Genomic DNA, 67,488 nt, shown 5'->3' with positions numbered 1-67,488 from the left:
TAGGGCTCAGCTTAAGATTGTACTGCGTTGTGTATAAGGACCAGGACACGATTTAGGGCCCTATGATTTCCGCGATCACGGAATCGCGGACGGAATTACGGAATCGCGGACGGAATTACGGAATCGCGGATGGAATTACGGAATTGGCTAATAAACGCGGAATCTAGTGTTAACGTGGAATTCTACATATTTGGATTGAAATTCTGTTTTTGTGTGGGAGAAGAACGTATGTCTGGTGAAAATGCAGACCGGGGGAAGCAAATCAAAGCTTAAGATTGTACTGCCTCAGACGACTGAACACGACCTCCAGTCTTTCCAACGCTTCCTGCTCATTCGGAGCGAACACCAACAGGTCGTCAAGATAACACAACAAGCTGCTAAAATTCAAATCTCCGAAAATGCTTACCATCATCCGCATAAAGGAGGCTGGGCTGTTACATAGCCCTTGCGGCATCCTATTATACTCGTGCAGCCCTACATGAGTCGTGATTTCCACTTCCAAAATTCAAATCTCCGAAAATGCTTACCATCATCCGCATAAAGGAGGCTGGTCTGTTATATAGCCCTTGCGGCATCCTATTATACTCGTGCAGCCCTACAGGAGTCGTGAACGCAGTGTATTTCTTGTCCTCTTCAGCCATGGGGATGTTATAAAACCCTGACGTCAGATCCATGGTGCTGAAGAGTGTGTTTCCGCCCAGAGCAGCTAAGCAGTCAGACTGGTGTGGAAGTGGGTGTGCATCCTTTATCGTTCTTGCATTTAACCATCTGAAGTCTGTGCATAGCCTCAGACTGCCATCCTTCTTCCACACTAGGACTAACGGGGAAGCATACTCACTTACAGACTTCCTAATTATCCCTTGTTCTTCCATCTGGGACAAAACCTGCCGCAACTTTTGGTAATGTGCAGGCGGCACTCTACGATAAGGGAGTCTGAATGGACGCTCATCCATTAGCCGAATGCGGTGAACAAAACCCTTTACTTCTCCACAGTCCAACGCATGCTTAGAAAACACGTCGTTGTATCTCTCCAGTAACTGCACTAACTTCTCCTTTGTCACATCGCTGACAGAACCAGACTGAATGTCAAGATCAATGAGACCAACAGTTTCCAGTCTCTGTTTGAAATCAGCTGACAATTTAGGGGAATGCTGCTTCTCCTCCGCAACCACTTCAGCTCGACTCAGCCCTTGGAAAAGTTAAAATTTTTCCATGGCAACACATGAGAACACATCTGCTAATTTGCGATTCCTCTTAAGGGTGACTGGCTTATCAGAGAAGTTAGTGACTTTTACGGGAACCCAACGATCACCCCATAATGGTGTGACAACCCGCCCGACCATAATGTCTCGTGACACAGACCTTGAATTCGTAGGTTCCACTACAACTGTGCTCCCGGGTGACATCGGGAAATTTTTTGCCAGCTTTCTCCAGACAAGATGTTCCTGCCTTGCTAAAAGAGTGACACACTGCTGTAGCTTGATTGTTCCCACCTTATCTGGCAGCTCTGAACCCTTCCACCGACACATGTTGGCCATTACATCCAGGAACTGCTCACATCCTGCCATCGGCTCCAAGCTCTGATTAGAAACAAGTCTCCAAAAATCACAGCTACCTTTCATCCGATGCGCAAAGAATTTTATGACATTTGTACCAATGATCAGATCATCCCGCTGGCCGGGTACAACAAGAATAGGCACTAGGCAGCTCTCTCCATAAACTTTCAACTGGACCTCATACATGCATTTTGGTCTTGTAACCTTGCCACCACATCCTACTAAGATGACTTCCTCCTGAAGTGGTGTGGGTGAAGGCAGTACATTCTCACTTAACATCCTTTTTTCCACTTTGTCACTAAAAGTGCAGGCCATGGAGCCTGTATCAAGCATTCCCTTTATAGAAAACACATTATTCACACTAACTGGCGCATAGAACAAATCGTCGAATGCCTCAACTGCCTGGACATTTTGTGCGATCACCTTGGTCCCAGTGGGAGCCTGTGCACGTGCATTCTCATAAAACTGGTGAAGATCAACACTCTCTAGGGGTTCTTTACTTGTGCTCACGCATCCCCCTTCCGAACGTGAGCCATCTAGTTTAAACCTGATGGACCCCGGAATGGTGCTAGGCCGGGTCTGGACCTGTCACTCGTACAGTCCCTTTTACTGTGTCCAGGCTGAAAGCATGCAAAACACAGATGTTCTCGTCGACAATGTGTTACGGTAGAGTGATCATGAGATTGGCATACTCTACAGAGCTTGCTTTGGGGCTGGCGAGATGACATTTGGACATTTTGAGACAGCGCACGGTCAAGGAGATTAATCAGAGTTCTCATACAATTGTTGTCATCCTGTACAGTGTGTGCATTACTGTCTCTGCAGAACTCACCTGACTCTATTGGAGAGCCATCATTCATCCTCATTGAACGTCTGAACGTGAGCGGTGACATGCCTTGTAGCAGTGTGACGCTTCGGCTTGGCTGACATCTGCTCTTTTAACTCTGTTTGGTACCGGTCAAGCTGTTCTTGGATTTCCTGTGCGGTCCATTTTCCTGGAGCTTTGAAACGGAAAACTGTAGCAAGAGTGGAATCAGGGCAGTACTTTACGAACATCATTGCAGCTTCTTGACATGGATCTTCCATTCGTCGCCCAAGTCTCTTTAAAGCTTCCTCCGCAAGATCCACTGCTTTGTTCAACCGCACCCAGTACTCGACAGGATCCTCTCCTGCTAATGGAACAGTTCCATAGAAATCAGCCAAAGGCATACATGAGTAATTAACATCGCTAAAATGTTGTTTCAGGATGTCAATAATAACCTTTGGTTCCTCAACCGGGTTTAAAGCTGAATTACAGCGAAGAGTGACCTTGACGACATCTTTAGCTTTACCCATCAATCTGCTTAAAATCTCTTGATGCTGCTCTGCTAACGGTATTCCTCTCTTTCTCAGATATGTGTCCATCAGCTCCTCCCACTCACGCACACCAAGCTTGTCTGATGCATCACCACGGTAGATTGGGGGCTCTTTTGCTTCACTTTGCATGACCAACCTCACTCCAGTCAAGTTAAGTGAAGGTATGTCTGAGAATGTCTTGCTGGTACCTAACCCTTGTGTTTGTGCACCCCTATTCTCTCCTCCACCATAACTAGCCTCTTTTTGAGATGCAAACATGGTCTGCCCCACTTGTTGAGCAATGCGTGCTATCAAACCTTGCCAATTTGGATCTGTTATGTCTGGAACAGCTAAGGGCACGGTATCATGATCAGTTACACGTGTTGAGCATAATACAGGAGGTGTTCTGTTCACTTTACTCTCTCTCACAATTGGAGTAACTGGAGTTTCACTAAAAAAACTTTCCCCTACCAAGACCTAATCCAGTCATTGTCTCATAAGCATCAAATTCGTCTTCTTTTAAACTAAATGCCATGTTTTCACTTGAAGATAAATTTTCAAACAGAATAAACAATTGAAAAATAACAGAAAATGTGAGAAAAATAATCACTTAAATGAGAAAATGCATAAATCAGTATTATGAATCCCAAATGTCCATTTGTATTTTCACAGTTCTTTTATCAAAAAAATGAACCTCAATGCAGCGTCCCTCGGCGACCCAACTGACGTTGATCCTGAAGCAAATCTTCTGATCCGGGTCACGGCACCAATGTAACCGGTCTGTAAGCTGACCGCTGTTACGGTTCTCTCTCTCTCTGCGTTGTGTATAAGGACCAGGACACGATTTAGGGCCCTATGATTTCCGCGATCACGGAATCGCGGACGGAATTACGGAATTGGCTAATAAACGCGGAATCTAGTGTTAACGTGGAATTCTACATATTTGGATTGAAATTCTGTTTTTGTGTGGGAGAAGAACGTATGTCTGGTGAAAATGCAGACCGGGGGAAGCAAATCTGGGCGACACAACCCCTCCCGTCATTTCAGCTCAAATGACGGCTTCAAAACAATGAAAGCATGGCGAAGCGGCTCTGCTTTCCTCGGCAAAAAAGTTAAGAAACTCGACGCTATAAGCCCTCAGTACCGAGCCGAGCAGTTCGCATGTGACTTTAACGCAGTGTTTCTCACACATAGACTAATTCGCGGCCACAAAATCAACTCCGGCCGCCACATATTGCGTTTCGTTCATTTTTTTAACGCTATTTAAAACACGCAGCGTATTCTTTTCGTTGTATTTCCTTTCCCCGCTCTCCCTCCGTCTCTCACGCATCTCTCTCACATGCACGCACGCACACACACACAAACACACCGCGTCTGTCTATGAGGCGCCGGACTGGACAAAAGTGAAGCGAACTCCGTGAGCGACACTGGGCGAGAGAGAGACAGAGTGTGACTTTTATTTAAACTTTAAACTAATATAATTTATTTTACTGGACAGTTTAAAGCTCATAACCATATTTTGTTGTTACTTGAAGAGTGCAATGTCATGTTGCATCATGCAGTATTTGTCCTGAAAAGGCTACTGAGTAAATGTCTGTAATTTAAGGTCATTCCTATTTTATTTGTATACATTTTAATCATTAACTTTTTAAAGCACACTCTTTTTATGACTAAAATAACAGTAAAGGGTAAAAAAAAAATGAATTCCCAAAAATTAAAACGGAAAAAAACGGAATTTGGGAAAAAATAAAACGGATTTCATAGGGCCCTAACGATTGCTGCAGTTCACCAAAATGGGGATGTTTATTCACAATCACGCTCAGCATGGACTTCTCACCATCTGTAGTAGATCAACATGAATAAAGTTGTGAGCATCTCTCATGACAACTTTCACCTCTCCCCAGCGTGTACAATGTGAACTCGTATGTGTAATAAGGCAAAATACACATAACATTAAAACATAACATTAACACAATACAAGAATGCAAAATGCAATAAAAGTGGAATACCTGTAGTAGATCAACATGAATAAAGTTGACAAATCGTATGTGAGCATCTCTCATGACAACTTTCACCTGTATGATACAACACTAGTTAATACGGCCCACACGATATATCCTCAAATTATAATTAGGGATGGCTGCCGCGAAACAGTCGTTCCGAAGCTTTGCGAGATCCCGAAGCGCAGATGTTTCGAAACACTGATTCGAAGCGTGATTCAAAACACCTATGTCACGTGACTATGGCCAAACGAAGCCTCGAAGTGTTTCACAAGTGTTTCATCAGGTGTGATCCGCCGAATCAGCGTTTGATTGACACGGTCGGGAACAACAGACCACACAATCGCACATCTGTATAAAAGTGAAATCAACGCATATTGACCTCGTGGGTTTTTGTGAGAGGAGTTTGATTTTGAGATAGCAGATTTTTGGTGATAGTGACATTTATAGTGCGATTTGTTTAGTTATATTTAGGCTTAAATGTACACAACACATTGACTGATAGGCTAGAGACACAGAGTATAGTGACACATTAATAGATACATAGATATAAATATATATAGACAGCTAGATTAATAGATAGATAGATAGGCCTACAGATAGATTAAAGATAGGCTACATAATATAAATACATTGATAGATTATAGATACATATTATACATATCTAATTACATAGATAGATTAGAGATACATATCTAGATAGATTTGGATAGATAGATAAAATGGAGGCTCCCCAGAAGAGATGCCGTACATCTGTGGTGTGGGAGCATTTCCATTTAGAAACCCCAAATAAAGTGAGATTGTGTGTATTGTGATCGGCAGCTCGCCAGCAACAATACATCATCCAGTAGAAACACAGGACAGTTTATGGGAACTTTTTGATACTCGTATCATCAAACCCAGATGACACACAATGCTACAGCTGATGCCACAGTGGAAGTGAAAAAATACATCAACGATGCGTATGTGCCCAGAACTCATGATCCACTAACTTACTGGAAAGAGAGAGCAGTAATCTTTCCTCATTTGTATGTATTAGCTAAAAAATATCTTTGCATGCCAGCAACAAGTGTCCCTTGTGAGAGGATTTTTTCAAAGGCTGGAGAAATTATCTGTAAAAAAAGAAGTAGGCTAAGTAAATAAAAATATGTAAAAAAAAGTGAGACATTGTGGCTTGATTTATTTTATTAATATTCATTTCGCAGGACCAAAATAACATTATGCACAATGAGGAGTCTATAGGTTACAAGATTCACATATTAGAAAAGTACAAAAAAAAAAAAAAAAAAAAAAAAAAATGCATGGCTTGTCAAGGTTGTTTCAGATCAACACCTGCAAGTGACCACTAGGTGTCACCGTGGAGACGGGTGTCGGATTGATTCGAAGCCTCGAAACAATATGAACCATTTGATTCAACTGTTTCATTGCTTCACGAAGCCTCGATCTGCCCATCACTAATTATAATCCACTCATGCATGTAACATCCAACAAAACACTCTATACAGTCTTCATACTGTTTACAGGAAGATATTAAACCAATTTATACACTTTGCAAACTTAATTCGCACATAAAATGAAGAGCTCAGAAAAACGCTTACCTCTCCCCAGCGTGTACAATGTGAACAAGGCGCGCTCACACTTCAAAATGGCACCAGGACAGCGGCAGAAAAATATGTCAAAATAAAAGTCTCTAAAGAGTAAGTCTTAAAATCAACATATATCACTCAAAAAACGGAAATAAATCAGTAATAAAATAAGGATTTTAGTGAAAAGAACAACAATACATTAAACTCAAGACTGTACTTATTATAACTCGTTACACAAACAAGTCTGACTCCAGAGTTCAGGCTGGGGAACAGCCAGTCTAATAAAGACCTCTGGCTTCTTGTCTCCTGCACGACACCACATGAGCCTGAAAGATCAACTTTTGCTGCACTAAAAGTGTTAAAAATGGTGTTTAAACATTTAGTGGTTTCTACATTTAGTGGAGTTCTTTTCTGTGGTTTGGAGGCCCAATAAATACTTTTTTATATATAATATGCATCTCTCTTGCTTTTCATGATATCAATGTTTGTGGTTTCAATAAATGTGGCGGCAGAAAATGATGGCCATCATTAAAATGAGCAGTATGGCAGCAATCAACAGGGACATGTTTTTATTCTGAACTTGGCAAAAACAGGTTTCAAAGAAATTTCAAAAAGATGTTACCATTGGATCTTTCTAAAACATAGTTTTTCCATTGTAGAGGAGAGCTAGAAATAGTAGAAAAGTGTACTTTGTTTACAATGCGAAAAAGAAGTTGCATTACACAAAGTAATTAATAAACAGTGCAATCAGTTGAGTTTTATATTGCACGGACACCATTCAATTGTGCACAACTAACTAAAAGTTATGCAACATTCAGTCAGGCCAATTTTTTTTAAATCTGTGTTATACAACATGGCAGTGACACCCCTTAAAGGTGCCCTAGAATGTTTTTATTTTTATTTTTTTATAATGTGTTCTGGGTTACCCTTATAATGTTAGTATGTTTTTTAGATAAAAAATAATCATAATTTAGAAATAAATGGCATTTTTCCTAGCCTGCTTTTAGCCTCTGATTTGAACACTCTGTTTGAAGGGGCGTGTCTGCTGTTGGATTCAGTGTAACCGCGGCCACTGCTGTGATTGGCTGACATGCTTGCATATGAAATAGCAACGCATTACATGTGAAACTCTCTCCCGAATACTTTTACTACTGCTATTATACGTTTTTACTATAACAGCTATCGAGATTAACGAATCGTGAGATGTTTTTAAAGTATTTAGATCTATTCCCATCACATAAAATGTTGCCGTGATGAGCATTGAGCAGATGACAGTGTGTTGATCGCGAGAATGAAGATCTTATCATTGCAAAGCAGTTTCTGCACTCTCTCTGCTTTCACCAATGCAAACACGATGATGTAAATACAGTAAGAGCTTCGTTGTGCAGTAACGTGCGTCATTGATTTCATAACGAGTTTGGCAAGTGTTCAGATAAACTCGCGCTGTGTGGAAAGATTGTTCTTTGATCGCTTTCTGTATATAATTTGTTCACAATTTAAATACGATTATTTTCATCCTACTAAAAGAAACGATGTGAAGCTGATATTTTAGTCACTGGCTTGACTTACTGATGCATAAACAGTATTGAACGATTTTGAGAGAAAGATTACCTGTCTGAACTTGAACAATTACACATCAGAAAGTGTTGCTTGGTAGCTCGATCCGAGGCCATCTCTGTATTGGCCCAAGTTGAGGAAACAGTCGGTGAAATGTTTGGAAATTTCCAGAGAAAATAAAATTAACCCATTGTTTCTTCAGAGGCTCAGATGAAGGAACTAAAAAATACTTTTGTGTTCACGTGTACATCCACACTGAGCAACTGCCATGCTTCGGCTGCGCAGTTCCGCCTGGCATTGAGGGCTGGCATTATGCAAATATTTGGAGGCGTACATATTAATGATCCCGACTATTGCGTCACAGTCGGTATTGTGTGGAGAACCGACCGTTTTTCAGGGGTGTTTTTCATAAACGTGAATTAAATGAGAACGCGAAAACAGTCCAGTTTGAGATTCACTCTATGTCATGTCCATGCACTGAACTCTTGTTATTTGACTATACCAAGGTAAATTCAATTTTGAATTATAGGTCACCTTTAATTTATCACCGGGCTTCGTTACAAAATAGCATATTTAAAGGATTAGTTCACCCAAAAATGGCGTGAACTAATGGCTTCTGCCTCGTTTCCGCTTCCTACTAGACCTCCTACGTCATCTTACACGTCATCAACATAATCTACATCCCCCTTCTTAATGATGAGTATATATATAACCATTAGCCCTTAACTTTATCTGCTATATAAGTGCAGTAGAACTGGAAAACAGTGTACAACCTAACATGTGTACCAAAATATGATACAACACTGCACAACAAAATACAACGTTTAACATAGCCCTGTTTTTTTTTTTTTTTTTTTTTTTTTTTTGGGCTGCTGAAATATGGGTAGAGAACTCTCTAAGCTTATGTCGTGTAGTCTTTGTATCGGGGGTTGGGCTTTGATATTCTTCCTGAACGGGTGACAACTACGGGTGGTTCCTGCACATGTTCCCTTTGCGGCTGTTCGACATTAGGCTGGGGTTCTGGCAGGGGTTCACTATCGGGGTTGAGTGGGGCCTCTGTTGTTGTGGGCGGGTTGTATTGTTCAGGTGTGTGTAGGAGGTGGCGCCTGTTTCTCACACATGTCGCATCTCCGGACTGGACCTGGTAGCTGTTTGGCTGCGGTGCTCTTCCTATTACCGTCGCCAATCTGTCATATCCCCTACTCGTCTGTATTCTTATTGTCTGCCCTGCTTGCAATGGAACCAAAGGTCTGGCTGATCTGTCATAATGCGTCTTTCCTCTCTGTCTTGTCCGTGTCAGAGCTGCCCGGACCTGTGTTTCTACCTTTGGCACATACATAACCTTGGTCATGGGAATGAGGGTCTTAGTGCGCCGAGAAAGCAGCCGCTGGGCTGGTGAGGGCAGCCCATCTCTTGGTATGTTGCGCAAATTGAGCAGTGCCGCATACACATCTGTACCATCACGTGCGCATTTTTCCAGCAGGTGTTCAGCCGAGCGTACAGCGCTCTCAGCTAGCCCATTTGATTGAGGGTAGTGGGGGCTGCTGGTGACATGGCAAATGTCCCATATGTGGGCAAATTCTTGGAACTCCCTGCTTGTGAAATATGCTGCATTGTCAGTCATTAGCTGTTGAGGCGCTCCATGGGTGGCAAAGTGGCGCTTTAGCCTGCTTATGATGGTCGCGCTGGTCATGTTTGGGAGTTGGTCTATTTCAAACCAGCCGGAGTATGAGTCAACGAGCACCAGGTGTTCTTTCCCCCCCCCACTCAAAAACGTCTGCGGCTGTGAGAGCCCATGGCAAGTCTGGTATATAATGCAATTGAAGGGGCTCCTTTGTTTGGTGCGGTCTGAGGGCATTACAAGGAGCACACCTGGAGATTTCATGTTCAATGTCCTGGTATATGCTGGGCCAAAACATGGTTTCTCTGGCCCTGCGTTTTGTTGCTTCTAGGCCCGGGTGGCCCTGATGCAGCTGTCTGATATAATAGGGTTGCAGTGAGTGGGGAATGACGAAACGCTGACCACGGAGCAATAGGCCATTATCAACCGTGAGTTCGTCTCTTATGGCATAGAACTGCCTGAGGTCATGTGGCAGCTTCTTTGATGAGTCAGGCCAGCCCTCCGCAACGACCTCAGATAAGCGCCTGCACAGATGGTCTGCCTGTGTTTCCTGCCTCAGTTCCACAATTCTTCTTGACGAAAGAGCTTCCACTGTCATCACATCGTAGTCCTCACTAGTTTCGGCCAAGTCAGTGGAAGGCAGGTGTGCCCGTGACAGCGCGTCTGCTAGGTATAGCTCTTTGCCTCTCTTGTAAATGACATTGAGGTTGTAGCGCTGCAGCTTAAGCATCATCCTCTGAAGGCGTGCAGAAGCTGAGTGTAGTGGTTTTCTTAGAATAGTGATGAGAGGCTGATGATCAGTTTCGACAGTCACTGGACGGCCATATATGTAGTCGTGGAATTTCTGACAAGCATAGACAAGGGCCAACAGCTCCTTCTCTATCTGAGCGTAGCGTGACTCAGTCTCTGTAAGTGCTCTTGAGGCAAACTCCTCACTTTGATGACTCCTCACTGAGTGGCACCTGCCAGAACCCACACTTAGCATCAAGGATGCTGAACACCTTGGCTCCTGGCATGTCGGCGATCACCTGTTCCACTGTTTTCATGGGATGATGTGGCCTGAGGAGGGCTTTGTTGAGGTGGACAGGGTCAATACACAGTCTTACGACACCATCTTTTTTACATGCCACCACCATAGACGAGACCCACTCAGTGGGCTCCTGAACTGACTTAATGACTCCCAGTTCAGTCATTCTGTTGAGTTCATTGATTATTTTGTCTTTCATTGCCAATGGCACTCGTCTGGGAGCACATATTGTAGGGTGCACAGAGGGGTCCAAACGCATGTGATACACTACAGGCAGTTTGCCTATGCTGCTGCAGTCAAAGAGATCTTTATTCTCTGCGAGCTCGGCTGGAGAGCCTTGTTGGAGATTGTGCACATTCGGGCCAAGATGCACAAAGCCTAATTTGACGCTGTCTCTGAGGCCCAATAGGGGTTTTACATCATTGTCAACAACGTGGAACTGTAGTGTCCCACATGTGAAGTTTACATTAGTGACACCTAAAGTCCTTATAATCTGACCACCATAGGCCACAAGGTTGACTACATGGCTGTGGTCGACATGAGCGCCTGGGTCGATGTGCTGGAGAACGCCTCTAGACAGTACATTGCACCGGGCTCCAGTGTCAATCTTCACCTCAAGTTGCTTCCCTGTGTTGGAAGTGGACAGGATGGTAAATATCTCTCCCTTATCAGCTGGCACCTCTACACTTTCACAGTAAAACAGATCTGCTGGTTCATATGCAATTTGTGCATCAAGTTCACTAATTCTATGTGTCTGTCCTCCTCTGCGTATGGTGTGGGGTGCTCTGTTTGACTGAGATGGACCTTGCTCTGATCTGTTGTAAATGCGTGTTTTGTTTGATCTGCAGCATTTAGAGAAGTGATTTCACTTCCCACACGCATTGCAGCGCTTGTTGAAGGCTGGACAGCTGCTGCGGTCAGATGAATGCTGGCCACCACAGTTCGAACACGTAAAATATTGCACTGCACAAACTTCACTTTCCTTCTTTAGTTCTTTGGTACCTGCTTCTTTTTTTATTTCTTTGTTTCCTTTTTCAGACTGCTCATGTAACATGCATATTTCGATAGCTGAGTTTAAAGTTAAATTTTTTTCTTTCAGCAGCTGTGTGCGGATGTTGTCATTGTGAATGCCACATACCAATCGATCTCTTAACAGTTCGTTGTGTAACGTCCCAAATTCGCATTTTCTGGCTAGTGTCTTTAACGTGGCAACGTAGGACTGGATTGTTTCATGTGGCTTCTGGTTCGTTGTATTGAATGCATGTCTGTCCATAATTACATTCTTTACAGGCAGGCAGATTTCTTCAAATTTCTTTACCAGTACCTCTGAATCCTCCGGATCTTCCTCCTCCTCGAAAGTGAATGTGTCATATTTATCTTGGGCATCGGGACCAGCGAGGTTGAGAAACGTGTATGCTCGCACTTTTTCGGTTGCTGCTGAGAGACCGGCGTTGCTGTATATGCGCCATTCGCGCTTAAACTTAGTCCAATTGTCCGCAATATTCTCGTCAAAGATGAGGGGGTCGATCTTACGAAGTCCTTGTGCCATCGTCACTTTAGGCTGACTTCTGACACCATGTAGATGTGTATACAAACTCACTGACACCTCGTGTAGAACTCAGGTCTGCTCTTTATTATTATCATACACTTCTGCCTCGTTTCCGCTTCCTACTAGACCTCCTACGTCATCTTACACGTCATCAACATAATCTACACACACAACTCCTTTTTACCTCCGTCAAATGTAAAAAAAAAATTCTCAGTCACTTTGGTACATTTCTTGAATCATCCTTAACATTTGCAAACCAGTAAGTACATTTCTCGAAACAATTGGTACAAACAGCACCACAAAATGGACTACAAGCAAAAGCCTACTTCCTCAAAATCCTTAGTTCATCTCTCAAAAGTATTTATATCAATGAACAAATCAGTGCACATATAAGATAGTCAAAATGTTTAGCAACTTTGTCAATATAACAGTGTACTCTTTCAGTATTTTCAGATACAAACTATGGCTACGATTTTGGTGGTAATGAATGAAAATTCACAAGACTGCAATCTTTCTGTATGGCATATAGGCCTATATCAATTTTAACAGTACAAATTGATACATTACTGTATATGGGATATTGATTGCAAGAGACTGGACAGGATTCACAGTTACTCTTTTACTGTTGGTCTTAACAAATTACAGTTCAATGGCATTGCGATATATAAAAGAAAAAGACCAAGACTATATATATATATTTATATATACAAACACTACACTGTAAAACCTGATGAGTTAGTTCAACTCAAACCGTTTGAGGAAACCGATTGCCTTAAATCATTTAAGTTTATTAACTCAAACAATTTAAGCATAAAAAAATATTTGATTTGTGTCCAAGTAACTCAATAACATATTGTTAAGATAACTTGGGTAAATAAAGTTAATAGTACTAATTCCATTCAGTTAATATAACTTAAATCTATGAAGTACACTTTAAACCCGGATAAGTTGGCAGAACTCAAAACACTTTTAATAGTATAAACTTAGTTAGCTTTAAAAAGCTAATCTCCTAACGTAGTAAATGCTAACATATTAGCAATAGTATGTTATACAGAAACACTTGCTGTATGAGCGCAACAATATAAAGGGATTCTCTCAAATCAAGCTGCATGCACCACTTGTCACCATGATGGTAACTATCCTAAAGCCAACATTAACAGAAATTCTTCTAAATTAGCATAACAAAACATTAATCACGACTAAATCTCACACTTAACATTAATCTTACACAAAAAAAAAACATTATATTACACTTAATTTTAACATTTACTCTCCCTTTCGAGTGCCATCGGCAAAGCATGCTGGGAAATATATATCCAGCCATTTCAGTTAAACTTAAGTTCGTCTAAATTAAAATAAATAATTTCATAAAACTCAAAACAATGAACCAGTTCAGTTTACTTAAAATATATCAGTTCTGTGAACTTGAAAGAAAAAGAAAGTGCTAAATACTCATAAAAATTAATTTGACTGAACTAATTCGTTTAATTTAAGTTTGTCCTACTCAAACCAATTAATTATTTTGAGCATTAGGGTTTACAGTGTAGCATGTATCTGCATAAAGTGTACTGTAAAATGCAAGTGTAATATGCTACTGTAAGTCTAAAAATGCTACTGTAATATGAAGCATTACAATAAGTATTAGAGTACAGTGCACATTGTTGAAATACATACCTGTTCTGTCTATGAAATGCTTGAATGATTGAGGAAACGGTTGTTCTCCTAACATTTGGCTGCACCTTTTGACCCACCTCTGCCATTTTAAGGTCATGATTGAGAACATGGTTGACAATAGTGATTCTTATTTCATCAAAAAACGTGCATACGTCCTTTTTCCTCTTCCTCTGTTTTGCCTCCCTACCCTTCCATCTCTTCTTCCTCTTCCTCTTCCTCACTGTTTCCATGTTGCTCTTCCATTGTCAGAAATTGTGCTCTATATGCTTGACAAATTAAGCTTCATGAGATGCACCTCTGAGCTATTGATCATTGGTTGATCAAATGCTTTACATTACAGATTCCACCTGTGCAATTCATCAATTCAGGACACATTTACAAAAAAGCCTAGACATGTATAGAAAATATAATTGACACATTATGACAACTAGTTTAACCATTTTGCACTTTGTGACTTATGCAATGAATCTAAATGTTTTGAGAGGTAAGACTATTCAACAGAGAACAGTCTTACTGTAAAAATAACACATTTTAACAATAAATTTAATAATGATGACATTATCAATTGATAATGTAGGAAACAGCAGACAACTTACATAATCAAATCATGCATGAATGTACCAAAGCATTTGCAACTTGTTCAAAAGAATGAGAAATTGCTTTTATGATGTGCACAAGATGGTTGTGGAGGTTGAACAATTAGTTTTGAGAATTTCAGTTGTGATCTGAGAAATGTATCAAAGTGTCTGAGAAAAACTGTAATGCAACACAGTCTCAGTCCCCATTCACTCTGACTGCATCCTTTTTTCATGTGGAGGCTGTCAGCCCCTAACATTCTGCTTAAAGGGTTAATTCTCCCCAAAATTAAATGTACTCACTCCCAAGCCATCCTAGGTGTATATGACTTTCTTCTTACAGCCAAAGACAATCGGAGTTATATTAAAAAAACACCCTGGCTCTTCCAAGCTTTATAATGCGGGATTTAATGTTTTTTGAAGCCCCAAAAAGTGCCTCCATCCATCATAAAAGTAATCCACACGGCTCCAGGGTGTTAACAAAGGCCTTCTGAAACGAAGCGATGTGTTTTTATAAGAAAAATATCCATATTTAGAACTTTATAAACTATAATAACTAGCTAACGGGCGTACGCGAGTCTATTTCCGGCTGATGAGTGACCTCTGACCCGACACATGACGTGTTGACGAATGTGGAAGCACAGAGGATAGAGCAAAACAAAACACCAGTCACGAATTATAAGTCTAAAACGAGAATTTTTTAAAAGAAAAATGTCGGAGGAGCTTGAGTTTGTTGCTCAGCTAAATTTGTTTGAACCGCAAGAGGCGTACTCTCACCTAAGCTTACGCCACTCCTGCTACATCCTACGTCATGCGTCGTGTTAGTGGTCACTATTCCGACTATTAACTATCACAGTTCGCTTCACAAGGACTTTATTAACCCCCATGAGCTGTTTGGATTTGCCAAATTTTATGATGCATGGATGCACTTTTTGGGCTTCAAAAAACAAGGTACTATTCACTCCCATTATAAAGCTTGGAAGAGCCAGGATTTTTTATTTTATTTAAATCTTTTACGTGTTTATCAATTTTCAAGCATTACAAACATAACCTAAAATCGAACAAGAGAACAACACAGAGAAAGAAAACAAGGACGAAAAAAGGAAGTATGCAACATTAATAATTATTATGGCTCACCACTCCAATAAATCAATCTAAAAAATAAATGATTGTACAAACAATATGCCTTCCATATTTACACTTGAATATAGCTTACATATTTAAACCTAATTAAATAAACCCTCTAGTACGAATAGAGGATATATTTAAACCCAGACTGGATCCCACCTCCTGTGAAATATGACATCTTTGCTATGAGAAGCAAAGGTAAGTAATCTAAAGAAACATATTCAAGGATAACCTTGCGCCATAGTGCCATCGAAGGGGCTTTATCTAATAACCCGTTCAGAAGAATACATTTTCTGGCGCAGAATGTTAGAAACTTGCAAAGTGTCTTTTTATGTTTGTGTTACGCCCCGTCTAAGGACGCAACATAAAAAAAGGAAACGATACGGTTTCTTTGAAGGGAAAAGCCAATGAAGCAATATTTATTGGGTTTTACCAGGGTTAGAATACAATTGGGGACTTTACCTCAGGAGCCGACAGCCCAAAATAACAAACAAAAAGAATATATAGGTACCTCTTACTGCCCTAATACACAAAATAAAAGAATACAATTACTTCCCCAACTCCCTAATCCAAAACAGGCAATAAAGATCAACAAAAAAAGGTGGCGTCGGTCTCCCTACCTCCCAATTCCAAAACACATATTTACATATATATATATATATATATATATATATATATATATATAAAACAGAGCAAACAAAACAGTGCAGGGGTAATCTGAAATCTTAGTCGTTAAACAGGCGGTAGTCTGTCACAAATGGCAATTCACAGGAAACAAACAAACTCTTCCCTCCTAAGCAACTTCTCCAACAAACAGTCTTAAGCAACAAAGTCAGGCAACAAAAGTGTAGCAAGTGAGCACAAGGTAAGGAAGGAGTGACGAAGGAAGCTTTTATACATGTCCAGGTGTCAGCTGATTGATCAGGGCGTGGCACCAATCAGTCTGCAGGAACCAATCCGGTCTTCTTCCTGGAAAACAACAAACACCTCCCACAACAGCAAAAAAAAAAAAAAAAAAAAAACACATATACAGACCAAAAGGGACGTAACAGTTTGTCTACAATAATGTCATCATATATCCCAAGCAACATATGTTTTGGATCGCAGCCAATATTAATAGACAGAATAACATTAAGTTCTTGTTCTATCATAACCCAAAACTTCTGAATATCCCTACAAAACCAAAAACAATGGATAAGATCTCATTCCTCTGTTTTATATTTTGGGCACATTGGGGAGAAGTCATATTTAAACTTGTGCCTCCTCGAGGGAGAAATGTGAGCTTTGTGCAATATTTTAAATTGCATTGCTTTTACTTTATCACATATAATTAAGGTCTCTGCATTCTTCCATGCTTCCTCCCATTGATCATCTAATTAAGTATCCTTTCCCATGTCTCTTTCAGGAAGTTCGTATTTGAAAAGCTACAATCCTTAAGGACCTTGTAAAAAGAACTTGTAGAATTGTTCTTATGTGAGAAAAGTTGTCTCTCCACAGCCGAAATATCTTGATTTGTGAGCAAAGTAGTGTCTTTTTTCACTAAGTCTCTCTTTTGCAACCTCCTTTATCCAAAATAACAGCTCTGAGTCTTCTCCTATAATGCCTGGTGAGTTTGGAGAACACCTGACAAGAGATCAGAGACCATTCCCTTCAGATTCCCAGTTCCATGTTGGCGCTTCTTCTCTTCAGTTCAGCCCACTCATTTTCTATAGGGTTCAGGTCAGGGACTGGGATGGCCATTGCAGATGCTTGGTTTTCTGCTCAGTGACCCATTTTTGTTTTGATTTTGATGTTTGTTTTTGGATCACTGTCCTGTTGGAAGATCCAAACATGGCCTGTTATAAGATTTCTAGCACAGGCTGTCAGGTTTTGATTTTTTATCTGTTGGTATTTGATCGAATCCATGATGCCATGTATCTGAACAAGATGTCCAGAACTTCTGGCAGAAAATTAGGCCCACAGCATTAAAGATACAGCAGAGTATTTCATTTTACACATGGGGTACTTTTTTATCCCTGTATGAACCAAACCCATAAGTGTTTGCTGCCAAAAAAGCGAATTTTTTTTGTTTCATCTGTCCATAGAACCCGTCCCATTTGAAGTTCCAGTAGTGTCAGTTACTTTTCAAACGTTCTATGGACAGATGAAACTTTTTGAAGAGCTGAAAAAGATTAAGATGAAGAGCTTTTTGGCAGCAAACACTATTTGTCACAGTCATCGTCTGCACCCATAGATATATACACTAGATGTCGATATACACTAGATATCGCCTTGGGGTTCTAAGCATGCGTCAAAACCGCCGCCATCTTGGAACAGGGGTCTTGTCATAGGAAGTAGCTAACGCCTGTACGTCGAATTCATGGATTTTCGGACGTTCGTGCTGCATGTGGATGTTCGTACGAACGAAATCTGAACTAGGAAGAATGTTTAAAAAATAAAATAAAAAAATTCTCTAGACTCAATGATAAATACATGTCTGACCATTGGAACGAACCAAAAAAAACTAGAAAATCGCATTAATGACGATTTATGGTGATTTTATTTCCGTTAGACCTTTGCCTACATTGACGCTTATGCATTAAAGAGGAGGGGCTCCCCTGTTCCATGATGGCGGCTCTAATGACTCATTCGAACTGCCATAGCCAAGGCGACATCTGGTGTATATATCTATGGTCTGTCTTCGCATCCTGACCATCCTGTCTTCGTCTTCACCACACTTCCCAGAATCCCTCGTGTCTCCACACCTGAACTCACTCCCTCATTACCCACCTGTTCATCGTCATCATCATCTGTGTCACCTGTCCTCACCTCGTTAGTGTTCATTTGTATCTGTATTTAGTTTAAACTCTGTTCAGTCAGGGAACTTCACAGAATAAGTCATCCCAGAGCAGCTCGGGAGTAAATAATGACTGAGTTTTCGTTTTTGGGTGACCAATTTAACATGTGATATCATGAATGTGATAGGCCTATACTTCACACACACTCAGTACAGCGTGACCTTAAACGGTATTTTGCGCGAGGGAGGATCATTTTATTTTTTTGTTAATGCAAGAAAATACAATTACAATAAGGCAATGCAAAATCACATAAAATCCCTAAAGAACAGAGCACACCTGTAGAAATTAAACAAAAATTACAAGAAAGAAAGAAAGAAAAAAATAAATTATACATCCGGGTCTTCTAATAGTTTCTTCAATAAACCATGTAGTCTTCTTCCACTTTTTGATTTTAACATTTGTTGTGGCAAAAATTCATCTCAAGCAAAACATCACTGCGTAAGAGACACTCAGAGTCAAATTATATAAAATAGAAGTATTTATTCTTGCAAGAATAGGAGCAGTCTAATACACAGTTGTTACCCTGTGCAGAAGAGTGACCCCCCCAGACAGACTGAACTAGCTTTTATCTTAGTTTCAAGGCCTTCTTCCCCCCAGAGCCTTCCTCCCAGTAGTTTTCCATAGACGTCACTATTTGGCCCTATAAGCCCCCCTGCACTAAGTGGCCTTCTGACATCTAGGTCAGAGGTCCTTGTTCGTCTGTTCTCTGGAGTGTCTCCCTCTTCTGCCTCCCCAGGTACATAAACAGAATCTTCTCTCACTACAAGTGAGAGACACACATGTGACATTCTTTGAATCATCTATATTTTACTAAAGATCAATGAATATCATTAAAATTGCCACTACAACTCCTCACTTTTTATCATTCTGATTACCCATAATCACAATAATAAACAATAAGACAAATTTTAAGTCATATCATCACACTTATACTTTTATCTCTGATTTTTGCATAAATGATCACTCTCCTTGAACCTGTGAAGAAAAGTTTTGAATGAAGAAGCATAAGGCTGTTTTTGTGGGGGAAAAGCCCCGTAATATTTTAGCTAGCAAGTAAACATTTTTACGACGCCGGGCTAAGCGAGAAATCACTGTTCCTGCGCTCCTGTAAACAGACCCTCAGTCACGCCAGTAAGGAAAAAGGTAGTTATAACATAGTAAGGAAACAAACAGATAAAAGTATAATAAAAATCACTCAGTTTCAAACCCTATCTTTGTACGCCATCTCGTAACACGGATGACCGCTGCTTGTAACCTTCTTTAAATCTTTTGCCCTTAATCTTTCTCAGAAAATAAACAAATAGAAGAAAAACAAACAGAACATACATTTAACACATATCTCACTGTAGCTCCCGCTACATGTATCGTCACATAATTTTGTTCATCCTTGGGATAGACTGTCATTTTTCACCAATTGAACAGACAGCATGTTTCACCTGTCACTGTAATCATATTCACCCATGAATAACACAATTATTAGAATAACAATCCTAACTCCTATCATTAAGCCTTTTCCATTAATCTACGCCCATCTCCATATTTCACCTCGGTTTTCCTAACCATATTTTGTTCACTTCTAATTCAATTTAGTAAGCTCTATTTAATGCCATATTTAACAAAATCTAACCAGAGAAGTCTTATAATTTTATCCATTCTTCCAACCAATGCAGTTGTTCAATATTAACTCTAATATTTCCATTACAGACACAATCAATATATTTTCTACATTTACAATCAAATCAATACCTAGTTTGATTCAATCAAACAAAATCATCACAAAAACAGATTCTTCTGTTAAACTTAAACCATCAGTTGTGTTGATCATCTCGTTCGCCCCATGGACTATGGGATGGTTGTGGCCTGTCGGTGTTGTCTAAGGTGAGAGGCTTGGACCCAGGTGTCACACTCTCCAACCATTTTCTGATCCTTATAAGGGTTTCCCTTATATCACGACCGCACCCCCACTGGAGTGACCTGTCACCTGTGAATGGAGACCTTAAGTATTTTGTTAGTGACCGCTTGACAGCCGCTCGTCCCCTTTGGTGTGACCTGTGGAATCAACAACTTGAAACATATTATCTTAATAGCACTCGGGGTCCTTTTACCCTGAAAAACACTCAACCCACTTTGCTCATGTCCACAATATTTATACATTTGGAACAGAATTAGTTCTGTTTGATCCAATCCTTCCTGACATTCTGTAAAAGGAAAATTTTATGTTATGCGCTGCGCAGGTGTAGCACCTTTCTGCCACAATAATAACCCAGGCCAGGATAGTTAGCCAAATTCATCCATAACCATTATTTTATTGGCACATTTTGCCCTGTCTCCCAATCCTGCATGCTCTCTGTAAAGAGAAACAAATTTCGAGGTTATTGTCAGATAGTAAAGTACGCAGTTTCTTTTGTCTACTGTTCTCCCGTGTCCTTCGATGCCCTGACGTTTCCTGTTGAAACAATCTTTGTTATTGGTGTGTGCACACTCACAGACATCAATTTTGTTAGGCAGAAAAATGGCCCCTTTCAGGGCTTTTATCCAAATACCCCTAGTGTTCTCCCAACATTTATTCAGCAAATGTGAACCCCTTAATAAACCATATTTGGCAATTGTTATACCATCCCCCTTTTGATGCACGACACAACTCGAGCATCAATTAAACATAACATTTAACATAGTGTTTTTGATAAAGTTTGCCATCAACACTAATCCAAACGTTGTCCTTAAGACAATTTTCCTCCAGACATCTTTCTCTGTCTCTGAAACAAAAATATTACATTCTTCCCTTAAAGCCACAATCTCATCTTCTTCTCGCAGTATTTGAAAGGCAACGGCCCTCAGTCTCACATCGAATCTTGCTTTTCAGGCCTGTTGTTTGGTCTCTCAAGTCAGTCATCTACAAACATTTCCAAAGTCATCAATTTTCCCTATCAGGTCAAGTCGTGCTGTACAGACTTGGTCAATGTCAGTCAATCGTTTCTCCCCCTTTGTTCACAATAATCATAAATGTGAGAGGCTCTCTTGATAATTTCATGTTGACTTAGCCAATATGTCACTTTGTTGTTTCCCTCAAATCTACAACATTTTCATTTATCTCAGCCCATGCCAGATGGTGATCTACAACTACACAATTCCAATTTACTGATCTTCAAATCTACATTATGTATGACAAAATTATTACTACCAGACAGAGCTTGATGGCCAATCAACTTAAAGCTTGTCCCATGTTCTGTATTGTCTTTTCATCAGAATTATCAGCTTCTTTAAAATTTGTCATTTGCCTTACCCCATCTGTAATGATAAACTCATTCCAGAGGTTAATGACGCAATATACACACCATTCAGGCGGAATATTAGTGCCCCAAACTAATACATACAAGACATAAAGTGCTGTCACCACACACACTCATACTAGACACACATATGTTAACTGCTCATTCTCAATGTTCACTTTTCTTTATATTATTGCTTAAAGATTAAAATTTTAAATAAGATTTTAACCTTTTCATTTTCCTGTAGCATCTACCTAATTTTACATGGTCTCCCAAACAGTTTCAAAGCATGTCTTGTTCATTATTCATTAGAATTTAACAAGGTCAGCTGGGTTGTTTTGTTTCATTATCATTATTTTGCTTCAGCTTGCTCTAGCAGGCCAATAACAGAAAGACAGACACAGTTACCATCCCTTCCTCCGCTCAAGCAGTCTCTCTCACTATAAATAAATAATCTTTTTCAACAGCCTTCTAAGGCTGTAACTTAGACAAAATGTAATATTAAATTAATTACAATAACCTTTGACCATTCACCTTGTTATCCAGACTTTTCTTAAATCAAAAGCTGTCTTCATCTTTAGCCACCACCATGTCTAACGACCTTCAGGAGTTAAAACTATGTCATAGACCTATTAGTTCAAAATCAACACTATGATTTTCCTTGCCCATAAGGCAAACCAGTACATAAAAAGTTTGCTACTGTCTCCACAACAACTAATGGGAATCACTTCATGGCCTCAGCTGGCTCCTGCTCGCCCACTCCTGTTAGCCCTTTATCTATAATCTCCATCAGGGTGTTTTCCCCCTGGCATATTTGCAGACGCTTGTCACACTAAAAAAAACAAGCCATACAATGAATGCGGTTTCTTCTGGCGAGTGGTAAATAGAGGAACTCGCATTTCCTGGGTCAGACCGCCGTGACTGTTCCTCACAGCGCATCTCACCTCTCAATGCTCTGCTGACCCCGGTGGCCTCCAGTAATCAGCGCTCAACTCTCATACCTTTCTCACATATAACACCTCCATCCCGGAGGTGCCCAATGTTCGTGACCCCCTGCGTTAGGCTGTCCCCTGGCCAGGAAGATCAAACCCGTCATTGAGTAGCCACTGTACACACTGGTGACCGCTCTTTCCCATCACAGGCTGTTTGCTTCAACAGAACTCAGCTGTTTTCTAGAGCTTAGGAAAGGCACGTTCAAGAGTCACCAGAGCCATTCGGATTGCCTAATAGTGTTCACATAGGGAGACAGATTAATAACAACAGTATTTAATCACTTAAATCCATTAACCATCTTAAAAGCAGAAACCTAGCTACTTGGATTATACTCAGTGAATTTAGATCACAACCGTACATTCAGTGTACTTCATCTGTAGCCGGAGCCATCGGTCCTGAATGGTGGAGACTAAATCAGACAAAGAAGTTACTGGTCCTAAAATAAGCTGATCAAAATGTCATCTCTATCTGTATTATTATTTTAAATACTTCTTTAAAGTCATTCAGTTTTACTTTTAAAAACAAATTGCTCTCTAAATGGTTTCTTTTACCATCTCTGTGTCTATGATTCTTCAACTGACACACTGTGCTTTACTTATTATCACAGATACCAGCTTTTAGCTGACTCATTGAATGAGAGAGACTCTGAGACTCTATTGGATGGTACACTGCTCTCTCATATACTTCTAACATCAAACATTTATCTATCATCTTTTAACTCTATCCCAGCTTAAGGCATCTTTGCCAGATATTACATACGGTTTCAAATAAACATATTATTTATATTTGTCTTTTGCCCACACATCAGGAAATTTAGGCATTACAAATTTCCACTCAGATTGAGTCTGTTGCACTGGCAGTTTCAGGCACAGCACACATCAGATTTTAGATAAGCGAGCTGTTTCATTACAGCCCATAACAAACTTATCTTTTGAAAGCAAAACATTAGCTTCTAGTTCTTTCATGGTCAACTTTTCAAGCTGTTTGTTTAATCAGCATTTAGCAACTGTTAATCCAGTACTGCTTCTGCTTATTTGTTCTTACATAAAAATAATTATTCTAGTTCTCAATAACGTTTCACATTTCTCAATCTCAATTTTAATTGTCAAGTTCTCTACCATAGTTTAATATTTGACTTAAGATTTCTCTTGGAGTTTATCAATCTCCAATTAGGATTCACACTAAGTTTGACGAGGCAAGCACTCTCTGCTTGTGATACTTTTGCAGTTATTGTAAATCATCTGTGAGATTAGTCTCTCTATATCATCTAAAATCTTTTTAAAAATTTTAATTGCAACACAATCATCCTTTTAGTTACTTTGATATATTCTGCAACTCACATTTGTTGGAGTCATTCATTTTACATCAACCTGTATTCCACAATTCACTTATAAAAATTAGTATTATAGATCTTTTCTTCAAAAGGGTTCACTTTAAGACTTCAATCCTTTGACCTTGTTTTTTATCTCTTATTTCTCAGACCAAAAATTGTCACTGTCGTCATTTAAACACTGATCTACTTTCAAACCAATATTATTACCAGAAATGTGTTGTCATTTTATCACATTTTTAAACACCTTCTCGGTGGAAATTTACAGTTACCTATTAAATTGTCCCGATGACCACCATTAAAACACTCTCTGTCATCTAGTGAATTTGTTTCAGCCTCAACTTCAGCATCAGACACCTTGCAGTTTGATCACTGTGAGCTTCCAAAGGGCTTCAACTTAACACGCCCTTGAAGCAGTGTGTCCCATTCAGGAATGTAAACAGACCCACTGATAAGCAGTTCTCTGTATTCCTTTGACCATCCACCAATGGCTGATTCAATCACAATAGCCAAATCATACTCTTCATCATTATTATTGGCAGAACATAATTTCATGAGCAGCACAGAAAATGCTCAAAATATTCGAATTTGTTTTCTGTCTTTACCTTACTAATTTGGTATTATCATCAACAACACTAATTACAAGTACATGTCTAACATCCGGAAACCGGGCGAATAAGCAAGCACTGTTGCTGTTATCCCAGCTTATCTTTTACAAAACATCATCTGCAAATCTCTTCAAAGTGAGATCTTCAGAGCAGAGCTGTTTACAGCATTTGCTCTCTTCTGTCTCACTATTTATTTACTTATTTATTTTCCCGGACTGTTCCGTTACTCTTCATAAAGTGTAACAATTTGTACATCATTATTTTCATTACAACTGGTTTTAAGCCTTTTTTCCTTCCATCACATTATTGTCTCAGTCTTATCTCTACTGTTTCTCCAAAACAGATTATATTACTCAGTCCGTAAATTACACAGACAACCATTATAGCTACTTGCTTCAATACCCTTATTTTCTTAACATTAATAAAATAAAGCAGATATATCATCATTTCAATCATTATTTTATCAAAATCTAGAATTGTTCCCCATTCTGCTTAAAACATTCTTCATATCATGTTAATCCCTGTCAATCATACAATGCCTTATTTTATTCTAAAACTTTTCATATCATTTAAACAGTTAATTTGACTTCCATAAATTCTATCAGACCATTTCTATTTTCATCACATATAGTTTTCTACTATATTTCTCCTTTCTTTTCCCTACATGCCAGTTCCTTCATTATCCTCTCCTTTCTTTTCTCAAACATGCCAGTTCCTTCATTATCTAACCAGTACATGATTGTTTGAACAATCCCCACACACACATATCTCACACACCAACCTTTTTGTTTTGTTTTTTACTTCCCTCTTCCACCAAGTCTCACTTACAGTTCCCTCTATTTCACACAGACAGCCTTATTGCTTCTTGCTACTTCAATCCTTGTCATATAAATTTAAGTTCTATAGACATCTAATGTCATGCATCCATTTACTGGATGAAGAAGTAAAAAACATTTTTCTCCTGGCAGTTCGACATTTTTATCTTCAAGCCAATAATCCATTATCTGTTCACATTTTTTACACACATGTTGAACGCAGCCACAACAACCTTTTGTCCCGCTGCCCTGTTCCACTGATTCTCGCACACTCTTAGTCTATTTGTGCTCATGGTAGCTCATGATCATGGTATTTTCTCAGTTTTTTTCCCTAAAACATACATTTCCCCCCATACTTTCCTAGTTCTACAGAAAACCGGTGTATCAAATTTCGCAAGCTTGCTTTTGAGACATCCCCATACTGGCTGCTTCTCTGTTCTCTGTGGATTTCTCTTCAACGCGCGTTTTCTTTAATCTGTTAGGCGTCCCCAACAAATCTGATTCTTTTCTTTTAACCCAAATCAGTCGGGTTGCACTATTAGTGCCCTCCTAATTATGGTTTACCAAAAAAAATTCTGGTTCCCCCTAATTAGCCTCAGCACCCAAAAACAATTTGCTCCGTGGTGGAACAACTAATTTTCAGGGTACCTATCTGTTTGAAATCTCTTGATCTGTTACAGTTCTCACTTAATCCCAGATTATTTATCTGCTTGAAATTTCTTGTTCTGTTACAGACCTCAATTAATCTCAGATTTTTTCCTCTCGTATCTGTTTGAAATCTCTTGATCTATATATAGATCTCAATTAATCTCAGATTACGTACCACAGAAACAGCCTTCAGCCAATATGGTTCAATTTCACTCTTCTCCCCAATTAAACTGAATTTAATTAACTTACCCAAAAGAAAATAAATTGAACTGTCTCTTACCAGAGATGCTTCTGTTGCCACCTGCGGGTTCTTTAGATTCCAGTGGTCGATTCTCCCGGCCCTGATATCGGTCGGCCCCTCTCTCTCAAGTTTACGAGGTAGAGCTGGAACTTACTTAGTCCAGGTGGCCAAACACCGTCCGATCTCAGGTCCAGGAGGCACGTCCAAGGAATGTCACTTCTGACACCAAAACTGTTGTGGCAAAAATTCATCTCAAGCAAAACATCACTGCGTAAGAGACACTCAGAGTCAAATTATATAAAATAGAAGTATTTATTCTTGCAAGAATAGGAGCAGTCTAATACACAGTTGTTACCCTGTGCAGAAGAGTGACCCCCCCAGACAGACTGAACTAGCTTTTATCTTAGTTTCAAGGCCTTCTTCCCCCCAGAGCCTTCCTCCCAGTAGTTTTCCATAGACGTCACTATTTGGCCCTATAAGCCCCCCTGCACTAAGTGGCCTTCTGACATCTAGGTCAGAGGTCCTTGTTCGTCTGTTCTCTGGAGTGTCTCCCTCTTCTGCCTCCCCAGGTACATAAACAGAATCTTCTCTCACTACAAGTGAGAGACACACATGTGACATTCTTTGAATCATCTATATTTTACTAAAGATCAATGAATATCATTAAAATTGCCACTACACATTCTTAACGATTTACAGTAAATCCAAAATTCTTTCTGAAAAACAGAAAATAATGGATTTGTTTTAAGGCAAAAAATGTTTTGTTTCCCAAAAATGAAAATATTTTTCAGTATAAATTGAATGTGTACATCTTCCATTATTATACCAAAAGTTATGTAATTTTTCGAAAATGAAGAAATCAAATTATGTGTAATTTTAAGCCACTCATACATGTCAAAAAGGTTCTACAAATTATACAGTCAAAAAACAAATGTAGGCCTACTGTTGCTTCAATTTAGAATCACAGAAAGTGCCATTATTGTGATCATTGAAAAATTATACTTTTCACAGAAAGTCCTGTGATTCATAAAATTACCTTCCTCATCTAAAAAATGAACAACAGACCAGATAACTTTTTACCTATTATAAAGAGTGACTTCTTCCAGGCCAGGGTAAGAGGGAGGATCTAGCAGCGTGTTGTTTGGCTTTGCTGTTGCTACGGCAACAGACAGAGGGCTCTGGAGAACGCTGACACGTTCCAAAACAAAGTTGATAACCTGCCGATAAATATGTTTGAATGCGTTTAACTCTTTGGAAAAACTTTGACATTAACACATTAAATGCTTTGAATAAATTAATTTTCTAATCATAATGCAAAAGGCTCATTCTGGAAGATCGAGTGCCGTCGATGATGCAGTGGTGCTGCAGCTCCGCGCGCTCTGGACAAGATATGAGCATCACTGCATGCAGAATGACAGCTGTCCCAGTGCAGTGCTCAAACAGGACATCCTTCACCACATCGACAAACAGCAACATCTCAAAAAGGTATTTTACGGAGGGAAACGGTTAATAAACTTAGAAAATCTTTGATTTGTAATAATGAAAGCGAGGCTGCGAGGGAAAGACATCTAACTTAGGCCTAACGTAACATCTTTGTAACGTTACTGTTATTTAATGTGTTTTTATATAGTGTACTGCTGACGAAACACTGCAAAAATATATTTCCAATAAATTTTAGTAGCCAAAAACTCCTGACAACATGAGCTGTGGAAAATTATAAGTGAATTAGGAGGTTTATACAGCTTTTTACAGCGGATGCCATTGAAAACACGGTAAGTCTATTCCTCACAGCCTCTATGGAAGCAAATAAGAGACATAACTATTTGAAATTTAACAGCCACTGAATACTTAGTTTTGAAATATTTTATTTTGAAAAACCTTAATCTGAATTTATTTGCTCTGAATTCACCCCATTGAAATTATTTTACTTTGGAAACCATGTATCTGAATTTATTTGTTTTGTTTAAAAACTTGAATTTCGATTTTAATATTTTTCAATGCTCACAAATTCAGATAAAAAAAAATCAACTTACAGAATTTCAGATAAAATAGATTCAGGTTGATCAAATTCGACTGCTTAAATTCAGATCTCAAATTCGACTGCTCAAATTCAGATCTCAAATTCGACTGCTCAAATTCAGATCGAAAAATTCAAGTTAAATATTCACATGGTAACATCCGGGCTACCCATGATAGGAAAAACAGCTGAGCCTGTGTAGAGACAGAGCGTATTTAAGCCACGCCCAAAGCGGGGCGGAACAATCCAACCGTCTCCATTGACTTTGCATTGCGAGAGGCTGCCTCCTTATAATAACATATAACAAAAGACAGAAAAATGCATAAAAGCTGCTGTGTGACAAGGTGTTCAGCAAATAAGCTAAAAAAAAACACAACAGAAATACAGTTTTATAAGCTTCCGAACCGGTAAAGCCAGCCTTTAATGAGACAAAAGTAGATAGGCTTCAGGCAATAAGACGTGAAGCATCAGCAGGAAGAATGGGTATCTCCTCTTCTCAGGTTCACATAGGGTGGTGAAATAAGCAATCGACATGGTTAAAACTATGATTTTTTTTTTTTTTTTTTTACAATATCATGTCGCGTTACAGTGCTATATGGGGAGGGGCGTAGTTCTCTCAGAGTAGTTCGAGAAATAGTTGCGCTCTTTCTCAATTGATCCACTTTTATGTCCTGAAAAACAAACCGTTTTTGGGGTCGACAGCGTATAAAAAATAATTTCTGGGTTATTTTGCTTGTTTGCTGTACACCTTGTCTCACAACAGCTTTTAGACATTGTTTTGTTTTTTGTGTCATAAATGACAAGGAGGCAGCCTCTCGCAACGCAAATCAATAGAGACGGTTGGATTGCTTTCCCCCCGGTGTGGGCGTGGCCTATCCTGGGTAGCCCGGATGTTACCATGTGAATATTTAACTGGAATTTTTCGATCTGAATTTGAGCAGTCGAATTTGAGATCTGAATTTGAGCAGTTGAATTTGAGATCTGAATTTAAGCAGTCGAATTTGATCAACCTGAATCTATTTTATCTGAAATTCTGTAAGTTGATTTTTTTTTTTTTGTATCTGAATTTGTGAGCATTGAAAAATATTAAAATCGATATTCAGGTTTTTAAACAAAACAAATAAACAAATAAATTCAGATACATGGTTTCCAAAGTAAAATAATTTCAATGGGGTGAATTCAGAGGAAATAAATTGAGATAAATGTTTTTCAAAATAAAATATTTCAAAACTAAGTATTCAGTGGCTGTTAAATTTCAAATAGTTATGTCTCTTATTTGCTTCCATAAGCCTCGCTTTCATATAGCAGCTACATGCTCTGTACAGGTCTAACTAATAGGCTCTTTTAAAGAACATAACATTTTTACATAAAAACAGGCACCAAAGTCTGTAACTTCAAAAATGGGGTTTAAAAAAACCATTACAGATTTATAGTAGGCCTACTTTACCATAGTAGGCCTACATACATTTTATATTTTACACAGCCATAACGACTTCATTAAAAAAAAGTTAATTATAAAGCCTTATAGGGGATTTTTAAAGAAAGAATTTTCCATTCAGAAATATTACAAAATTGTCCATACTTTTGACTTCATGCTTGTAACAACAAATACTTATTTCATATTTTATCTTTAAAAAAAAAGATTAAGACAATGCTAAAATAAAAACAGGATTTCCAAAATGTAGACAATCAGAAAACAAATGACAAAACACCTCCTCAATATTATTACAAAAGGAGCATTCTTTTCCAATTTCCAAAAGTAAAATGGTTCTGCAAGAGAGAGAGGACCCACACGCAGAATGAGCAGTGATGTTTTATTGACAAGACTGTAGACAGGCCAGAACCAGGCTTGACACTTGAGTATCAGACTGCTTCCACAGTCTAGCTGCCAGGCAGTGAGGGTCAGTGGCCAGGAAATCTCAGGATGCAGGGACAAACAAGACTCACAATGAACAAGAGATGAACAGTAATTAAATATAAAATATAAAAATAAAGACTGAGACAGAACAATGACTAGAGAAGCAAAAGAAAAGAAAAGAAAAGAAAACTAGGAACAAAATGACTGAAACTTGCAATTAAAAAGTAAAACAAGAACAAACTTACAGGGAACTAGAAACTAGATACTGACATGATAATCTAGAGTAGAAATCAAAAGAGAAAAACAAAAGAGAAAAACTAACTAGAACAAGACTGTAGTGATACATTTGACACTGAAGCTTCAAAGCGCGTATCGAGTACGCTGCGCAATTTCTCATGAAGCTCCGTGCCGGAGCGCGTATTGTTTTCAGAGAAACACGTAAACAACGAAAAACGAAGCCTCACTTTCTTTCCAGTCACGTGAATGCTTCACTTTGCATGTCGGAATGTTTCACCCCACTCCAGGCCACTACTTTACATGTTTTTGGAAGTTTAAGTCCATTTACTATTTAAAAAAAATATATAAATAAGCCTATAGCCTATATGCTACATGATCATATATTCTGACACATAAACAGCATAGAAACCATAAAATAATTAGACCAACATTTACTTGCATCAAGCAACTCTGTTGGTATTTTTATAATTAGTTTTAATATAATTGTTACTTTTAATTTATTGCCACACTTTAATATCTTAAAGGCACACTGTGGAACTTTTCAACCTTTATAATATATTACCAAAACCCATTGAGATGGTACATCGACTTACAATAGGTTGAATGACACGTCTGTCGTAGCCTGAAGGTGTCTGTATCGCTTTTCCTAGCACTATGTAACTTCGGGTTTCGGGTAGGAACCCGAGCACAAAAAGAACTACAAAATTCAACCGCTTTACGGCATACGTCACTTCCCCCACCACCCACAACTTCCTCAGATTCTGACGTGAGAGCTCAACTCGCGTTTGATTGCCGTCTGTATGTTTTCGTCATGGCCGAACCAACAGCTACAAGGAAGAAGGCAAAGGTTTTGTCAGAGGACACTAAAAAAAAGAAAGAAAAAGCATAGTGACAAATGAAAAGCCAGGACGAGGATCACCATTGGTCCAGCGTTCGCTCGCTGGCGTGAGCTACAGGAGGAGGAGGGGTGCCCGACCGATGCTGACGCTTGCCTGCACGCAAATGCCGTTTCCAAGGTGACCCAGATAAATCATATAAGTAGTGTAGTATTTTCTGGTATTCCGGCCACAGCCGATGGTATTATGAGTGTAATAAAATGCCCACAGCCCATTGTTCATTTCTACACACAAACACAGCCCGCCACAGTGCAGGGCTCGCACAATAGTCGACTCATGTCAAATGTACATTAAATGTAGTGAACGTTCCCACAAACGCTACACACAACATGTCCCACGGTTTCTGTAAAACGAAACCAACATACATAAGTTACAGTCAGCTCAGGCCGACGGTGTTTTTAGTGCAGTAAATGTGCCCGCCGTCCCGCGCCCACATTCACTCACAGACATGTTAGCACTAAGCCCCATGGGGCTCGCCCCGCTCGCTCTCTCTCAGCAGACTGCTATAAGGGAATCGAGCGCGGCAAGGCTGCCCGCCTCAAACACTGCAAGCACACACAATCTAAAGACACGGGAGGCTGACCCACTGTCTATGGGCTGACCGGTTGACTGTTTGTTGACTTTTGCGACAGTGCTGCGGAGCTTGTGGCCTCTAGGGACGCTAGACGTGAAAGTTACAGGTCGAGCGCCACTAGTGGCCAAAAGTTCCGCGGTGTGCCTTTAATTATATGATCAGAAAACTGAACATTTAGCGTTGTCAGGCTTTAATTTGTAGCCTGGTTCTACCAGACTCTCGTACATTTCATTTGTACAGAGAGTCTGGCACCGCTCCATTGACAATCGTTAACTTCCTTGTAGGCGGGTACTCTATTGAAGTCTAAAACTATTGGATATGCCCAGAGTCACTTTGGATCTGCCACCAATCGCTAACGTTTGCTCGTGATGTATGTCGAACCCCGTGGGGAGGAGGGCCACAACATCATGGCCAAAACAAAACTAAGCAAAGATTGTTCTTGCTCCGGCTTTAACTTCTTAATATTCGGCAGCATTGCTACAACGGACCAAATGGCTTCGCTCGCATCTTTCTCCGCTGCCATTACTGAACTACAACTCAAAATAACGCACAACGTCATCGTTCTCAGCCACTCCCTCTGTTCGCTGATTGGCCCTACAAAAAATTGATCGGAGAAAACCAAAGTCTACAGCAGAATCCCAGACGTAGTACTGAAGGAAAATGAAATTGAGCGGAAGTGCGTAGGAGGGCGGAGCCAGGCTATTTAATTTGTGCTTAATGGATAAAACAATGATGCTGTCTCAGCTGCTCATAAACATGGCTGCTATAAATGTGACCTGCCACAAGATGGCGCTGTTTTCGACACTCTTGATGCTTCGAATCTTTTCCTGAAACATTCACGGGAAAGCCTCAGTGCTTCATGAAAAAAAGCAAAAGGATACACTTGAAAAAAGCAAAAGGATACACTAGAGCTAGAAACGATCAAATTGACGACAAGAACTAGGTTTAACCATACGCACAGGCCAGGACCCTGACAGTTTTACTTTACATTGCTTTTTGTTCATTACAGTCATAAGAAATGTTGTTGGTTTTTTTTTTTTTGTATTACAATAATTCAGTTGGAATTCAGTTCAGGTGTCTTAGTATGTCACAATAAAAAAATAAAAAAGGCTACGGAGCCCCTAAAGGGACATGGTGAGGGTAAAGAAAATATGCTAAATGTGTTCCCAGACTTCCTTTATATAAATGTTTTGTTAAAAATGTCTACTGCATGCATCTCCTTCTCACTCACTGTTTCTGTCTGTTCCTCTCCCTTCCTTGTAGATAACGCTGTCATTTCCAGATTGCAGGCCCTCAGACGCTATTCTGCCCAGCCTTCAGCCTCTGTTAATGGCTATACGAAATGAGCGTTACACACATGCACAAGAATTCCACATCTGGAGTCTGTCTCTGAAGCAAAAAGATATAGTTGAGCTGGTGAGCACTGATCCCACTTTACTATAGATCCTAGTTCCCTTTCAAGGGAACTCGCGATGCGTCGAAGACGCTTTGGAAACGCCCCTGCGTGATTGCATCTAAAGCACATGTGTCAACTAGTCCAATGGCGAGAATGAGCTTCACGGGCGGGTGATGTCATGACCAGGAAAGGATAAAAGCCAGTGGTGGGAGACTCGAGTCATATGACTTGACTCGAGTCAGACTCGAGTCGCAATTTTCTGGACTTGAGACTTACTTGACTAGATCTCTGAAAAGACTCGGCTTGACTTTAGACTTGCTCCTTGTGACTTTAGACTTGACTCGGACTTGTGCCTATTTACTTGAAATGACTTGAGGAAAAAAAATTTTTTTTCAATTATTGTGTATTTTTTATTCGTCATAAGAGGGAGCGCGGGCGGTAATACACTCTGTGTGTGCGGGTTGAGGGAGAATAAAACGATTCGCGGGACTCCCGCAAACTAGAAATATCTATGAATAAAACATAAAAACTAATACATTTTTATTCATCTGTTGCAGAAAAGCAATAAGAACAACTAAAACAAAATAGAAACGATTTACAGGCCAGATGTTTCTATTTCTAACATGTTTGCAGCGTTGAGCGATGTAGCCAATCACAGACATATGTGTTGATTTCTAGGAACGCAATGGCCAATCAGAAGCATTTACGATAGACTTCGCTCACCGCTCAAAACGGACTTTTTGTTCAGTGCTGAATTCTGTATGCTGGCAAATTCTCGAATTATAACAAACAAAGTGTATATATTATGAAAGCTTCATTGATAATAACAGAGATGTGTGAGATCGCGATGAACTGATGTCAGCTTTTTAGGAATTAGGGCGCGCAGTCATGCCAAACCATGGACGCAGGAGCTGCTTGCTTTTATGTCTAACAGTGGTTTGTGTGTTAATGCTTTAATAACAAATAATTTATCAGGAGCATTTATGCTCATGTGTATGGTGGCGACACGTAGGCTAACTTAAAAGTATTTGGAGGTAGGCTACAGAAAAAAAGTATTTTTGCGGGCGGGGGCGGGACAAAACATAAATGTTGCGGGCGGGAGAAAGTAATAAAGAAAGTAGTTGAGAACGTCAGTTATAACGACCCACGTATTAAAAAAAGTCGGGTTTAAATCATTTAAATTATCAGATTTGTTTTCTTAAAATTTCCATATAATATTTTGTGTTATGGGATCAAATCACATGGATGTTTAGAGTAAGAACATAAACTTTGGCATACAGTACTAATTTAGAATGCAATATCTTTTTAGTTTTTTTTTACAAGATGGGAAAAGTTGTATTAATTCTTGTTTACTTGTGTTCATTTAATTTATTTTTTATTTTAGAGCATTTAAAGTGCTTCTTAATGCTAATTTATTTATTACACACAAGTTAATTTATTTATTTTTGTAACCCATCAGCCCTCTGTGTCTAAATAAGTAATAAAAGTCCCACAGTTAAAAAATGTGTAAAACTAGCCTGTGTGCGACTTGGTATGACTTGATGACTAAGTTGCGACTTGACTTGACTTGACAAAGAGGATGACTTGACTTGACTTGACTTGACTTGACTTGACTTGACCCTTACAACAGAATGACTTGACTTGACTTTGACTTGCAATGTTAAGACTTGGACTTGACTTGAGACTTGCATTTAGTGACTTACTCCCACCTCTGATAAAAGCACATCCGGTTTAGAACCGCGCTAGCTTCTGTGCCTCAGCAAGCACTCTGTGTTACAAACTGTCTGTTTTATTTATTGTTGTCTGTCACGATATATATATACAGCTCAATCTAAGATGTTATGGCGTCCAAACAGTCTTACAAGTTGTGTGCTTCTCCTTGCCCTCGTTACATCACGGGTGGAGATACACACGAACTTTGTGTGATGTGTTTGGGAGCGGAGCATGCTCTGTCAGCCTTCGAGGTGGCTGATTTTGAGCATTGTGAGAGGCTGCCGCTTCGCACGCTCCACTCTCGCTTGTCACTCTTCGAGGAGGGTGTTCAAGTGAGCGTTCCCTGTGGCTTGGGCCCCACTGCTGCCGAGACATATGAAGAAATATTCTCGCGCATATGAAAAAATTGGGGTTGAGATTCGCCTGCGCGTGTCGCTTCGATCCTCACAGTTGTAAAAGAGATAAAGCTAGGCCAGTCACTCACTGTAAAACAGTTTCAAAGGCTGTTGGGTCTGATGGCAGCCGTGTCCAACATTATACAGTTCGGCCTGCTGTACATGAGGCCCCTCTAGTGGTGGCTCAAGACCAAGGGGTTTTCCCCGATAAATCATCAAGGGGGTCTGCGTTCAGGTCCTGTCGAGACAAGGGCTGAGGGCCGGAGAATGGAGGCTCCACACCGAGGTGGTGGAGCACATTTGGGGAGTTTATGGCCAGGCACAGGTGGATCTGTTCGCGTCTCAGGATACAACGCACTGTCCACTTTGGTTTTCTCTCACGCATCCAGCCCCACTGGGTCTGGATGCAATGGTGCAGACTTGGCCGAGGCTACGTCCGTATGGATTTCCCCCGATCGCTCTGCTCCCAGGAGTTCTGGAGAAGGTCCGCCAGGATGGAGTGAGTGTTCTGTTAGTAGCTGTGTACTGGCCAAGCCGAGTGTGGTTCTCGAACCTAATATCCCTTCTCGACGGCTCTTCTCTGGAGCTGCCGGTCAGGAAGAACCTTCTATCCCAGAAACATTCAACCTGTGGGTCTGGCCTCTGAGGGGGCCCGACTCATAGACTCTGGTCTCTCAACCGAGGTTGTCTATCAGTCTATCTGTCGCTCCCTTTGAGCCTCTCGAGTCTGTTTCAGAAAAAATTCTGACCCTCAAAACTGTGTTCCTTCTAGCTATTTCCTCACTAAAAAGAGCAGGAGATCTCCAGGCCCTGTCGGTATCTCCTTCATGCCTTGAGTTTGCACCAGGGATGGTCAAAGCGTTCCTCTATCCTAAACCCGGTTACGTACCTAAGGTTCCAACCAATGCACCACGGCCTATCGTACTGCAGGCGTTCTGTCCTCCTCCCTTCAAGGATTTAGACCAGGAGAAACTGAACCTCATCTGTCCAGTCAGAGCACTGGATACTTATGTCTACAGATCTGCCCAGTGGAGAAAGTCTGGTCAATTATTGGTATGCTTTGGGCCCCCTAAGAAAGGCCTTCCTGCATCCAAGCAGATGGTTAGAAAGTGGATAGTCGAGGCTATCTCTCTTGCATATGAGGTTCTGGGCCAGCCTTCACATTTGGCCACTAGAGCCCATTCTACTAGGGGTATGGCGGCCTCCAAGGCCCTAATTTCTGGGGTGTCCATTCAAGAAGTTTGTGATGCAGCTGACTGGTCTTTGCCGCTTACGTTTGTCAGATTTTATGACCTAGACATGGATACCCCGGGGTCCAGAGTTCTCATGTCGTGACAGTTTAACACGACAGGTTCTTGGCTGTATGGCGTTCGGGCATTCCCTCGAAAGGGAACATCTCAGGTTGCGACTGTAACCCTAGTTCCCTGAGTAGGGAACGAGACGATGCTTCACCTTGCCATACTACCTACATCCCTGTGATCGACTTGCTTCTGCCTTTTTCGAAGCTAGACCGGATGTGCTTTTATCCTTGCTTTTATCCCGTGACGCTCATTCTCGCCATAGGACTAGTTGACACATGTGCTTCAAACACAATCACGCAGGGGCGTTCCCAAAGCGTCATTGATGCATCGTCTCGTTCCCTACTCAGGGAACTAGGGTTACAGTCGTAACCTGAGACGTTTTGTGATTGGCAGTTATGGAAATCATTTAGTCTTGTTGGATGCTTGTTCCACAACACAAGAGAGGGAAAGAGTCCTCCAGGGAAGCCAAGCCTGCTGCAATTCAAACCAAACCTTTCTGTGCAAAAAAAAAAAGTTTGTTTGGTCACATCACTCACAGTAAGATATATGTCTTTTATTTCTGCAGTAAATGGTAATGAGCCATAACTGTTAACATTTTATCTTAACACCAGATCAGTTTAGCTCTGGAAAGAGTTTTGAATTACACAACAATTTCAGGTTCCAGAACTCTGAATGTTTTCTGTCATCTCGGCATTTTGTTGCAAAACATTTTGGCTTTATGTGTTACATGTACTTGCTTTCTCTCTCTCCCTTTTCATTAATCACATTCTTTTTGTCTGTGCATTTCCACATCATTATCGAAGTGAAAAATGAAACATTCGCAATGAAAAATTAAACAGAATTAAATATAAGTCTTATGTATCACTTTCATGATACTTTTGTGATGCTATGGCATTCCTTTTCAAGCTCCAGTCCCCTTTCATTGCAACTGCATGGCAAAGAGAAATCAGTATATTATTTAAAATGTCTCCTTTTGTGTTCCACACACCAAATTGCCATGTTTGATTAAAATTTTGCATGAACCAGAAGCAACTGAAATTGTTAACTGTTGTTTTGTTTTAGAGACACATCTGTTCTCTTTTGGATTTAGAAAACAGTTCTTATTATCATTGTGGCGAGGCTTTTCTAGTTTGAGAGGCCATTGGCAGTCAACTACTGGCTTGTGTTTTCAACAAGAACCACAATACCTCTGAGGCTAAAGCCTAATTAAAATCAGGGGATTTACTCGGCTACTGCCAAAACTTTTGATTATTTTTCCAGCAATATAAGGCTTGTAACTTCTGTAGGAACTTGAAAGAAACCTGAGAGATGACAACACATCATAAACAAACATTTTTTCATTCAGAACTGATACAGTATGTAGTCCTATCAACAAACACTTAGTTTGAAGCCAACATGCATTGTCATACAATTATTCATCCTTGCTTTGGGCCTGAAAATAGCCTAGCATATAATGTAGATCAGGCTGTGTCATTGTCCTTTAGATTTTTAGTTCCAACTTAGAACTTGAAGACTTAGTTTAGATGTTTTCATGTTTTCATATTATGGCTATTTATTATCCTGTGGTCCACACCCATTTTTATTCCCTTCCAGGAGCAACATGTTCACACTTTAGCTCATATAAATCGGAAAAATCTGTCCTATTAAAGGGTGAGATTTACTTCCAGAACAGCTTTGATGCTGCGAAAATCACTACCATATTTTTCCAGACCTGCAGACAAAGAATGTAAGGAAAACAATATGGTGGAGAAGCATGCAATTGAAGTTCTGCACTTAAATGCTGTTAGGACAACCCTGACATATAAATTTGGCACATACACAGATTTATATGTGCCGGTCAGACGGTTATAACAATAAGTACTTCTATAAGAGGTCCTCATTTTTAAGATGTTGATGAGATTCTGGGAGATTTTTTTCTGCTTTAGATCATCACTAATCTATGGAATGATGTTCAAGGGGAGCTTTATATGTAGGGTAAGAATGATATCTCAATGGAATTACTCTTTCTCGCAGTTAGAAAGAGATTACACACAGCAGCTTTGTCAAGAACTGCAGCTTTGATCTCTGTTATACTAAGCTATTTATTTTAGTAAACCAGTTTGAGTGACATCTTCCCAACTGCTTAGCAGTGTCTGTGAGTGCACAAACCAGCCTTTAATCTCTTGGACTGTGGTGGAAATTGTGCTATTATGTTGTCTTTATGTTGTATAATAATCAGTTGTATATTAAAAGAAGTATGAAACAAAGTAGCACTGATTAAATTACCCAAATTTGTATATTCTGAAGAAAAAGTGAGTGTTGTCTGCCTGTGCAAAACTCACTATCACAATGCTAAAGTGTTATGGGTGGTTGTCAGGGCATTGTTGTAATGTTCAGTTGACTCTGTGTGTGCAACATAATAGTAATTGTAAAATCCATGATTGTAAATTTAACACATGGAAAATTGTGCATTTCACCATCCCATCTGTTTGTTCTGGCAGTGTCTTCTTTTGGAGAAAAGAGGGAGGACAGTTTATCCTTTCAGATCACTAGAACTGCTTGATTGCAAACTGACTGAATGGTCTCTGGAAAGATTGGGCAAGGCTTCAGGCATCAGCTACCTCACCACACTCTGCCTGGACTATACACGGTGAGAGGACATCTGATTGTGTATTGTGTGAATGTCCTCAAATGCGCTTTGTCATTCCAGTTTGTCAATCACAGTGTTCATCAGAGATGGGCAACTTAGATCCCCGAGGGTCACTGTCCTACAGAGTTTATCTCCATCCCTAATAAACACACTTGAAAAATCTTATGGGTGCTTTAACTTAACTTATGAGTGCTTGGCTGAATCCGAAAACGCCCCCTAAACCCTCATTCACTATTCCCTACGTTAGTCCACTAATACTGTTTACTTGAAGGAGTGAATGAAAATGAGTGAGTGAATTCCGACAGCTGTTGAGCGTACATCGGCTGTACATTCGTTATTGTGGTGCAATGTGGGATTGTATGAGTGCACTCAAAAATGTCCACTATGGTTTCGGACACCACTACAATTGGCCGTCTCCTCAAATAGCACCCTATTTGAGGCCATCTCAATTTTAAGGATCCTTTGAAGGCATTCCTTTATTCTGCATTCCTTCATTTGGCTTATTTTGAAGGATGCATCAAGTCTATCCATCGCATCCTCCAATCACCTACAATCCTTTGTACACATTCCAAATGTACACAAAATAATTATTAGAAAATGAAGCCCAACGCAAGTTCTGCCAGGAAGACTCAATCGTTCGTGTCATGTATTGCCTTCTTATTATCCAATTATATCCTTATAGCTGTTACATGTGTGTCCTGTGTTTCCCCCCGTCATTGTGATTTGGTTGAGTCCTGTGTTTCCCCCGTTCTTTGTGTATTTGGTTCAGTCCTGTTTCCAGTTTCCCGCTCCTCGTTAGTGTTTAGTTTATTCACCTGTGTCTAGTTCATTTGCCCCAGCTGTGCCTTGTTTCCCTAATCTGTTCTCTGTCTATGTATACCCTGTGTTCTCCCTCACTCCTGGTCGGTTCACGTTTATGTAACGTTTGTGTATGGTGTGTTGCTGTTTCCCGTGATCCTTGTTTTGTTTGAGTAAATTATATTTGAATTGGACCTGTTGACTGCTGCCTCTTCCTCTGCCTGCACCACACCCGTAACAGAAGAACCGACCACAAAAATGGACGACCAGATGGAGGCTTTCCTCTTTGACCAAAATGGGGCCTCACTGGAGGAATTCACAGAGGTATATCTTCACCTGCACCAGGACGTATACTGGGAGGAAGATTTCCTTAAACAGCGGTTCTGGAGAGGTTTGGATGATCCCTTAGCCCAGATACTGTTGCTCGATGACCTACATCTACCATTCTCGGAGTTTCTGGACAGGGCGCTTTGGGTCTGTGGTTCATCCCTCACGGTAACATCCGTCCAGCCAGAGACCGTCCAGCCAGAGACCGTCCGTTCAGAGCAGCCTGCACCGCAGCTTCACGTCGCCTGCCCGCCAGAGCCTGAGCCCGTCGCCTGCCCGCCAGAGCCTGAGCCCGTCGCCTGCCCGCCAGAGCCTGAGCCCGTCGCCTGCCCGCCAGAGCCTGAGCCCGTCGCCTGCCCGCCAGAGCCTGAGCCCGTCGCCTGCCCGTTAGAGACTGTGCACACCACACGTAAGTCCACTCAAGAGGAGACTGCTTTGATGGTGATGTCTACGGCGATTTTGTGTGTGTGGGCTACACACACATCAGTTCTGGCCCATGCATCCAGTCCTCCCGAGCCTTCTCCGCTGGTTCCGTCCAGCCCAGCCGAGCCTTCACAGCCGGTTCCATCCAGCCCAGCCAAGCCCGCACCACTGGTTCCGTCCAGCCCAGCCAAGCCCGCACCGCTGGTTCCGTCCAGCCCAGCCAAGCCCTCATCGCTGGTTCCGTCCAGCCCAGCCAAGCCCGCACAGCTGGTCACGTCCAGCCCTGCCGAGCCTGAGCTTCCCTGCAGCCCTGCCGAGCCTGAGCTTCCCTGCAGCCCTGCCGAGCCTGAGCTTCCCTGCAGCCCTGCCGAGCCTGAGCTTCCCTGCAGCCCTGCCGAGCCTGAGCTTCCCTGCAGCCCTGCCGAGCCTGAGCTTCCCTGCAGCCCTGCCGAGCCTGAGCTTCCCTGCAGCCCTGCCGAGCCTGAGCTTCCCTGCAGCCCTGCCGAGCCTGAGCTTCCCTGCACGCCTGCCGAGCCTGAGCTTCCCTGCACGCCTGCCGAGCCAGAGCTTCCCTGCACGCCTGCCGAGCCGGAGCTTCCCTGCACGCCTGCCGAGCCGGAGCTTCCCCGCACGCCTGCCGAGCCGGAGCTTCCCTGCGCGTCTGCCGAGCCAGAGCCTTCTCCGCTGGTCCCGTCCAGTCCTCCCGAGCCTTCTCCGCTGGTCCCGTCCAGTCCTCCCGAGCCTTCTCTGCTGGTCCCGTCCAGTCCTCCCGAGCCTTCTCCGCTGGTCCCGTCCAGTCCTCCCGTGCCTTCTCCGCTGGTCCCGTCCAGTTCCCCCAAGCCTGTCTCTGAACCCGTCACTCCCCCCAAGAAAATTTTGGGGGGGGGATATAAGCCACCCTGGCCACCTGAAGTGGCCTCTCCACCCTGGCCACCTGAAGTGGCCTCTCCACCCTGGCCACCTGAAGTGGCCTCTCCACCCTGGCCACCTGAAGTGGCCTCTCCACCCTGGCCACCTGAAGTGGCCTCTCCACCCTGGCCACCTGAAGTGGCCTCTCCACCCTGGCCACCTGAAGTGGCCTCTCCACCCTGGCCACCTGAAGTGGCCTCTCCACCCTGGCCACCTGAAGTGGCCTCTCCACCCTGGCCACCTGAAGTGGCCTCTCCACCCTGGCCTCCTGAAGTGGCCTCTCCACCCTGGCCACCCGAGGGAAAGTCTCCACCCTGGCCACCCGAGGGAAAGTCTCCACCCTGGCCTCCTGCACGTCCTGCTCCGCCCTGGCCTCCTGCACGTCCTGCTCCGCCCTGGCCTCCTGCATGTCCTGCTCCGCCCTGGAGGCTTCCTGCTCAGGGTAGGCCACGCCCTCGTCAGCCTCCAGGGCGCCCGCCCCCCCACCCCTATTGAAGTTATACGGCGCGAGGACGCGCCTTTTTGGAGGGGGCGTTATGTTACATGTGTGTCCTGTGTTTCCCCCCGTCATTGTGATTTGGTTGAGTCCTGTGTTTCCCCCGTTCTTTGTGTATTTGGTTCAGTCCTGTTTCCAGTTTCCCGCTCCTCGTTAGTGTTTAGTTTATTCACCTGTGTCTAGTTCATTTGCCCCAGCTGTGCCTTGTTTCCCTAATCTGTTCTCTGTCTATGTATACCCTGTGTTCTCCCTCACTCCTGGTTGGTTCACGTTTATGTAACGTTTGTGTATGGTGTGTTGCTGTTTCCCGTGATCCTTGTTTTGTTTGAGTAAATTATATTTGAATTGGACCTGTTGACTGCTGCCTCTTCCTCTGCCTGCACCACACCCGTAACAATAGCCAGTATAAAAGGGCGGTACTTACTCATGTCTGAGTTCGCAGATGCTGTCGCTTCAACCACCTCCATCCTCCCCATCCACCACCAGTCGGGATTTTCCCTTCATCTCCCTAATCTTCTATGCCGGGTCCTCCCCTCCATACTTCCCATCACCTACAGACGGGCTCTCCCCTCTACCCTGAAGACGCCAGGATGCCCTCTCCTCCTTCCACCCCACCACCATCAGACGGCATCCTTCCTTACTCCGGGGGTGGGCTGCGCCCCTGCCTTCGTCTTCAGGCAGGATACGCAGATTCCGTACCCTCTTACCCTCTGAATGCGAGTTACGGACGGGGCCTACGCCAAAGAATTTGATTGCTTTCTGAGCTCGTAATAAATGTTCATTGTCACAGTATTAATTCTCCCAAGTCTTTCTGGTAGAAATGAATCAGCTGGTTGTGATTACTTGCACTGCCTTAATAGAAAGTCAGTTAAGCTTTTTAATATAAAGTATTTTTCAAATGATAATTTTAATAATAATTTCGCGCCGTGACCGCAGCTGCCAGAAACATTTATGACGTAGCCACGCGCACATTCTAGACCGTATCATTCTATTGTTTAATGTTGAGTAATACTCTAGTCTACACCTCTGAACTACTAGACTAGGAAAGACTAGGACGTAGCCTCACTAGGATGCAGCCTTCCGTTTGAGAACCACCCTATGTCTTCAGGATTGCTTGAAAATTACAGGCAGGTGTGTTTGATAAAAACATGTTTGATGTTTTTATTTCACCCATTTCACCACCCTGTGTCTCACGTTTTTAAACACGAAAACATGTTCTGTGTGAATGGAACCTTTCAATGCTATTCAATGTTTGAGCTACAGTACTTTGGAAAATGTTTTAGCCTTTTGTTTCAATGGTTTTAGTATGTATTTTTCCTATTTAAATATTTTTTCAATGTGTTTTTAAAGGTTTACTAATTAACCCATCCTCTGTCTGCTTGTTTCTCTCTCAGCGTGGGACAAGAAGGATTGAAAGGTTTGCTGAGTGGAGGTGTGGGGACCAGTCAAATATTTTCCTTGAGTTTATGTTATTGTGGTTTGGGTTCATGGAGCGGAACTCTGCTAGCTTCACTTCTCACCAACAGTTCTGTGAGGTACGTACTGTTATGACCACTGATGCTTATGTTTCCCATTAACCTGTGACTCTCTGCTGTGACTCCTGGGATCCATTATAGCTTCTGCTTTAATATTTCATCACATATTAATTCATGAATGTGAGCTTCAGCTGATGACATCTTACTGGGCCACAGGGGTTTCAGAGTTACAGTAGAAGAAAAGCTATTTTGACAATCCAAAATTTTGTTTTCACTATTATACAGTAGGGGGGCGGTATTAGGCATCTTCTTAACGAGTACAGAATCTCGACCATCAACATTAAACAGCATATAAATCAAAATGTTACCGAATGTTACCGAATTAAATGTTGACATAGGACGAGATATAGGATTGTGAAGCTTTGGAGGTGCTGATGGACTTAATCTACTCCATCTATGTTTTTATCATCGTTCTGAATCCAATCCAGGTGTAGTCTTTGACAAAAACGTGATTTTCCTCAGCTTTTTGCTTGAAATGTTGCTTTTTTAGTGAAACTTTCCCACATGCAAGTGTTGATAAAAAAAAAAAGGCATGGAGCTAGAATTTTTGTTGTTGTTGTTTAAAAGCAGACAGCCTGTTCTTTCTTTTGATAAAATGCATGTCCAGATATTCATACAACAACATATTCTGGGGGCTGTGAAACTTTTGTGAAAATGATCAAATGCTGGTGCTGGCAGGCAACTTTTTTCAAAAACGCTGACAGGGATAGAGTTAATTGATGTAGGATTGCATGTAGTCCACTCAAATATCATTTTTAAGATATATTTTTGGCATTTCTGCCATGTTTTGAGAGAGACAGGAAATGACTGAAGAAGATATAGAAGAATGAGATTGGGAAATGACCATAAGTGAGAACTCTCAGTGAGACTGAAATGCATTGGTCCAGGGTCTCTTGTAACACTGGTCCAAAGATTCAACCTTGCACTAGCAGCTGCCATCTCAAGTCGTTCCGAAAGACCTTAGGCAAGGGAGATTGAGCTAACCAAACTTGGTGCCTGGATAGAGTAGCAAAGTAGTTGATGCGATGACACGCATAGCCTGCACCGCAAGTTCAGTAAAGCTGGCGCTACACTAACCGGCTTGATTTGAATGGGAGGTGTCACACTAAAGGCCCCAATATACTTCAAGCAAAATCAAACAGCAAACTGGTGTGACCTCTTTTCGAACAAAATTTCAAAACAGCTTGCCAAAGCAAACTTTCTGGAAAAGTTCACTCCAACTGGTAAACACCTGATATCGCTGAGGCTCCGCTTTCTTTTCCGGAAATCTTTTACGGTTAATTTCTTCTGTTTAGTCAATCGAGGTAAGACGTCCGCAAGTAAAAAATGAACACTCTGGAGAGCTGCTTTATAGTGGAAATTTAAGTTGCAATTATAATTGAAAGAGACACTGACATTGTTTTCTCATGTTTAATTAAAAGCTGCTGTGAAGCAATCTATTGTATAAAGTTCTATATAAATACGTTGCATTACTTGATTGCAGTGCAGAATTGCACAGCTCATGCAAACATATCCAGCATCTGAGCCCGTTCTCATCCCAAGGCGTCATAAACTGACGCTTTTGACATTTCGTCTAAATCCAACGCACGTGGCAACCCCCCTTATTAATTCATTAGTTTACATAAGTAATTAAGTACTTTTTTAAAAAATAATTACAAATTAATTGTTTTTTATTAAAACAGTTGTATGTTAAGAATTTTAAACTAATATAGGCTAACTAATATAACAAATAATAAAAAGGAGTATAGAAAAATATAACAAACAACAAACAAAAAGTGCTTTCAGTAGCCTATAGATTATCTGAACGTTCCATTCAAGAACTGTGAGTGATTTTTCTTCATCTTTACTGTTGTTTTTTACTATGACATCATAGACTGCGGGAGACCTATTAAGCTGCATTCACGCACGCATCTCTTTTGAAATAAAAGAAGTAACGCGGTGTGTCCTGTCCGTTTAATCCCTTAAGACATAACTGGCTGTGTTTACGTTAATTTTGCACAAGTAGGCTACATTAAACCACTACACGGAGTCGCGGAGTCGCACAGCCGCATGCGCGAGCAGTCTCACAAACAAAGCGCGCGTCAGCATTTGAAATTGAAAGCAGCCTTCTGTTGGTGAGGTTCATATTTTAAATATAAAGTCCACTGCATTCCAAACCACATAAATGATGACTTCGTAGAGCATTTGTAAGGAAAATACCGACGGGCGAGACAGCACACTTCAAGTGTAACATCAAAGAAAGCGCGCGTCTCTCACAGCGTAGGCTATCCTGTGCAATGAAGCCTGTGAATGTCCTTGTAATTCGCTTCAACCTTTCCGAACTTTATGAAAGATTATTTACGGAAGGTTCGAGTGGTGTATGTGTGTGAGGAATTGGAAGCAAGCAGAATACGGGTGTTTCTAAAGCAAACTCAACGTCATTGCACATCTGGTTAAAAACTAAGCTCAGAATCGATTCTGGAATTCTCAGAATCGATCCAGAATCGTTGGAGAGAGAATCGCGATGCATCGATGGATCGATTTTTTTCTCCCACCCCTATGGCACCCTTTAGCGTCAATATGAGACGCAGATATATATGGGCCAGAAGGCGCCTCCTAGTGGTCTAACCCTAATGGTGTGTTCACACCGAACGCGAATAGAGCGTCAAATACGCATCTATCGCGTTTAGTTAGACGCTTGAACATTCGCTCGAGTTCAAATTTTTCAACTTGCGCGGAAGACATTCGCGGCAAACGCATCGCCCAATTCGCGTCATTCGCAACGCCCGGCGCGAATGATGCGTCTATTCGCGTCTTTGCATTGACTTTGTATGTAATCTACTCGCCCAAATAATTAAATTCGCGTTCGGTGTGAACACACCATAAAGCCTTGTTAAAGCCTTGTTTATACTCGACGCGTCCGCACGAGCGCGAGTCTCCACTGATTGCGCGCGCACCTCTCCAAACGGACGAGGCGTTTATACTTGACGCACTCGCCATTGTGCTATTCTGTGAAACGACAGGGGGCGACTCGGAGTAATTCTCTTCTAAACCACCAGGAATCAGCAGTGAAGAAGTAGTTTGCCGTTTATTAGTAGTTTATTAATTGCTGATTCATATAAAAAGAGTAATACATGCATTAGGTCTATTATACTTTCACTGCATGTAAACTAAACTGAAGCCTTATTGAAGAGTGTTTAAACCTTAATTTCATCAGCAGGGCTTATTCTGCTATTGTAGGCTTATTTTGTAAATGTAAGCAGTTACTTTAGACAAGTGCAAACTGGGTGCTTAATGTGTTCCTATTCACAAAATGAGAGGCTTTTATGGTCGCCCATCAATGCAAATGTCTCTGAAGGATCATAAACATGCTGATACAGACGTACCAGTTCGGCCAGATTCGGCTCGAAGTCGTTCATCTTCGGATGCGGCGCCGCGCGCGATGTTACAAAAAGTGCCGTGCACACCGCCAGGCGAAATGGGGTCTTGCGCACCCAACGCGCACGACCGCCCACACCGCAATGACGTCATTTTTGCCGCGCGCACCTTCGCGCTCTTGCGGACGCGTCGAGTATAAACAAAGGCCAATTTATACTTCTGCGTCGAGTGTACGCCGTAGTGTACGGCGTACGCTACGCACGTAGGCGACGCCGTCATGAGCATTTATACTTCTGCGTTTAGGTCTGCGTTGCTCTGCAGTACAGCGCCGAAACGCTAGTTGGCGGCGGAGGGTTTTAATGTTCCACTGTGTTTAGATTCCTCGCGGCAAGAAGAAGAAGATTCCTCGCGGCTGTTTTGAGTTTAGGTTACTACAAGCAATGTCGACTGAAAGAGAGCAGATCATGTTGGAGTTGGAGCTTATCGAGGTGGAAAAGGTAATTTTTTTTTTTTTTTTTTAACAGTTTCGCTGTACTTAGAATTTAAAAATGGCGGGCGGTGCAGAAGAACACGCCGGAAATACATAGGAGGAAACGCGATGCTCCCAAGCCGACCAATCACAGATCTTGCGGTCCGCGTCGTCGCGACGTGTAGTTACATTTTTGAAGGCCAATTTATACTTCTGCGTCGGGTGCGGGCAGTAGGTACGGCGTAGCATACGCACAGACGCGTACCATACGCCGTACCCTTCGCCGTAACCTGACGCGCACCTCCTCAAAAATGTAACTACACGTCGCGACGACGCGGACCGCAAGATCTGTGATTGGTCGGCTTGGTAGCATCGCGTTTCCTCCTATGCATTTCCGGCGTGTTCTTCTGCACCGCCCGCCATTTTTAAATTCTAAGTACAGCGAAACTGTTAAAAAAACTAAAAATTTACCTTTTCCACCTCGATAAGCTCCAACTCCAACATGATCTGCTCTCTTTCAGTCGCCATTGCTTGTAGTAACCTAAACTCAAAACAGCCGCGAGGAATCTTCTTCTTCTTGCCGCAAGGAATCTAAACACAGTGGAACATTAAAACCCTCCGCCGCCAACTAGCGTTTCGGCGCTGTACTGCAGAGCAACGCAGACCTAAACGCAGAAGTATAAATGCTCATGACGGCGTTGCCTACGTGCGTAGCCTACGCCGTACACTACGGCGTACACTCGACGCAGAAGTATAAATTGGCCTTATACTCGACGCGTCCGCAAGAGCGCGAAGTGCGCGCGGCAAAAATGACGTCATTGCGGTGTGGGCGGTCGTGCGCGTTGGGTGCGCAAGACCCCATTTCGCCTGGCGGTGTGCACGGCACTTTTTGTAACATCGCGCGCGGCGCCGCATCCGAAGATGAACGACTTCGAGCCGAATCTGGCCGAACTGGTATGTCTGTACCACCATGTTTATGATCCTTCTATACACAGAGACATTTGCATTGATGGGCGACCATAAAAGCCTCTCATTTTGTGAATAGGAACACATTTACATTAAGCACCCAGTTTGCACTTGTATAAAGTAACTGCTTACATTTACAAAATAAGCCTACAATAGCAGAAGTAAGCCCTGCTGATGAAATTAAGGTTTAAACACTCTTCAATAAGGCTTCAGTTGTTTACTAGTTTACATGCAGTGAAAGTGCAATAAACCTACTGCATTTATTACTCTTTTTATATGAATCAGAAATTAATAAACTACTAATAAATGGCAAACTACTTCTTCACTGCTGATTCCTGGTGGTTTAGAGGAGAATTACTCCGAGTCGCCCCCTGTCGTTTCACAGAATAGCACAACGGCGAGCGCGTCAAGTATAAACGCCTCGTCCATATGGAGAGGTCCGCGCGCAGTCAGCGGAGACTCGCGCTCGTGCGGACGCGTCGAGTATACACAAGGCTTAACCCTACCCCAGACCTAAGCCTACCCATAACTATATTGACGCTAAAGGGTGCCATGTGCGTTAGATTTAGACGAAATGTCAAAAGTGTCAGTTTATGACGCCTTGGGATGAGAATGCGTTGGAGCATCTCCATGAGGTGTTCAATACTGAGGCAGGAAGGGCACTGATTATGTCCACCCATGCTATCCATCACACTAAGGCATGTAGACCTTCTAACTGTATCCAGTTTGAGCTTCAATACTCACCTAAGAGCAGTCCCAGTGAGGACAAAATGAAAGGGATACAGAATGTGTATGTTCACAAAGTTGATATTTGCAGTCCGGCAGAAATGTGGAAGTCATCTCAAACCACTTGAACATCCTGGGTATGCCTTTTGGAAAACAAGACGCTTGTAAATCAGCACGTTTCAAAGAAGAAACGTTCGTAAAAAGAAACGTTCATTAAACAGCTTTTTCCAGGCATGGAAAATTGCAGGTTCCAGAGGGGAAAAAATGCACTGTACTGTACAAGGGTTCAATTGAAGCTCTTTTCAGATGAAAACTGCATAGACTATCATAACTAATCGATTTCATCAACCAGGAATGAAGAAGAGATTGAGTTGATGTTTGGGGGCTTTTATAGCTCAAGAAACATCTTGCATCAGTTAACAAGTGAAGCGTTAACTCTTTGATTGACTTCTTTTTAAAACGTGAACGCAGGTATTTCCGCTAGTGACTCTGACAGTAAGGAAATAGATATTATATACAGTGTCAAATCATCATAAATATCACTCTGTCTTAAGCAAATAAAAATATAAACTAGGTCTTTCATCAACAGGAGCCTGGCTTGTCTGTGTATTGAACAAAGACTTCTGACATCTATTTAAAAAATCTAACACATAACAGAATCTATATAGTTTAATGTAAAATTAAGTAAATGCATAGACTGTTTTTTTTTTTTCTTCTTTTAATTAAACAGTCAGTCTCATAAAGTAGGCTTACTTTGTCAGTCCTAAATGCATTAATTTGTTGATCCTCGCCTTTAGGGAGCTCTACATCAATGGTAATGAGCTGCAATGTGGGGGTGCCATTGAGCTGCTGAGACCTGTTGCTGAAAACAGCCAAAAAATGGCAGAGATCCAAAACAGGACCACATCCATCACAGGTGTGTATGTTAGTTTATCAACTTTCACCTAATTCATTCTATCAATAGTACAGATGACAGACACCGACCAACACACATTCCGTCAGGGGTGGAATGTCTGAGAAGTGAAAGACTATATTCTGGTGATTGTCCGCATTGGATGACGTCTGTTGGTGCAGTGTGAATTGGTCGTAAAAGATCAAGATAAGACTTCTCCCTTAAGGTTTCTGTTTTTCTAAACCTCAGAGTTCTGCATGAGTGGGATACATATGCAGTGTGTAATGTTATGCAATGGAATGTGTCAAGTAACTAAGTTATTAGAATCATCTCCTCAACTTACCAGTAGACATTAAAGCGTGTAAAGTAACCTCATTTTGTGCATTTTGTTTTCTCCTTTCAGACGAGACAGAGTTGATCTCCCAAATGAGCAATATGTCTTCCAGGCAAAAGAAAGCAAAGAACAAAGGTACTGAGTTGTTTTCTCTTCCTCGGAAAACCACATCAGGAGCCTCATAAAGCCTGAAGCATATATATTATATTATTTAGCTATGTCCAAACATAAACATATTCATACAGCCTTAAAATAATACAACAAAAACCTAACTAAACTGTGTCCACATATTCACAGAGTTATCACTAAGAGCTCTGAAGGGATCTTGGTTTCCCTCGTGTTAAACATCACAAAACCCCCATTGATACCACCTGAACAAATATTCTCGCTTAGGACTCCTGTTACAGCACCTTGACAACGCAACACATCCACAGACAATGGGGAGGAGAAACAGGAAAGACACATATGCTTGTACATAGTCCTAGGCAGATATACACCGAACTCTTTTAATCAAAGCAACTTATTTTTGTGGCTTTCTGTACATGAAGAATCGTGGCTCTTTCTGAGGGATTGGGGCCATTTCTTTCCCATTTGTGTCTCATGACAATATTGATATAATTAACATGAAAAAAGCAAATAGTAGATAAGGGTCTAATTCTAGCGATTCACATGAAAGATAATCCAAGAAGATAATTCATTAAGAGAAAAACACACCAGCTTTGCATACATGCATAGACAACATGCATAGAAAACAGAAGAAACTATAAATATATTGGGTGAGAGAGCATGGACACATAGGATGTTAACTAACTGAACAAGTGTGGAACATATTCAGTAACTAAGGGAACAAATGAGAACATACATAGGCTATGTCCGAAATCGCCCTGTAAAAAACTGTTGCTTTACTATTTGAGGGGACAGCCATTTGTTGTGGTGTCCGGAACCATAGTGGACGTTATCGAGTACACTCATTCAATCCCATAATGCACCGCAATGAGTGTACAACTGATGTACATTCAACAGTTAGAGAATACCCACAATGCACTGTAAGGGTTGTGCCAAATTTATTCCCGCGTCTCGCCAAAATACGGCGCTTGCAGCTGAATCTTTTATCCATCCATTTTCCAAACCGCTGGTCCTATACGGAGTAATATACAGGTATAAATGAATTGTTTATTCATTATTAAATTGTTTGATTAAGGTTTATACATCCTAGTTTCCATAACAGAGTTCAAGATAAATCTGTTCATTACTACTGGAGCTGCCAGTTTGCTAAGTTCCAATTAATTATTAAACAGCAAGCACAAACTATGTAAAAGCGGCAGCTCTTCCGGTGCACTCAGTGTGCAAATTCACTCAATCGTTTTCATTCACTCCTTCAAGTGAACTATATTAGTGGAGTAATGTAGGAAATAGTGAATGGGGGGGTATAGGGGGAGATTTCGAACACAGCTATAGAAATCGTGACAACCAAGGAAAAAGGAACTAAACACACTGAGAAAACGGGAACAAAGGAATGAAACAAACTTCAGAACAAAAGTCTCTGAACAGAAATCAAACCAGACTAGCTGTGCAAATCTGCACAGCTACTGTTACATTTGTATTGGTTAAATGTGTTGTGGAAGTTAGAATATTATTAATTCTTATCAAATTTTACTTTTAATATTTGGTGCAGTCTTCCTGGTGGTCTTCCCAATTTCGATGGTGATTACTGCCATTTACATGGATTGCATGGGATTTTTTTTGAAAGATCAGCTGTAACCTTTTCAAATTAAACTACATACTAAAAATAAACAAAAAACACAAACAAAATGATGGGACTTGTAGCTCCGTTTCTACGTTAGCTTCACACACATTACCACGCACGACCGCACGTGGACGGGCACTTATAAATTAAATATGATAAATGTTTTCACACACATAAATCGATCATGTTGTCAAAGGGAGGCCATAACTGAACTTGTGGTTTGTGGTAATGAGTGAATCTGGTCTCACACTCTGGTTGCCACATTCTCAGTGCGGCCAATAGCATTTAGCTGTTTCCTCAAAAACCTTCCCACTACCCTGTTGGCCAACGAGAGAACTAAGGGACAGACACATTGTGTGTTTAAATTTACAGGCCTCTCAGTCAGAGTTAATTAATCTAGTTTCCCCTTTTAATTATATTTTCTTGTTTATGCACTGTGTTATTATAAAAATGAATTGCATCTCTTGATGAATGGGAGGAGGTAGTGAGTCATGTCAATTTGATGGATGTCAGATTAGGTTCAGCTGTGGATGACATGTTGTTGTGGTTACTGGTTAGGAAAGAAGACGAAGAAGAAAAGAGAAAAAACAAAGAGCGGTCCTGGTGCTGCAGAGGGTCCGTGGCTAGAGAAGCTGCACATGTTTGATAACTCCATTGATCACCCAGGAAAGGAGGGACCAAATCAACTAACTCAATTCTTGGAGCTCCTTTGCATGTGAGTGTACATGACTCTGTATATACGGTTGAGTATATTGTTCAAAATGTCATCTGTCTTTTCTTGGCAACTGGAGTTGTCAACACAGATGATATATTTTTTACCATAAAATATATGCTTAAAGCTATACTGTGTAGGATTTTCTTACATCTAGCGGTGAAATTGTATATGACTACCAACTGAATATTACTTTCTAGCCTCTCCCATTCCCAGGGCATTTTAACTCCTACGGTGGCCGTATTATTGCAAATCTGCTGGCAGTCGCAAGTAATCTCCCTCTCACATTCGTCACAGTGCTAATGAGTGTAAAACGCGAAGGGCGAAGCTTGAATTTCCAGGCATGACCCTCTTTGTCTAATGTATTTTCAAGATGGATGCACAACATGGCTTCTGCCATTCGAGAGACTCGCTCAGAAGCAGAAAATTACGCTACTGGTTGGAGATGTGTGTTCGGTTGCTCGAGTTTTATTCCGTTTTTTTATTCCCAACTGTACATTGGTTAGGAATGAAATGACTAGAATTCATTCACACCTATACTATTGAATCAACGTATCACCAGTGCTCGGATTCACTTCCATGGTGCTGTCAAGTACGACTTGACAGTCTGTGAGGTAAACTAAATGTTATTGGCTATTTGAAAAGGGCGAGGAGCCATTCAATATGTCCCGCTGTAGCTTCCTTTTTCAGTGGAAATGAGGCACTTCAGTGGACCTTTAAAATGCATTGACAGGCTAACTTTCACCAGATAAAGCTACTGCTGTAACATGTATGTTCTGTGTTCCCTCCTTCATTGTGTTTTTGGTTCTGTCCTGTGACCTGGTTTTCCTCGGTCTGTTTAATTAGTCATCATATCCACCTGTGTCTTGTTAATAACTCATTAGTTCCCTTTGTTTGTTCATGCTTATAAGCCTTCAGTTCTCCCTTGGTGTTTGTCGGTTCTCGTTAGCGTGTGTGATTTTCTCCTACGTTTGTTCCTGTTTCCAGAATATCTTTATTAAAGTCTATCTCCTAGTATTGTTCCTCATCTTTGTGTGTTTCAATACCATGTTCCGTAACAGAAGAACTGACCCATAACCGATAAGCATGGCTTCACCTGCTGTGTTGCTGCTTTTCTTGGAGCAGGAGCAGAAGAGCCTCGAGGCCCACACATCTAGATTCCTCTATCTGGCGAGCCTCATGCACTTTTTTTATTTGGCCACTTTGAAGGAGTGCACAAAGGCCCGGTTTGGGTTCTCGAGGATCATTCATTGAGTTCATCGAGTGGGTGTTGGTGAACTCCAGTTCAGCCTACACCATCGGCCCCGCTGAGGATGACATCGTCACCAGCCCCACTCTGAACACACCCCCAGAGACCAGCCATCCACCACCGACCGGGACTGGCATGATGGAGTTGCCTGTGCCTACTGCAGACCGTGGAGACCGGCCCGGCGCGATTTAGAGCACGAACCAGACGAGTTTGGAAGGAGTCATCACCACGGAGCCTGTACCACTGCTAGAGTCTGACCAGGTGCGTGAGCCGCCAACATTGTGCATCTCTGAGGGAGTGCTTGTGGAGTTCGAGGGCTCGGTGGAAAGCCCCGCCCACTACCCCACCGCTGTGGATGAGATGTTAATGGCCTCTGGTACTTACTTAGAAAAATAAAGGATTTATTTGAGGAAGATTTGTTGGTGACATTATTCCCAGTTTCTCCAGTGTTCACTGTATCTTCAGTGCTTCCTGTATACCCAACGCCCTCTGTATCTTCAGATTGCCCACCCAGCCTCCCTCTCCCACCTCCTCAAACAGCCTGTTCCTCAGCCCCGCTTCCGCTCATCTCCCACTTACTTCAAGGATCTGCCAAGTGTCTTCAGGCCACCAGCTCCACCAACCCTAGAGGATCCCCTGGCTCCACCAACAGCCTCTGGTCCAATCGCTCCACCTCGGCCTGTTGACACTTCGGCTCCACCTTGGCTCCGCCCTCCCTCGGCTCCACCGGAAACCATTGGCCATACGGTTCCACCGGGCTCCCTCGTCCCTCCGGCTTCGCCTTGGTCGGACATCGTCCTGCCTGCGCCTTCGGCACTATCTGATCCGCCCTCCCCCAGGCTCCGCCTTAGTCCTCTGTCCCTCCAGCTCTGCATCAGTCCTCTGGTTCACTCGGATGCTCGCCGCCGCAGATCCACCTAGGTCTCCAGTACCATCAGTGTCACGTGGGCTGTTCGGCCTGTCAGCTCCACCAGTGTCTCCATCATCAGTGGCTGCATCTTCGCCGGTCATCCCCAGGGGGTCTTCCATCAAGTTGTCTCCTTAAAGTCTATCTCCTAGTATTATTCATTGTCTTACTCAGTATTCTTGTGGTTTTCCAATATAAAATGTATAAACATTCTTAACTCAAGATATATATTTACCTGAAAAGAAAATCTGTAAAAAGTTTATGCTATAACAATGAAACGAAAAATATCAGCCAATTTTGTAAGAAAAGCAAAATTTTTCCCTCACTCCATTGGGAGATATTTTTTTCTCAATTTAAGCATAAAATCACTTTTATTTTGAAACATTTAGAAAACAAGATTTTTGACATCTTGCTTCTCAATAAATGTATCTTTCAGTAACACTTTGGAATAGTTGTGTCATTGAATCACTTTTTGCAGGGTGAATTAGCCTCGTCCCTTCAAACACACGCCCTCACGCCCTCGGTCTAAAAGCCTGTACTATTAATTTGCATTCCCATTCATCTCAATTGCATTTGCTTTACTAGGCCTTAATGCCCAGGGACGTACGTGACCTGCATGCTGCTATCTTTACTATTGGGCTCTTAATTTGTTTTTTGAAAAGTTTTTTTTTAGCCAATCACCTGAGCTGTGATTTATTACTCTGAAACCAGTCAAGTCACCTTCATTTATATAGCGCTTTTAACAATATAGATTGTTTCAAAGCAGCTTTACAGTGATAATAGGAAATTAAAGTAACAGAGATTGTTTTGGCTTTACAGCAGCTCTAGAATAAAGTTTGTTTTGATTGATTCACTTCCGTTGCAACGATCATTAGTTATTAACTTAGGGGCCGCTAACACGACACCGTTCTAGCAGAAAACCCGGTAACACTTTACAATAAGGTTCATTAGTTAACATTAGTTAATGTATTAACTAACATGAACTAACCATGAGCAATCCATTTGTTAGTGTATTTGTTAATCTTTGTTAACGTTAGTTAATAAAAATAGAGCTGTTCATTGTTAGTTCATGTTAGTTCACAGTGCATTAAATAATGTTAACAAGATTTTAATAAAGTATTAGTAAATGATGAAATTAACATTAACAAAGATTAATAAATGCTGTATACGTGCGGTTCATTGTTAGTTCATGTTAACTAATGTAGTTAACTAATGTTAACTAACGAACCTTATTGTAAAGTGTTACCGAAAACCCTTAATGCGATCCGGCCACTCATTTGCACAAAACGGTGCCTGGTGGCTCGAGAACGCAAACCATGAAATAGGTTCCAAGGTACAAGCCTTGAAAAATGTATAATACAGAATTTACACGTAGCCACGTGAACCGGAATTATCCCAACAACGTTTTATCTTTACAGAGGTAAAGGGAAGGGAAAGAGGCCTTCACAGGGGAGAGACTAGTTGACACTTCAGGACTGCGTTGTCGTTGTGTCCAGGTGCAGGTCCTTCATCATATCTGGATACGGCCTGGATCCGGCGGACTGCAGTAAACCTCGGGATAAACAGAGACACTAATATTAGCGTAGACGCCATCCTTCTTATGATGTAACAAGTACATCAGGATTTAAGGGAAGTGTTACCGGTTCCGGCTGACTAAATCTATTCAGTCTAACATTGAATTATAGAAGTCTATAATGTGTTATGTGTATGCTAGGTCAAAGAGATGTGTTTTTAGTCTAGATTTGAACCGACAGAGCGTGTCTGCTTCCCAGACAATGTTAGGAAGACCAAAGTTTTGGTGCTAAATAGGAAAAGGATCTACCACCAGCAGTCGATTTTGATATTCTAGGTATTATTAACTGGCCGGAACTTTGAGATCGCAATAGACGTGACAGACTTTAATGCGTTAAGAGCTCGCTCAAGTACTGGGGAGCTAAACCATTTAGCGCTTTGTAAGTAATCAGCAATATTTTAAAATGTATACGATGTTTAATAGGATGCCAATGCAGTGTTGACAGAATATGGTCATACTTCCAGGTTCTGGTAAGAACTCTAGCTGCCGCGTTTTGGACCAGCTGTAGTTTGTTTATTACTGTAAGCGTACAGGGCAACCACCCATAATAGCATTACAATAATCTAGCCTTGATGTCATGAACGCATGATCTAATTGTTCCGCATTTGTCATTGAGAGCATATGACGTAATTTAGATATATTTTTAAGATGGAAAAATGCAGTTTTACAGATACTAGACACGTGACTTTCAAATGAAAAATTGGTATCAAAGAGCACGCTCAGGTTCCTTACCGACGACGAAGACTTGACAGAGCAGCCATCAAGTGTTAGACAGTATTCTAAGTTAGTACGTGAGGAAGTTTTATGTCCAATAATTAGAATCTCTGTTTTTTCAGAATTAAGTAGTAGAAAATTACCAACCCGATCTCACGGCAATTCGTACGAATTTTACGAGGTGGCTAATTCGTACAAATTCATACAACCTCAATCGTACAAATTCGTACGATTTTTGCTAATTTGTACATATTTTACGAGTTACCAAATTCGTATGAATTCGGACGAATGACCTACCCCTGACCCCGCCCCTAAACCTACCCATCCCGTGGGTTTAGACAAATCGTAGGAATTCGTACGAGTGAGGTCGTACGAATTCGTACGAATTAGCCACCTTTTAATCACTCGTACGAATTGGTCGTGAAATAACGTTGAAATTACTAGTCATCCAGTTTTTTATATCAGCTATGCATTCCGTTAATTTTGTGAATTGGTAAGTTTCATCAGGGCGTTAAGAAATATAGAGCATATGCATATCATCAGCATAACAGTGAAAACTAATGCCATGCTTCCTATTGATATCCCCTAAGGGTAGCATGTACAGAGTGAACAGCAACTGTCCTAGTACTGAGCCATGTGGTACGCCATACTGAACTTGATCGATAAGACATTTCTTCATTTACTGCTACAAACTGATAATGGTCAGATAAGTATGATTTAAACCATGCTAATGCAATTCCACTAATGCCAACATAATTTTCAAGTCTATTTAAAAGAATGTTGATTTTATTATTTTTTACAATAAAAATAATATATTATATTATTATTTTGTATGACATTTTATGCATAGTATGCTATTTCAGAATAATTTCTCACTGCCTGCAATTAAACAGTTCAAGCATGAGACTCAATTCATTACAAACACCAGCATGGCAGCATCAAGGGACAGTTGAAGACTAAATGGAGATCAAATTAAATCTCTCAATTAAGTCTGTAAACAGTTAGTCCCATTCAGAATTTACTGGTCATATGAGATAGACATTTGTAGCTGTATATTCCCAATCTGATGTTTGGCAGGACGTTAATGTCACCTCTGGATTTGGCTAAGACCTTCTACACATCCTCTCTATTTGACAGTTAAGGAATTTGATGTTCTCTGCAGATAGGCCTATTAGGTAAATCCAATTTGTCCCTTCTTTTTCTGTTCTGCATTCTTCTTCCCGTGTGAAAAAGGCGAACACTGGATGTAATGTAATATTTTCGGACTCCTAATTGCATGTTATTTGCATCTTTACATGTAATTTCATAATTACTTCTATTGTCTTTAAATGGTTAAAGTGTAGACAACAAGCAATTATGGTAAACTAAATTTAATTGATTTCGAAACTTGTATTTCATGTCTAAAAATATATTTGTAATTACACATTTGCAATGAAGTTGCAATTTTAGCATATTTAAAATATGTTTTACTTACAATTATTGAATACACACAGAGAAATTATAATCAAGTATTTTACATGTGGTTTCGTATGTTTGTCGACACATCAAAATAAATGTACTTCTTTAAAGCATAACAAAAGGTTGTTAAAACAGTGATTTAAATGTACTGGCAACCAGTGTAATTATGTAAGGAGAGGAGTGACATGTGCTCTCTTCGGCTCATTAAAGACCACTCTAGCTGCAGCATTTTGGATCAGTTGCAGAGGTTTGACAGTGCAAGCTGGAAAACCTGCCAGGAGAGCATTACAATAGGCCAGTCTGGATAGAACAAGTGCTTGGACAAGGAGTTGTGTAGCATGCTCTGATAGGAAACCCCTGATCCTCCTAATGTTGTATAAGGCAAATCTGCAGGACTGGGCAGTTCTAGCAATGTGGTCTGTAAAGTTCAATTCTGCGGTTCCCAAGATGCCCTTCGTTTCTAGGATTGACAGGAGGATCTGGTGGTTAACTGTGTCAAAGGCAGCAGACAGATCCAGCATGATGAGAACTGAGGATTTGGAAGCTGCTCTTGCCAGTCTCAGAGCTTCAATTACCGAGAGCAGGGCAGTCTCAGTTGAGTGTCCACTTTTGAAACCAGACTGGTTGTTGTCCAGGGGGTTGTTCTAGGTAAGAAAGGAAGAGATCTGGTTGAAAACAACTCGTTCAAGTGTTTTCACAACGAATGGTAGGGGTACTGGTCTGTAATTTTCGAGATGTGCTGGATTTAGAATGAGTTTCTTAAGCAGTGGGGTTACCCAAGCCTGCTTAAATGCTGTGGGAAAAGTACCAGTGTGAAGAGAGGTGTTTATGATGTGCGTGAGTGCAGGTACAACTGAAATGGCTTGAAGCACACTTTGACGCACATACTAAGAGATTTATCTTTGTACCAGCCAAATACAGCTGTCTTTCTCCTCAGCCTGCATACCTTTACATCATCTTTTATGCACCAAGTTCAGATTCAATAATTGCTCATCTCATAGTCACACATACATCTACATGTACTAGTTTCTGGACTGTTATGGATGTTAAATGATAAGATCATAGTAGCCATTAAAAAATAAAGCATTTCCCTTTTCACTCTCAAGTCCGATAAACATGATTTTTAGCGAACTGAACATTTTCACAGTAGTCTTAAACAAGGCAAATCATGCATTACTGGTTATTCATTTTTTCCCCTAAAGTGAGTGAACAGACTTTTGGCATTGCCATCTGAGCAGCAAAACACTCCATTTCTGTTTTACACAAGCATCTGCAACATATATGCAGGTCTTATTTATTTGAACGTCCATATTAACAGATTACAGCACTTACAGCTCCACAGCAGAACCACAATTGCAAGTAAAGTTTTGCACATCACATGCAGAACTTAGAAAATACAGTCCAAATACTCTTAACTAGTGTAAAATTTCTACAAAGTAACAAAATACACACCCATTGTTTGAAAAAAATACGCCTGTTGAACTTGATACAAGTTCCACATGTTGTGACAGGCACACAAACAGCAGTTTCTACTCAGTAAATCTGACTGAATCCAGATGATTTAGTTTTTAGCTTCACTTTGGTGTTCTGAGTAATTACCATTTGGATGTAAATGTGGTTCCCTTTCTCATGTAAATTTTATAATTTATGACCATTATCATATCACATTGAAAATATTCAATAACCCAAAATTTCATATATTTTTTTCTGTCGGCTATAGAACAGCAGTTTGGTTGCACAGCAGAAAAGCTACTTCGCTTTCTGTACAACAGGAAGGACCAGAGAGAGGGCGGCAAATGATCATGAACAACTAAACTATGATTGTTTTTGGCGCAAAACAACATTGGCTAACATTATAACAAGTGAACCAGAAACTGATTTCTTTGGCGACTCACTGAATATTCTTAATTAACACTGATTAAAATACCTTCTGTCGGCATTTGCAATTGAAATCTTTTACAGCTGTTACTGTTTCTCAACATGTTTGTATTAATTGTTTTGTTAGATGGTAGACTTAAGTTTGGATTGGCCACAATGAGTGAATACTTTTATCATATGTCAGAACAGTTGATCCTATAACGCATCAAACTCAACTGTAAATGTCTATAAATGTCTTTCAGTCTAGTTCAGTTCTCCAGTCACCTGACCGAACTGGACCTTGGTGAGAATCACATTGGAGAGGATGGTGGGAAAGTGCTTTTAGAGGCCCTGAGAGAGAGACAAACAGGTGTGAACTTTAATGTGATGGAAATACGACTCTAGAGGTGACCTCATGAAAAGATTTTAGGTGATGTAGTTACATTGTACTTACTCAAATAAGTACTGAGTAATATTAACTAATTACATGTACTTAAAGATTCAGTCCGTAACTTTTGGCGCTCTAGCGGTTAATAAACAGAACTGCATGGGTCTTGCGGATGCACATTGTAGCCGGAGCTACTTCTCTCTGTTTATGTCTATGACGAGTCACGCAGGTACTGGGATACTCCGCAGCGATACCAGTATCAGTCTAAAATAGTCTGAATATAAACACTTATTAGGTGTACCGTAGTGATTCAGGATAAGACAAAAACACGGTTTGGAAAATGGATTCATGATGTACTCGCTCATTATATACTTTTTGGTAAATTTTGAACACAAAAAAAGTTACGGCCTGGAGCTTTAATAGAGTTATGCTAAGGGTTTGGTTTAGAGTTAATTAATTGTAATTGCATAATTGTATCTTTTGGCGTTCCTATTATTATTATTCCGTTTCTTCTTCTTCTCCTTTTGAGTCTATGGAAAGCCAATAGAACCGTATTGTTAAAAGTTGTTAAATTTTGCACACAGATAGGAGGTAAGTCCAAACATTCACCATAGCAAATTTGGAGACTCTAAAGCCGGGTGTTCACTGCAATTTTGGCCACAATTTGGCCGTCTGAGACAAATTTCACGAGTTCACACTTACTTACAATTCGCCTTTTGCTAAGCCACACCCTAGAATGTAGATTGACCAATCACAGCGCAGCCAAGAACGAGCTCCCACAGTGGTCCGACACTTTTTCACAGCGCTCCATTGACTTTAACACAGGCGCCTCATATTTTTGGTCTCGGCCGGCCATTACCGTTGTAGTTTTATCAAAAATTTGGTTAAACGTTGTGTCTGGGGCATTTGTAACACAGATACGCATTTCCCAGAGAGGTTGGAGGGGGGTGTCCCTTCTCAAACCGAAGTCAAATCCTGACAAGTGTCGTCTAGCACACGCTGCTAGTAAATACAACGTTATACTCGCGTAGTCCATTTGCGTTGTAATAACGATTATAGAAGTGAATAGAGACCTACCCAGCTTTGCATGAACAGTGTTGCTCCTTGATATTGTTAGTCCCAGCCTCCGTCTCGATTAGTAGGATATGCGGTGGTTCATTTTTTGACTGTGACCGGTATGCTTTTGCCTCTATTTGGATGCCTTGTTGTTCCTTGTGTTTTACCTGTATGTCGTGAGCCTTCGAACGTATATTGCAGCCGCTTTTGCCTACTTCTATCGGACACTTTATTTGCTGCTTTATAAAAGTTTGATAAACTTTCAGCAGGAAGAGCTGTCACAGCATAAGCCATGTTGATACCAGAGCCCAGATGAAGTTTGTTTGTCGGACGTAGCAACAGTAACTAAGAGGGGCGGGGCTTAGCCAAAGGCGAATTAAAGGGAATAAAGTATAATGCGTATTTGGTGTGCTGTCCGGGCGGAGGGCTCCGAGCTCGGAATTCGGCCCGAACCCAGAGTACTCCCCCTTGTATGTAAAGTGGTTTAGGACTAGAAGAGTGGAGAAGGGGTGGTGGAGGGACGCTGCTAAACTGTCAGAGAAATGAGGTGAGACTGCTGAGTCTATACGTTTTAACAAAAGCCAGAACCAATGCCGTATAAGGGGTGTGTCATAGTGATGATTCACGAGCCTTTGCAATGACGTAGTTATCGTGCGACTCAGTTACTCTAGAAGAAAGTTTGTGTTCGTCATCGATACAAGAAAGAACGAAAAAATGTCTGCAAGCACCCGTCACATCCAACGTCACGCGTCTTTCCGGAACATACACGGGTTGTGTGTGAACGCGCTCTCTGATTCCGGCAAATCACTGGCAGTGTGAATGAAGCAAAATCAAACGAACCCGGGTCAAATCCCGGGTCAATTTATCCGTGTATTTTCCGGAATCTCTGTGTGAAAGGGGCTAGTATTGATGATGTAAAACTCCCAATAGCGCGTGCGTCCGTTTTTAACGCATCTTTCTTGACTGTCGTACAAGTCTGACATTAATGACAACTGAGATCTTTACAGCGATGATCATGTTCGTACAGTCTGACAAGCAACAATCGTAAAGAAATATTATAATTCGCACAGTGTGCACCCGGCTTAACTCAACCCCTTTAGCACCACCAGCTGTCCAAAGTTGCACACACGTTTATGCTAATAACTTTTGAACCGTAAGGGCTAGAGACAAAAAAAGTCCTCTGATTCCTTGTGTATTGTGAATAACATGACCTGAACATATTCAATTAGTGAATTCTGGATATGCCATTTTTAAAAAGTAAATAGGTCTACTAATTATTGTATCTTCTTTCTCATCACTTCCCAGAATGTTCTCAGATATTTCCCTAACATCTGGTAACATTTCCCTAAACGATAATAGAATGTTATCTGGTCTTTAATAATGTTCTCAAAACGTCAGCACAAAAACATTGTCTATGCATCATTCATGGAATGTTCGTCAAACATTTTTAAGTGTTAGTTTGTTTCAGAGAACATTCAAAAGTAACATTCTTGTAATACTTGCAAAATGAAATGTTCCCTTAATGTTCACATAATCCAGAGAGCATTCAGAAATAATGTTTTCTATAGTCTTAGAACATATTTTTGTTAGCTGGGTTCTTTCTCATGAGTGCCACATTGGAGAGGAACGCTATCGCAAATTAATGACTTCAATTTAGGTCTGTTCCTCACACAAACTATGGCTTTTATGGATTCAGAAGACTTGATAAAAGTCTGGATATGTGTTGGTAGTGGATGACAGTTTGGTATAATGCGATTGTTAATCATTTTCCTTCCTATTATCATCTCCTTGACAGCTAAACTATCTCCAATTAAGATCCAAGTTTCAACACGCATGTCCACAGAAACATTCAGTGCCATTTTGAAAAGCGCAAAGGAACTTAAATCTGGGAAAAAGAGAAGAAAAACAAAGGTGCGGTAAGATATTGTGATGCTGAAAAATGTACAGTAGCCCTAAAAAGGATTTGGTAATGCCTGTATAAATGTGTAAACAAATGATCAGAACTAGGCAATCTCTTTATTTTTGCAACACTTTTTTAGTCATAAGACTTCAAATCATTTTTGGGGACACTGTATTTGCTTGAAATGTCTTAAAAAATGAATTCATAGAAGAATAAATATCTGTAATAACTGTCTTATTTTATCATTTCTAGGGAAAAAAAAAGTAATGCATCTGTCTGGAGGATATTGAAAGTATGTTACTGGTTTACACAATGTTTTTTCAAACTATTTCACCATGTTTTAAGTTTGTCGCCAATGTTTTTTGGGAATCATCCTCTTTTAAGTCTGAATTGTGTTCGACAACAGCCGCACACCAAATGTGAACGCACAACAGACTCGTGGATTATGAAGCATCTATTTGTCAGTGGTGCAGCAGGGGTTCTGGATCGGATCTTATTTTGTTGTCACTCTATTGGGAGCTCAAAATAGCATAAGGATGTTTGTTCTTCTTTAGTGCTTCTTCCGTTTCCTTCTCCTTTCACATCTTTGCTGACAAAATGTGAGTCCTTGTTTGGTTTGGTTTTTTCCTGAACAGTCTAATACATGCAATGTTTATATTTTACAGAATAATGTGAAAAAAGTTGTTAGCATTTATTTGTGTGTTTCTGTGCGAGTCTGCCCGTCATGTGGAGAGCAGAGCAGACTCGTGGATATTTTTTCTGGTAAATTTGGTTTTGTCTCCACCCTATGGCCAAGAATGATTCTGCACTGTTGTATCCATTTCGCCTGTTTTACTTTTGGCTCTTGTTACCTCACAAAATAAAGTGAATCCAAACATGAAGTTTGACTGCTTAATGTAGAATTTGTTTTGTCTAGCATACATTTAACAAGGAATGACTGATTGTATGGCTCCAAAATATAATGGTGTAAAATAATAAAATACCATAATGAACTGGTAAAACCAATCAATAAACGTCTTGTAATAAACCGCCTAACATATTTCAGATCTTTTTGTCACCACCAAAATGATCAATTATCAATATATTTAAGCCAATAGACCTTACTTGGATAAGGCCTACTTGATTTTTTTCTAAAAACACCCATTAGGTCCTTCTAAATAAAAGTATGATTGTTCTTAATTGTTTTGCAAATTTGATTTTAGTACTTTTTGTTTAAATATTTTAACTAATTCAGAACTGTATATCTGAACATGTTTTTGTCCTGTTACAGAATTGTGCAGAAACAGAATAAACATTTATTGTGTTCATTACAGTGGGTTTCCATGAAAAATTACAGAGAAGTAACGGGCTAGTATAGCCTAGTATTTTTCTTGCAAATTTATCCGTCAGTCAAAGTTGTATAAGTTATAAACTGTAAGATTTATATGCATGTATGACATCTTTAGGTATTAGATGTCAAAACAAATAATAACAATATTTATTCAGAAAGATAAAACACATCAGAATGAATTAAACAGTACAGTCTCCCCGGATAAATCATTGTTTTGTCCGCCGCCACAAGGAGTCGCTGTGATTTATTCACGCAGCAAAATAAACACTAATATATTTTGTATTAGGGCCCATCCACACTACTGCGTTTTAGTTTAGAAACGGATAATTAAAACGAATACGATCTCCGTCCACACCACCGTTTTAGCTGCGTATTAGAATTGATCTCCGTCCACATTAAAACGACTGAAAACGCGGATCACGTGACCTTTCACCAACACTGGGCATGCGCGCGCCGGTGTAAACACAACTTCATTGATAAAATTATCCCACCATGCTCTGGGTTAACCCCAAACCGACGCTCCATGTACGGTCAACGCCGCCGCTGCACACGGGAATTGTCACAGATCGCTCGAATAATAGCTTGACTCCGGCGCATGTAGGCCGTTATAGCGCTGTAAAATGCAGAATTTACTTGTACAACAGCTGCTAGCAAAGATATACGCCATGACTGATGACACCCAATCATAGAGCCGAGCGTGAGCCTCTACTACGTCATCGTTTCTAAAGTTCTCCGTTTTGTCCCGTCTACAATAAAACGCCCTCCGGAGATTAAAAACGAAAAACGGGTCGGCAGCGTTTCTAAACTTCTCCGTTTTGGGTCTCCGTTTTTGCCGTTTTAGTGTGGACGGGAGGTGCAAACGTAGCAAAAGGTCTCCGTTTTTAAACGAAAACGCATTAGTGTGGACGGGGCCTTAGGCTAGTGTTGTTAATGTGCAATGTGTTTTTAAGCAGTAATGTGAATGTATTTATGTCACCAGTGTCAAAGATAAATTTCCGCTCTGTGACAAACAGAATGGACAATAAAGTTCAACTCAACTCAAAGCCAAGGTCACGCATATACCCAAAAAATAGTGGATAAATGTAAGATAGTCTTACATGTTATGAGATGTTTGAGGGGAGTGCAGTGCGGTGCAAGTAGACCAGCTATGAAAACTATTTAGGCATATATAGGATTAATAAGATAAATGTTTGATTATGGATGTATAATATATGGATCTGCTTCTACAACTCAGTTAAATAAACTGGATTTGATACAGTATCGGGCTTTGAGATTATGTAGTGGGGCATATAAAACCACTCATGTGGCTGCAATCCAGGTAGAGATGGGAGAGATGCCTCTTAAATTAAGAAGAGAACAATTGGCCCTAGTTTATTGGGCAAATTTGAAGGGTCATAAAGAATACAGGATTGAACAGCACATTAGTTATAACGAGGAAACATGCTGATGGCAACTGTGAGTGTGGTAATCAAGAAACTATAGAACATGTTATAGAACATTGTCCTAAATACAATCAGGAAAAACAAACACTTATAGAACAGTTAGCGGAAATAAAGATAAACCTGAATGTTAATGATATATTGCAAAGAAATTCTAGGAAACACTGTTTTAGATGTATTTTTTATTACTTGAAAACAACAGGATTATTCCAGAGTGTAGCGATGTAGAATAGAATTCAGACTCACACTCCTATTCATAAGGTGGCGGTAATGCGCCTAAAAGCTGTTTGCCAACCGCCAAAAAAAAAAGAAGAAGAAGAAGAAGAAGATCGCGCATGCGCACAAACTATTTCCATTCATTTCTACGGAGTGGAGGAGGATTTGTCCTCATTTTTACGTCTGCACACTTTAATACAGAGCTACAGTAACTTTATCATGGATTTGGAAGGTGGCAATTATGAACCTGGTTTTGTGGGCATCAGGTTCTGTCAGGAGTGGTGAGTTTAGATGAGTTTACGCATGTTGCTGATCTGATGTGCGTGTTTGTTTTGATGGCAATAG

The 67,488-nt window shown here is 40.9% G+C and overlaps 1 protein-coding gene across 1 annotated transcript; it reads left to right on the top strand.

The window, feature by feature from the left end:
- The first annotated feature begins 27,514 nt into the window (after positions 1–27,514).
- Positions 27,515–65,039, top strand: LOC130073786 (uncharacterized). The gene is made up of 10 exons (XM_056239403.1): positions 27,515–27,834; positions 33,195–33,347; positions 39,217–39,365; positions 43,713–43,853; positions 50,169–50,287; positions 50,667–50,732; positions 52,903–53,059; positions 61,078–61,184; positions 64,054–64,169; positions 64,411–65,039. Exons 1-10 carry the CDS (start codon positions 27,661–27,663, stop codon positions 64,423–64,425), a joined length of 1,197 nt encoding a protein of 398 aa, XP_056095378.1. The 5' UTR covers positions 27,515–27,660; the 3' UTR covers positions 64,426–65,039.
- The last annotated feature ends 2,449 nt before the right edge of the window (positions 65,040–67,488 follow it).

This window comes from Rhinichthys klamathensis, unplaced genomic scaffold (assembly GCF_029890125.1).
Source record: "Rhinichthys klamathensis goyatoka isolate OS25496 unplaced genomic scaffold, OSU_Roscu_1.1 h1tg000561l_1, whole genome shotgun sequence".
NCBI lineage: Eukaryota > Metazoa > Chordata > Actinopteri > Cypriniformes > Leuciscidae > Rhinichthys > Rhinichthys klamathensis.
The sequence above is the reverse complement of the archived record's forward strand: the minus strand, read 5'-3'. Positions and strand labels throughout refer to the sequence as shown.

Excerpts from the sequence above, each read along its gene's own strand:
- LOC130073786 (XM_056239403.1), top strand. The coding sequence starts at position 27,661 with ATGCAAAAGGCTCATTCTGGAAGATCGAGTGCCGTCGATGATGCAGTG. Across the intron at positions 53,060-61,077 it reads TTCTTGGAGCTCCTTTGCAT|TCTAGTTCAGTTCTCCAGTC; the intron begins GTGAGTGTACAT and ends AATGTCTTTCAG. Across the intron at positions 61,185-64,053 it reads CCTGAGAGAGAGACAAACAG|CTAAACTATCTCCAATTAAG; the intron begins GTGTGAACTTTA and ends TCTCCTTGACAG.